General features: G+C 40.1%; 3 protein-coding genes and 2 long non-coding RNA genes across 9 annotated transcripts; 4 read left to right on the top strand and 1 right to left on the bottom strand.

Moving 5' to 3' along the window:
* The first annotated feature begins 12,191 nt into the window (after window positions 1-12,191).
* Window positions 12,192-21,826, top strand: LOC105057269 (uncharacterized). Of its 2 annotated transcripts, XM_010939829.4 has the most exons (4): window positions 12,192-12,348; window positions 14,075-14,630; window positions 20,356-20,396; window positions 20,517-21,826. In XM_010939829.4, exons 2-4 carry the CDS (start codon window positions 14,324-14,326, stop codon window positions 21,516-21,518), a joined length of 1,350 nt encoding a protein of 449 aa, XP_010938131.1. In that variant the 5' UTR covers window positions 12,192-12,348; window positions 14,075-14,323; the 3' UTR covers window positions 21,519-21,826. The 2 variants fall into 2 exon arrangements, with proteins under 2 accessions (XP_010938131.1, XP_073104966.1); XM_073248865.1 differs by lacking the exons at window positions 12,192-12,348; window positions 14,075-14,630 and adding an exon at window positions 17,565-17,585.
* On the top strand, window positions 14,866-16,494 carry LOC140853826 (uncharacterized). Its single transcript, XR_012136955.1, has 3 exons — window positions 14,866-15,114; window positions 15,659-16,425; window positions 16,481-16,494. It is a non-coding gene; the product is annotated as an uncharacterized lncRNA (long non-coding RNA).
* A 142-nt stretch (window positions 21,827-21,968) lies between the features above and the next one.
* On the top strand, window positions 21,969-23,139 carry LOC109506626 (uncharacterized). Its single transcript, XM_019854892.3, has one exon. The coding sequence runs from the start codon at window positions 22,105-22,107 to the stop codon at window positions 22,942-22,944; it is 840 nt and encodes a 279-aa protein (XP_019710451.1). The 5' UTR covers window positions 21,969-22,104; the 3' UTR covers window positions 22,945-23,139.
* Window positions 23,140-26,546: 3,407 nt separating this feature from the next.
* Window positions 26,547-28,073, top strand: LOC140853847 (uncharacterized). Its single transcript, XR_012136993.1, has 2 exons — window positions 26,547-27,271; window positions 27,617-28,073. It is a non-coding gene; the product is annotated as an uncharacterized lncRNA (long non-coding RNA).
* A 15,972-nt stretch (window positions 28,074-44,045) lies between these two features.
* Window positions 44,046-46,673, bottom strand: LOC105057270 (transcription factor MYB56). 4 transcript variants are annotated; one of them, XM_010939834.4, is made up of 4 exons: window positions 46,530-46,673; window positions 45,695-46,068; window positions 45,089-45,406; window positions 44,046-44,581 (listed from the first exon to the last, which is right to left on the bottom strand). In XM_010939834.4, the coding sequence occupies exons 1-4, from the start codon at window positions 46,574-46,576 to the stop codon at window positions 44,328-44,330; spliced, it is 993 nt and encodes a 330-aa protein (XP_010938136.1). In that variant the 5' UTR covers window positions 46,577-46,673; the 3' UTR covers window positions 44,046-44,327. The 4 variants fall into 4 exon arrangements, with proteins under 4 accessions (XP_010938136.1, XP_010938132.1, XP_010938133.1 ...); XM_010939830.4 differs by having other exon boundaries at window positions 44,942-45,406; window positions 46,530-46,671; XM_010939831.4 differs by lacking the exon at window positions 46,530-46,673 and adding an exon at window positions 46,169-46,511 and having other exon boundaries at window positions 44,942-45,406.
* Window positions 46,674-62,995: the final 16,322 nt, after the last annotated feature.

The raw sequence follows: 62,995 nt of genomic DNA, 5'->3' as shown, positions 1-62,995 counted from the left end.
AGGCCTATTGCTGCAAGGCTCAAAATCTAAGACGGAAACAGATCAGATGAAGCTGAGCTAGAAGTTGGTAGCAGTCTGATTTGAAACACCTTCAAAAAATCTTGCAAAACAAGTCAAGAACCGATGGGGATCCTCCGATTCTTGACCCTCCAATGTTTAAGTCAGTCTTGAGTCCGAGAACAGATGGTGGAAAAGAGTAGCAGAGCAAAAAGATTTGTATGGAACTAGAGAAGTTAGACTTTGTAGGAATTAGAGTCTTTATTTAAGAACTGGCAAAGTTTCTATAGACAGAATCTCACTCTAGTTTGAGCTTAGAACTTATCATTGGAGGATTCCTGGCTCTTTATTTATAGAGGGGCTAAAGAGATTGTTACAGAGTTTGTTAGGTTTTAGAGGAGTTTGTTAGATGGTTAAAGCCAGCTGTAAGTAAGCTATGATATAGCTATACGTATTAGCTGGAAAGATCATACTTAGCTGTATCCGCCAGCTATGTATGAGATCGTGGCCAGCTGCCAACAAGGCGAATAAGTTAGAATACAATTGAAAGACAATTAAGGCTGAGCTGGATAACAGTTATCAGATAACAATCCGTACTTCTGATGGCACGTCGGTAATAGATTGATGTATAATGACCGATATTAATAAATATCTAAACTGGACGCCATGCCTTTGGTGTCAATAATCAGATCGATTGATAATTGAAGTAAGATGAAGGAGATCAGAAGCAAGCCGAGGTGAGAGTTCTGCTTACTAGCAATTCTGAATCAAGTCGATTAATGGATAATACAGGAGAGGCAGGTCAGTAATAGGCCAATGTAACGTCGGTATTTTTGTCAATTTGAGAACTCCTGAGTATGAGTCCTGAGGATATCAACTGAGATGGTGTGACCCCTACAATACTTGCCCCCTACTTCTAAATCCAAAGAAGTTATTTCGAACAAAAGAAGTAGCCCATGAAAAAAGTTTCTAGCTTGTCTGAGGTGACGAACCCATGCCGTTGGTTCAAGTGAACCACTGCATTCTTCAATTTGAGCTCGAAGTGGACAGATCGGATCTCCTATATATCTGATAGAATTTCAATATTTGGTGCTTCATTTTCTTTCATTTCAAGGATTTAAGCTGAAACTTACCAAGTTGATATTTTGTGACATTCAACATTATTTTTGATGAGATCTAATCTGGAGATCGGATATTTCATTTTTGACCTTGGTTCTATCAGGACTTTGGTCCAATCGGAACTTCAAATTTTTGTGAGGTCCAATCCGAAGATCGGATATCTCATTTTTTATCTTGATTCTTCAAAATTTAATCTTGATTTTGAGATTGGCTTTTCTTATTAGCCCTTCAGGGTTTAAGCTCGATCTAGAGATCGATTTTTTATCTTTTTGATCTTTCGAGACTTAAGCTCGATCTGGAGATTAATTTTTCTTTCTGACCCTTTCAGAACTTCAGCTCAGTTAGGAGATCGATATTTTATCTTCTTGACCCTTCGGGGCTTAAGCTCGATCTAGAGATTGGTTTTTTATCTTTTTGATCCTTCGAGACTTAAGCTCGATCCCAAGATCGACTTTTCTTTTTGATCTTTTCGAAACTTAGGTATGATCCGAAGATCGACTTTTCTTCTTTGCTCTTCGAGGCTTAAACTCGATCTGGAGATCGACTTTTCATCCTCTTGGCCCTTTGGGGCTTAAGCTCGATTTAGAGATCGATTTTTCTTTCTGACCCTTTCGGGGCTTAAGATCGATCTGAAAATCAGCTTTTCTTCTTGACCCTTCAGGGTTTAAGCTCGATCCAGAGATCAATTTTTTATTTTTTTGGCCCTTTGGGGCTTAAGCTCGATCTGGAGATAGATTTTTTTTCTTGACCCTTTGGGGCTTAAACTTTATTCAAAGATCAACTTTTTATTTTCTTGATCCTTCGGGGCTTAAGCTTGATATGAAGATAGGCTTTTTATCTTTTTAACCCTTTTGGCCCTTCGGGGCTTAAGCTTGAGCCAGAGATCGATTTTTCTTCCTGATCCTTTCGGAGCTTAAACTCGACCTGGAGTTCGACTTTTTTTCTTGACCCTTCGGGGCTTAAACTCGATTCACAGATCGACTTTTTGTTTTCTTGATCCTTTGGGACTTAAGCTCGATTCAGATATCGACTTTTTATCTTCTTGATCCTTTGGGGCTTAAACTCGATCTAGCGATCGACTTTTCTTCTTGATCCTTTCAGATTTAAGCTCAATCTGGAGATTGACTTTTCTTCTTGATCCTTCAGAGCTTAAGCTCGATCCGGAGATTGGCTTTTTATCTTCTTGATCCCTTGGGTTTAAGCTCGATCTGGAGATCGATTTTTCTTTCTGACCCTTTCGGGACTTAAGCTAGATTCAAAGATCGACTTTTCTTCTTGGCTCTTCGATGTTTAAGTCCGATCTGGATATCGACTTTTTATCTTCTTAACTCTTCAGGGCTTAAGCTCATCTAGAGATTGACTTTTCTTCTTGACTCTTTGGAGCTTAAGCTTGATTCGGAGATCGACTTTTTATCTTCTTGACCCTTCGAGGCTTAAGCTCGATCCGAAGATCGATTTTTCTTTTTAACCCTTTGGGGCTTAAGCTCGATCCGATCGGATCGGCTTTTTATCTTCTTGGCCCTTAAGGGCTTAAGCTCAATTCGGAGATCAGCTTTTCTTCCTGATTCTTTCAAGACTTAAGTTCGATCTAGAGATCGACTTTTCTTCTTGGCTCTTCGGGGCTTAAGCTTGATCCAGAGATCAGCTTTTTATCTTCTTGGCCCTTCAAGGCTTAAGCTCGATCTGGAGATTGACTTTTCTTCTTGACCCTTCGGGACTTTAGTTCAATCTAAAGATTGACTTTTCTTCTTGATCCTTCGGAGCTTAAGCTAGATCTGAAGATCGACTTTTTATCTTCTTGATCCTTCGGGGCTTAAGCTCGATCTCGAGATCAGTTTTTTTTCTTTTTGACCCTTTGGGGCTTAAGCTCGATCTGTAGATTGACTTTTCTTCTCGATCCTTCGAGGCTTAAGCTCGATCCGAAGATTGATATTTTATCTTCTTGGCCATTTAGGACTTCAGCTCGATTTGAAAATCGACTTTTCTTCTTGATCCTTTTGGAGCTTAAGCTTGATCTGAAGATCGACTTTTCTTCTTGACCCTTTGGGACTTAAGCTCGATTTGGAGATCAACTTTTTATCTTCTTGGCTCTTCAGAGCTTAAGCTTGATTCAAAAATTAATTTTTTATCTTCTTGATCTTTCGGGGCTTAAGCTCGATCCGGAGATCGACTTTTCTTCCTGACCCTTTCAGGACTTAAGCTCTTCGACTTTTCTTCTTAGCCTTTTAGGGCTTCAACTCGATCTGAAAATCAACTTTTTATCTTTTTGATCCTTCGAAACTTAAGCTCGATCTGAAGATTAATTTTTCTTATTCTCACATAATACATGATGCATAAAAATGAGCCCCATGGAGCATTTTCATTGATAGTATTTTTTGAGATTATCAAAATTTCAAGTTCGGAGAACAGTAGACTCATCTAATTTTTTAATTCTATAGACTTCTAGATGAATAACATCAGTGATTCGATAAGATCCTTTCTAATTTGGAGCAAGTTTATCTTGTTCAGTTAGCTTAGAAACTTCTTCTTGTCTCAAGATGAGATCACCTTTTTGGAACAACTTTGGTTTTATTCAAGCATTATAATACTTATCAACTTTTTGCTGGTGGAGTTCTCATAGGATCAAGCTTTTAAAAATATCTTTCTTCTTCAATTTTTATAAGAATCTATGCTCGGGGGGTGGACAGAGGAGTGTGGGAATCAAAACACCGAGGTGGGCTTCTTAACCTCAGATTTTTTTGAGGTTGATCAGAGCCATTATTTCATTGAGCTCCATTATCCTCTCTCGACTGTTTCTTCCCATTTTTATCCTTCTTAACCTGTTTAATAATGACTTCTTCTTCCTTAGCTTGGGCATACTTTCGAACATGGTCAAATATTTCATCATAAGTGTTCAAAAAAATTTTATTTAAAGAAAACACTAAGCGATTGCTTCAGAGCCCTCGCTTTAAGGCAGACATGGAACAGCCTCGTTGAAATTCTTTACTTCAAGGGTGGCTGCATTAAAATGAGCCACATACTTTTGGAGTTCTTCTTCCTTCTATTGCATGATAGAGAACAGACTGTCCGTATGCCTCAAATGAGGTCGATTGTTATCAAAGTAGATAATGAACAGTCTCTCAAGTTGCTTAAAAGAAAAAATGGATCCCATGAAAGTTTAGAAAATCATACCCTTGCTGTCTTTTTGAGGATGGCAGGAAAGACGATACATAATAGGGCATCAGAAGCCCCTTGCAATGCCATGAGAGCTCTGTAGCCCTTAATATAATTTATTGGATCAGTGGAGTTATTGAACAATTCAATGATAGGCATCTTGAATCGACTTGAGACTAGCTCACTCAAGATTTTTTGAGAGAAAGGAGATCGAAAATTAAAGCTATCTTTGTTTTGAGATCGATCTCCTATCTGAACCTCTATTAAGCACTTCTCAAGATCTTGAATCTTGTGCTCCAGATCATCTCCTTTCTAAACTTTTGTATTGTTTGGAGCAGATTCACCCTCAGTCTTATCATCATGTGGTGTTCATTTTGATAGACTGGTTGATGGCCATGTTGAGAAACAACTTTCAGAGAGGTAATATTTTTTTATTGTCGCTTCTCATTCTTTTGAAGCTGTTGAACAGCTGCTGTCATGGCTTGAACCTGCTGAATAAGCGATTGAATTGTTGAGGATCAATAGTAATTGGTTGTTGCTGGGAAGCTTCTAACGGAATGTCCGAAAAGGATAGAGATGCTAAAGAATTATTTGGTACTTGTGCTCTAACAATCTTTTCTACAAGAAAAATTAGTCAGTCCTTTCTCTAATGCTAATCTGTTGCTGCGAGGCTCAAAATCTGAGACTGGAGTAGATCGAATGAAGCTGAGCTGGAGGTTGGTAGCAGTCCGATTTGGAACACCTTCAAAAAATTCTGCAAAATAATTCAAAAATCAGTGGGGATCCTTGGGTTCTTGATGCTCTAATGCTTAAGTCAGTCTTGAGCTCAAAAATAGGTGGTAAAAAAGAATGGTAGAGCAAGAGGATTTATGTGGAGCTAGAGAGATTAGACTTTGTAGGAACTAGAATCTTTATTCAAGAACTTGCAAAGTTTCTACTGGCAGAGTCTCACTCTAGTTTGAGCTTAAAACTTATCATTAGAGGATTTCTGATCCTCTATTTATAGAGGAGTTGAAGAGACCGTTATAGAGTTTGTTAGACCACTAGAGGAGTTTGTTAGGCAGTTAAAGTCAGCTGTAAATGAGTTATGGTATAGCTGTACGTATTAGCTGGAAGTGAGATCATACTTAGCTGTATCCGCCAGCTATGTATGAGATCATGGTCAGCTGTTCACGTGGCGAATGAGCTGAAATACAACTAAAAGACAGTTACGATTGAGCTGGATGACAGCTATCAGATAACAATCTATACTTCTGATGGTACATCAGTAATAGACCGATGTGGAATGACTAATATCAATAAGTATCTGAACTGGACGTCATGCCTTTGGTATCAATAATCAGATTGACCGACCACCAAAATAAGATGAAGAAGATCGGAAACAAGTCGAGCTAAGAGTTTCGCTTACTAGCAGTTCTGAATCAAGCCGATTAGCAGATAATACAGAAGAGACAGGTCGGTAATAGGCCGACGTAACATTGATATTTTTGTCAATCTGAGAACTTCTGAGTATAAATCTCAAGAACATCAACTGAGGTGGTGTGATCCCTACAACAAAGCCCATGGCTCATATGCGACGAGGAAATGCCATGGTACAAAATCTTTTGGAATTGACTATAGGTTGATTGTAGTGCTTGCAATTAGATTTCATTGGATTTAAATCATTAGCCTGACAGGAACGTTAGAGTTTAAATGGAGAGAGAATATGATGATTCATGTAAGTATATATTTGGTATGATATAAATTATTGAAAGATCTTGGGTATTTATAAAGAGTCGAAGAATCTAAATTACACTTCCCTGATGAGCCTTTCTCCTTGACACCATGGATCATTATAATAGATCTTGAGATCTAAAACTAATGGATGAGTAATTTGCCCTTTCTAGATAACCTATTGAATTTAGATTAACAGTGGTAATGCGAAACCGTCCGGTGGTATTGCAATGCAAATATTGCAGCTTTGCGGCATCCTTCCTAGACCACCAAAGGCCAGCATCGAAGAATGGCAAACAATTAAAATAGAAGATTAACACCTTCAAGGAGGGGAGAGAGGAATTCACCTTGGTAGAAATGAGATTACTAGTGGGTATAAAAAATATAGGGAAGAGAGAGGGTCTGGGCAATCAGCATTGGTTCCTCGTCTCGATACATCGAATGCTTGTTTGATTCCTTTTTCTTTCATCAGAGTGGAACTGTTCATGCCTCTTGGTCTGCCAAAACAATATAATTAGAGACAGAAGCCCTTCTATGGTCACAGGTGTCATTTTCTTGCCAATATCACACACCTTGTATCCTACCACCGATGGCCATAGAAGTCACAACTTCCCTCAATTCCTGCTTTTGAGTCCAATACCATACAGTTCATAGCTAGCTTGGACGCATCATTTGATTCCTTTTTCTTTCATCAGAGTGGAACTGTTCATGCCTCTTGGTCTGCCAAAACAATATAAGAGATAGAAGCCCTTCTATGGTTAGAGGTGTCATTTTCTTGCCAATATCACACACATTGAATCCTACCACCGATGGCCATAGAAGTCACAACTTCCCTCAATTCCTGCTTTTGAGTCCAATACCATACAGTTCATAGCTAGCTTGGACGCATCATCTGCACCTTATCCTTAAGTGGGGCCTCACAAGGACGAAGGGCTCGTGATTGGAATAGAACCAGATGCCCATGAAGGCAATCTCTTCTATGGATTTGGTACCGAGGAAAGAGTGGAAAGGGAGGTGAATGTGGAGAGGGGAATAGGAAAGGACAGTGCAAGTAGATGTACAAGAGACAATGGGATAGAGGTGGGTTGGTACGATCTCACATAGTGGAGAGGGCCATGCATATTTTAGACCAAACAAAAGCCCTTGAACTCTTGGCTAGCATGAATAGTAAGTAGCAGTGAAAAACGTATGTTTCTCAGAAAAAATAATAATAATAATAATAATAATAATTTAGAAACAGATAAAAAGAAACGTAGGTACCGGTATATACATGAATTATATCCTAGATGCTGTCTCTTGGGTTTCACCCCAGAAGTTTTTATTCCTCCTATTCCTCTCATGCAAGGGAGCAAGTGGGAGGTTTTCTTGCTTCTTTTGGATATTCCTAAAAAAATATGGTAAGAATAATTATGAGATGGAGATGAACACATCCCTAGGAATTCTCAAAATGCGTGCATGGTAAAGGAGATTATGTGCTATTTTCATCGAGAAATGGTCGGAGGTCTTTTCTCAAAAAAAAAAAAAAGAAAAGAAAAATGGTCGGAGGCCTACGAGATCTTGTATGGTAGAAAATAGAATATTTTATCAAAATTAGTAATTTCCTGGAAAAAAGAAATAAAGGGGGACAGATATATATATTTTATAAGATTAAAACCCGGAGTGTCTTTTTGGCCCACCAGGGACATCTCCTGTAACTCTCGATTTGAGCAAAGGAATGTGCTATTGTTGCACGCGTGCGCGTGTGTGCGTGTGAGAGAGAATGTGGGGGCGCGCGGTGAGGTGGGGACGGAGAGGAATAATGGTGCTCAGGTGAGTTGACGGAATAACCATGGAAAACGTCATGGGAGATGCCAAAAATGCATATCGGGCTTGGATTGTATCTTTGGCACGAAAGAATGGTTGATTTTTTTTTTTTTAAAAAAAATTTATGGTATCAACCGTTGGATCTAACTCTGCATAGCTCCCGAAGCATTTTAGATTTTTAATTTATTTATTTATATAAATCTCACAATAATTATTGTATGATCTAATGACGGAAAAAATGAATTCTTTTTTTTGTGCTAAAGATCCGGTTTATATCCAAATGCATCGAGGCATCTCAAGCAACATTGGAATTTGAGCTAATGATAATATTTTTTAAAATTTTTATTTTTTTTTTAAAAGAAGATATAATTTTTTTTTATTTTTTTTAGATAAGATGGAGTGTTCATACAACTTTAGTAAAAATAGAGTCAAAAAAATCAAAAAAAAAGATTTTCTGAAAAGTCAGAGGGATATCCTCCATATTAGTCCATATAATTGTTCCATATGCTCTGCCACATAAGAGGCCATCCAGTTAGCAGGTTTATTGGTCTCGCAGTACACATGATGAATGTCGATGGAGTGGCAGCTCTTCATCACACACTAAATATCATAAAAAAGAGGATGTAGCATCGCCTCCAACGGTTGCTCTCATAACTTGGTAATCACAATGGCCAAGTCCTCCTCGATCGCCAACATCTCTACCCTAAGTCTTAATACGCAAAGGTGATACCTGCCCAAGCCACCTGCAACTATGCCACCGAAGCTGTGCTATTAAGAGGTGACACCCATGAACAACCATAACCTGGAGTCGGATTCACGAATCACAAATCCCGTGCCCCCTCTGCTGCCGCTCATGCGACCATCGAAGTTGATCTTAAGATATTCGAAGGGTGGGGCTCCTAAGTGATAAACACTAATTGAGCCATAGCCGGAGAAACCCAAATGTCCCGAGTAGTTAAGACAGTGCATGACCTCCATGGCTTGAACCGTCACCCTCTCCAGGGTGAGACTTGCCAACTGCTACATCGTCTAAAAAATTCTAATGCTCCTAGCTAATTAGATATGATAAGCGATATAAGTGGCATGAATCCTTAGGACTCTAGATGAGTCGGACTTCACACTCCTCTGAAGTGCCTCCAAGAAAAGCTGGGCGGACTCCATGGGGGCCGCGGTCCAGCCATTCTCCACACTTGCCGAGCTTTAGGATAAGTGAAGAGGACATGGTCCACAATCTCCTCTTTCATACTGTAGCTGGAGCAAGTTGCTAGGAGATCCATGCCTCTGACTTGCAAGACAACCCTAATCGGAGGTGGCACCAAGTCACCTTCCACAGAAATAAGCTGATCCTTAGGTGGATCTGCAACCTCCAAAACCATGCTCTATCTAGTCTCCTGGTCAAAAAATCTCTGTACACCTTATACACATCCCTAATCACTATACAAGCCGACCCCCATGTTCTAACATCTGGACAGCATATATGGGCACCATAATAGATAGACTCTCTCTCTTAGATCATTGCTAAAGAGGTGAAACACTAAATCAGCATTCCATCCTCTACCCTTGGCTGAAATAGGTCATTGACGTGCATCGACTCCAGAATCTCTATGTTTACAAAGGTGAGCCATCTACTCAATAGAAGCTCAGTAATCCATGGGTCTTAAAAGAGATCAATCGACTGTCTATTATTCACTAGTCATCTGACTCAGCCCAAAAGTATATGAGCACATGAGCACAAGAGCAAATCTCCTTCCATAAAAAAAGAGCTCCATCAAGCGGACTAAATCTCGATGCCAATAGTCCATGAATCATGCCTGGCCCTCACCATCACACTCCAGAGGCAATCCAATTATAGCAGGAAACTGGCTATGTGTTATATATTAGAGATATACTCACCATATAGGCATCTAGAAACTATCATTTTAAGATAGAAAAGATGTCTTCCATCTAGATTGGCTACACCTTGTGTTTCTCTCTAGATAATTTATTTAATTGTTTCAAAGAGAAATAGCTGCACCACTGAAGAAGGGTGTATCTATTGATTTTCATGTGAAAGACGTCATGATCATTTTTAGAACTGATTAGAGTCTAGCTAATTTGCCTTGTTATGGCAGAAGCAGGTCCTCTACAACTATATGCAACAAACATAGGCAAATAGCTTTTTTGTATGACATATATATGTTGAATGTTAAAATTTCCTACAACTAACATTGTATAGGATGCTCCATACCTCAAACATAGGCAAATAGCCTTTTTTTTTTCACTTCCACATTGTATTTTAGTATTCTGTATTCCTTGTGAGTGGATTTGTTTGAATTTGTTTTAGTTGGTGATAAGTATTCCATTTTAAATGATTACCAAGATGACTACAACAAACAGCTGATAACTATTGATAGCAACGGCCAACAGGATTCCAATGTGGGGTGGAAAAGAAATAGATATTTATGTTTCAGATAAAAGAAGAAACATTTGGGCAGAAGCCACTTCCAAACAATGTAAGTAGAGATGCACCTTCATCCCTGTAGAAGACAATATGCAGGGTAACAAAGAAATCAGGATATTTGCCATTTCAAAGGACACTTGCCAGATAGCTGGAGTTGATTGGGAACACACGGGTGGCAAGTATAAGATTAGGCGTGCTGCTAATGAATCAAGGACCTAAAAGTAGTAACAACATACATGTACCAGCATGTCACCTGGCAATTAAGCTACCTAGAGTAGAGTAGGGGAAGGTAGTGCATGTCTGCAACTCCACATGTTAATACCTGTTAGGGGCTAATTGTTTGGCTCTCAACCAACAATGTAATGTCCCATTTTGCCATCTAAAAGGTAGCACAACAAAGGTGATCATGAAACCAGCAATTTGTCTACTTTACTTGCAAGGGCCTATTTGGGTAATTAGTAGGATTTGGCTGAATTTCTTACTGAATCCATAGACTACACCATCCATTTTAACATGGCTCTATCAACCAAATAGTAATACCTCGCGGCCCAAATCCCATGGGAAGATGTGAGCTAGATGGGCCAACATGTCAAATTCCTACATACTTTGCAGTCCAATCACATAGAAATATCCAAACAAACCTTTAGTTAGCTTAGAGACTCCAATATTAGCCATCTAAATTATGTGGGAATTCAAATCTCATCCATAGCCACAAAAATATAAGGCAAGTGATGAGATTTCAGACCTCTCAAGCATCTTCCTATGGTTTTCCCCCTTATTTCTCAACTGCTTGCACTTATAAAATAACCTACCATTCAATGACATTTTAAAGAGCTAAAAGACTCAAATGGCCATATATCCATGTACTTGGAAAGCTACCATTCAGAAGGGTATCCTAACAATGCCGTGGGGTCGCAATTGATATCTCTAGACTCCAACCAAAGAGAGTTCCCTTCTAGAACGGGAATCAAATGATTTACCAGAACCATCCAAACCGAACAGGCCATGGTGTACAACTAGTGGGCCTCAAAAGGCACCATTAATTTCTTTGGTTTGGGAAGTGCTCTGGTTGTAATACCCCTTGATTTGTCTCAAAACCGGCATCAGAGCTATCCCACATGGGTCCACTTAAGCTGGTTTTCAGGGTCTCATTTGTGAATGTCTCACCTAATGCTCTATATCTGTACTTAAAAAGAATATAGCTTTCAACCATGGTCTTTTTCCCAACAAAAACCATTTGTTGGAATAGTGACATCACTTGATCAGAAAAAGGAAAAAAGAGAAATTCATGACAATAGAAGGCATCCATGACATTGGAGCAATAATGCCATTGTTCTATTATTATGTTAGCGAAACATAGTTATCTATTATCATATTAAATATAATAGTGATGGTTACTCTTTAGGAATAGATTTAAAACATTTTATTTGACATTTTGGAACAAAAATACCTGTCATCATATTGGCCATTACCAAATTTACAAGGAAAATGGCGGACAATGTCACGCATGATTTTGGACAATATTACAATGATAAAAAAAAAAAAAAAAAAACTACTACTACTACTACTATTATATTAATCTTTTTTTTAACCGTTAAAAGGTTTGAGAATTGTTGTGATAAAATATTATGTATCATTGGGACAACTATTCGCATCCGAATCATTGTTGTAAAATCTAAGTTGTTAAATGATCCATGGTGGATGGGTAGGTCTTAAAATCCTAATTTGTGGTTGCCCACTTTCTATTCACTAATTTTTTAAGAAAATAATTGGCCCTCCTAGATCAAGATACAGGATTATTAAATCATTAGGGCAGTGTCCAAGACTTGACTCGAACCAAGAACCTGGGTCATGTCCAATATCATATTCTACATTCCCATAGAATTACAAATTCACAACCCCACATTTGTCACGATCTATGCACGTGCTCTCATCCGTTGTCGGCTTCTCGCCAGGTTCCGGTATGCCTTATGAGAGAGAGAGCGCCCTTTCGTCACCCTCGCCTTCTATTATTTCCCCATTTTTCTCTTCCTCCGAGGCTCTCTTATTGAAAGCTTGGGCCTTTCCGCTCTCCTTCCGCCCCTTTTCCGATTGACACTCCCAAGCCCTAAAAATTTCGCCAGGTATTAGTCTCTCCATCCATTTCATCATATCCTGCTTCTTCGGCGATTTTTGCTGATGTTTTATGCACTTTTTCCATGCGAAACATGTGATTTCGTCTCCGCTAATCTGGTTTCCTATGTCGTTGGCCCCAAGATTCGATTTTTATCTTGCAGGTCGGGATTAGTTTGTGAGTTATGGTTTCCTAGTTCCTGTTATGCGTTCTTTATAGTATATATCGACATCTGTTAGTTTGAAGAACATCAAGATTACTTTTTGGATTGATTTATGTCATATGGTGTTTCTTATTTGATTTTTCCTCCCCGTTTGGGATTCTCCTTTCTTTCCTTAAGATATATATTATGCATCAGTTGGTTTTATAGGGTTTGGGAGTTATGGAAGATGGAACCCTGGAAGGCTGGAACCTTTTGTAATCATGTGCCAAGTTAAAGAATGAAGAAAAAACTATATAGATGGCTGAAGTGTTGTGTGTTAGCTATTTTTTATTGGAACACATATTTATGGTGCGGGCGGAACTTATAGATTTCATTTTGCTGAACAATGAAATTAATGAATTGGTCTCGTAATCGTTGATTTCTGTTTGGAAAATTTTCATGAATCAATATTATAATTTTAAGTTAATGAGCAAACTTTAGATGCTTCAGGATTGTGAACCGAGCATGCTATCAACTTTACCTCTCCTGTCCTACCAGATAATTTGTCATTTTCTTTAGTTGAAGGAAATGCTTAGTGTGGCATTTTATCTAGTTGATGCATTGGAAGCATATGTTTGGCTTGATGGATGGATCATGTTCTGTACGGTTCATCTAGCAAGTTGATTGCTTATTCTGTAAGGTACCCTTAGTGCCAGTGTTTTGGTGCAAAGTGGGCATGATTTCATTTTATTTTCCTGTCCTCACTCGAGGGAGGATTTTCCTGTTGAAATTTTATCCTGTGACAGAACATTTAATCTTGCAATAGAACAGTGAAAAATCTCTTGCTGAGTAGAATGCCAGCATTCAGCACCCAACCGGTAAGTTGCCCCCCTTCTATAGGCTAAAAAGCTATAAATGGTCCAGCTAACTTTTTTTTTTTTTTCTTCGGCCTTCCTTTATGCAGAGTTTAGTATATTTCACCATGGTCCATCCAGATAAATGTGATGCTTTTCTGGGAAAAAGTAGATACGTTACATGTTTAAACTTTTAATTAAACTCTTTTAATTATAAATGCTGGGATTTTAGTGTAGTTGATGATTGTTTTAGGTATTTAATGAGACATGTTAATGATTTATCTCTAACCTATTATTAGAAGGTTCATATGCCTATGTACTTCTATGTTTATTATGCTTGTAATGTTTATTATATCCAGAAGAATATGCCTCAGAAATTTTAAGGAGATTGTCATCTATGTGCCTCAGAAATTTTCATGTTGCTTGAGTGGTAATTTGTCCCTGCAAGGGGGTTGATAGGTTGCTGGAGTGCACTAGCTGTTCATGGAGATGAAAGTTTGTGATTGAATGTATATAGTGGATGTAATTGGTAAACCTTACCGATACAAACCCTTTTGTTCTTTTTGTTTTCTCATTTGCAGATGAACAATATTACATTCTAAAATCAGGGCAATGCTTTATTGAAAAGTTTGAAGATCTGATTGAGACAGTACATTATAATAGACACTTTTTGACTCTAATTTAATTGAAATATTTTTTGCAAGCCTATTATAACTCTGGAACTTCAATTATTGCTACAGGTACTCTTATCAACATGTCCCATCGTTAATGCTGATTAAGTGTTTGATGCATGATGTCTCACCATTCATTTTGGTGTGAAGATCATAAATGATTCCCATTGGAAGGGATCTGCAAGTGTTTGATTAAGCATAATTGCTTCCATTGCATCTCCACGCCATTACATAAAAATAGCTAAGACGGGTGCTCTATGTTGTGTGGCCGCTGGGCCACATGGATCAAAATCCAAGACAGCCAGTAGAGACTGTTCAATGGATCCCAGTGAACCGCATTGGCTAATGAATTCAAGCTTCTCCCCTCCTTTGTCCAGGAGATGGGACCATAGGTTACAATCAGATGGATTATCTCATAGGGTTCATGAAGCTCCCATATATGGGTCGTCGTTATCATCACATAGTAAGGGAAGTGGTTTCAGCAGTGACCGGTACCCAAATCATTACCATTCAGTGTTTGATGGGGCACTTTCTTATTTAGGGAGCCCAGCTGATAATGTCCAGGCACCTCGATGGACACCACCTGTTCAAAGATATGATCTTGGCGAATTTACACCTGTGGGAGGTAATTCATGCTGTTTAATTTCCTGATGGTTAACTTATGACAATAAAGAAAGAACTGCTTCAGTTTTGTTTTTAAGCTTAATATGATCATTAGTTCTGTTTCTCATTCATTTTTGTTGAGGCTGGTGGCTACAAAAATTATTTCTGTCTACTCCTTCTGAAGGCTGCAACTTTGGAGGTTGGGTGGCTGACCTTTACAGGAGAAGAGAGAAAAATCAAGATAGATAGGGTAAAAATAATTTTTACATTGAGATAATATAACTGAATATTGTTCCGTTTCTATATTTTGGATGGGAAGGACTTTAGACTGAACTGAATATGATCATGAAGGTTGATGTAAAGGTGTATGGTCTTAAAGGCTTGCTGACAATTGACTCTTTGGAAAAGGCTCAGCATCGTGATGTTAGAGGGAAAGAGGTGTAAGAGGCAATAGATGGACATGTGAAGAAGCAAAAGAGCAAACTTTCTTTTCATCTTTCTGACATGTAATTTTCAATCATCATTGTGCTGCAAGTATATTTTGGTCTGGATTTTGTTTCGCTAGACTGCTGGTCAAAGAACATATTTTCGCACCCCTTTGACTTAGGTGGTAACCTTGTATAAGAGTGCTGGTTTTCTAGATCATAACAATGGCCAAAGAATTTGTAGGAATTTTTGGCCACTTTATTGTGCACCATGCCTAAAATCTCGATCCCCTTTGATAGTGGAAGGAAGAAAACAGATGTCATCTTGCATGTGCAAGTTAATAAGCATAACTTTTGTTACATGGTATGGTGCTAAGGCTCATGCTCGGGCTGGTTTTCTACCTGTCTGTTTGATTTCTACCTATTTAGGATTGTTCTTTTGCAAATTATTGGTCATTTTCATGAAAATGATATTCATCATGCCATTTTTTATCCATTTTATGCATTGATTTTGACTACTTAGTATATTTATGATGTGAAAAAAATTATTAGTAACTTCTTATGTTTTATAAAAGAAAAATTATAATGTTTTTACATAGGTTGTGAATGATAGTTGTTGACGCAGATTTCGTCTCGAGATCGGATCAGCTGGAGTTGAGCGGTGACGGCAAATTGACGACAGTCGGACGGCGGCGGTAGGACCTGCAAGAAAAGTTCTTAACCGGAGGTGGCTCCGGTGGGGACCCTCCGACACTCAAGTCAGAAATTCGGCAACAGAAGGAAAGGAGTGAGCGTGTTGAGAGAGAAGAGATTTCATATCTTGGGGAGTCCTCTGTAGGCTCTTTTTGTAAGTTAGCATCGTGAAACTGTTGTGAGAAATCATGCGACCAATTCAGGCGCGACGTGGCGACTCTCGGTCGAGATTGATGGAATGGTTATTGCATCTATTTTTTCTGTTTCGGAGCCAACTGGATGTCGTGGGTGCTTTTGAATGAGGTGCAGGATTTAAAAATCTGAGAAGGTCAATTCTTCCTTTGTATACTCCACAGGAGTAGGGAGAGATCGTTAAAGATTTTTTTGCCTTCGTTGAATATTCTCGAAGATCATGCCTGACCTTCTGACCTTCTTAAGTTGGATGAGTAATGTCATCTCACGGTATGTGGGGGCCGCACTCATTAATGGCATGGTTTGACAACCAGAAGTTTGAGAATGGATGGTCCTTATTTTATTCCTGGTTATTTCTATATTTTAAAAAGATGATGTGATAGAACTTAAGATACCTTCATGTGCTTTGTTAGGTCGGTTGCCAAGTGCAAATCAGATTTTGGAGAGGAGATCGGCGATCGAGCTCGTATCAGATCTCAAGCAGAGCTTGAGATACCTTTGTTCACGGTAAAAAAGGCTCCCTGACCTTTATCAATTATTTAATTTATTTTTCTTCTGGTAGATCCAGCACCTAAGGTCGAATTTAACTTTGTTCATGGTAAAAAAAGGCTCCCTGACCTCCATCAATTATTTTATTTATTTTTCTTCTTGCAGATCCAGCACCTAAGCCTTTTTTACCATTAACCAAAGGACAAAGATATCTCAAGCTCGGCTTGAGATTTGGTACGAGCTCGATCGTCGACCTCCTCTCCAAAATCTGATCTACGCTCGACTATCGACTTAACAAGGCATATGAAGGTATCTTAGATTCCGTCACATCGTTCTATTAAAATATAGGAATAGTCAGGAGTAAAAGAAGGACCATCCATTTTCAAACCTCTGGTTGTCAACCCATGTCATTAATGGATGCGGCCCCCATGTATCATAAGATGATATTACTCACCCAATTTAAGAAGGTCAGAAGGTTAGACATGATCTTCGAGGATATTCAATAAAGGCAAAAAGATCTTTGACGATCTTTCCCTACTCCTATGGAGTATACAAAAGAAGAATTGATTTTTTCAAATTTTCAAATCCTGTGCTTTATTCAAAAGTACCCACAACATCCAGTTGGCTCTGGAACAGAAAAGATAGGTGCAATAACTATCCCATCAATCTCGATCAGGAGTTTCGTCACGTCGCGTCGGAATTGGTCCTATGATTTCTCACGACGGTTTCACGATGCTAGCCTACAAAAAAAACTTACAAAGGATTCCCCAAAGTATGAAATCTTCTTTCTCCCAACACGCTCACTCCTGCCCTTCTGTTGTCGGATTTCTGACTTAAGTGTCGCAGAGTTTCCGTCGGAGCCACCTCTGGTTAGAGACTTTTCTTGCAAGTTCTGCCATCGCCGATCTGCCATTGCCGTCCAACTCCAACTGATCCGACCTCAAGACGAAAATCTGCATCGACAGTAGTAATGACAAAAAACATGCAGTTGATTAAGAGGAGAATGAACTGACTTGTCATAGGTTTATAAGGATAAAAAGAACAGAGAAAGGCATGCTTGTGTCTGTGTGCATGTATGCATGGATCTTTGGGTTTGTGCTGTTTGTGAATGTACGAGCGGATCCATCTCTCTCTTTTCTTGGCTAGATGTTGAAGCAGCGGCTATGGGGATTTTGGGGGTTGTATTATTGATGACCTTTTGGATAGGCCTTAATTTACAGATATGCTTCAAGCTTGGCATCAAAGTTATGAATGTGTGTGTATGCACTTATGCACATTTTTGCATGTGCCCTTTCATGCTAGCATGCTTGCGTGTGTTTATGTTTTCTGCTTAGGGTAAGCATGAGAAAAATAACACATGCAGGAATTGGTGAAGCTGGGTTTCCTGTTTGCCACCTAGTGGTTCAAGAGATATATTCTGATCTACAAATTTTTGATTGCTTCAGAATGACATCATAATGCAAAAAGCTATGGTCCATACGAACATTATTAAAGATATATAGTGGCACAATCTACTTTCTGCCATTGATAAGCTTGATCTCATTATTGTGATACTTTGTTTAAGAAATATTTGGCGAGTTATGGTTTTATGTGTACCCTCCAAGGAAAACTTAACTTGAGGGAACTAGTTGTGTTATTAATTTTTCTTGATCGCTCTCTAAGGCACCTTTTTTGGATTTTACCAGGATGCATGACTTACAAGTTAGACATAGTATACTATTGCTCGATATAATAGTTTTATACAATTATACATATAGGTTCTAGCCATTTTTCAGTAGAAAAATTTGCATGTGAATGTACCATAAGGTTTTAAGCTTTTGGGTGTCTTTGAATGATAAGCTAAGGAAGTTAGTGAAGAGAACTGATTGATGAATATGGAAGAAAAATGTTGATGAAAGACTTCCTAATGTGCAGGAGGAATGGATAAGTAGATGTATTGGAGGAAAATCTCCGGACTGTTAAATCTTTGTGAGAAATGCAAGGCAATCAAATGTATGAAGAAGGCAAGCTATGTTAAATGTTGAGAAGCCTATGTGTGGAGAGCAATTGGATTATGAGGGAGGACATTGATTTTTATGTAAAAGGAAGAGGTGATGCAACCTCTAGTTGAAGGTAGTGTATATCGTTACCGAATTTAGGTTGTCAAGGAAATGTTGTAAAAAGAGACAGTTGTGAGTGTTGTGAAGAGAATGTAGTTTGTAAATCACACGGTGATAGTTCTTCAAGATACACAACTTTAACTTTGTTCAAGAATTTTCTGGATCTCGTTCATGATGGTAAGGAGGCATTTTATGAGTTCTTCCTTGGGGTTGTACTGTTGGTTGAGTCAAACCTTTACCCATTATGCCACTAAGATGGGAAGGACAAAAGAGGAGAGGGATTTTAGACTGAATGGGTTAGTATGCTATTTCAGACCTTTGTAATGCATGTAACTCATCCTTTCTCCTCCTTCATTCTTTCATGTCTTCCATGTTCCTTCTTTATCTTCCTCTTATCCTTGGTTTTCTTCCCATATGCCTACCCGTTACATCTTGCCTATAACATTCATATTAATGTTCCCATGTAACTTTCTTGGCCTTGTATATTGGTACTGACATCTATACAAGTACCAATGGTCGGCGCCAATTTTTGGTTCCAAATGTTGAAAGTTACATTAAGAATCTGGAATTGGAGGAATTTCCTTCAACCAAGTGTTAGATCAAGACCACTGGGACTTCAGGATTTTAGGCCATTCTACAGCTTCCTGATTTGTATATGATTAAATTTGGGTGCTTAAAAATGATCTGGATCATCCTTTAGCTAATTGTCTTGGCAGAATTCCTTGTAATATTATATGTTATGTGATGAAAACGCTGCTACCTACATGCTCATGTGGTGAATCTTGATTATCTGGGTTTAGGGAGGATTGGGAAGTGTTTTTTGTATAAAACAAGCATTTTCATGTTGTGGTAGTGTGGACCGGCTTGAGCATGGGAAGGAAGGTTAGGTTGTTTTTCTAGCTATGTGGAGTTTGATTTGGAAGTGAAGATAAAGTGCAAAACTTTGACAAAAGAACATATAAGAGGTCAGAAATTAGTTGGTTGGGCATGTGTAGATAGGATTTCAGTCAGGAATGTCTTGTATGGCACCTTAGTAGTAGTTGATCACTTGATACCATTTGTTCGTACGTTCTGTTTGTGCTGTATTTTTTTTTAAAAAAAATAAAATTCCCATGCAATGTTTGAAAAATAGCTAGAAATGTTTCACCAGTTTTCCTGCTAGCAATGTTTGAAAATAGCTTGAAATGTTCTATTTGCTCATGTTTGAAGGTAGCCTGATCTTGTAATGGTGTATGGTTAATGGTGCAATGCTGTTTAATACGGTCTGATTCATTTAAGTTGACTGTGGGCTGTGGTTTCTTTCGTGTGCTTACGTTGATATATGGAACTGAACTGACAACTTCATCAAACTTATTAATCTTGGTGGGTGACAAAATGTTATGCTGATGCTGGATTATGCTATCAAAGGGATTGATTTAAGATAATTGACTTTGAGTGACTGGTGGAATTACGTAAGCAGACCTGCAGATGGCAACTGGAGGCAAAATTAATTCTGATAGCTCTCTCTCTCTCTTGCGTGCGTGCCCGCGCGTACACACACACACACTCACAACATTTGAAACATAATCCTAATAAGTTGCACGTGCAAATTCCATTAACCTCATTTCATACGAATAATGTACTGAAATGTTTTATTTGGTGTTTGATTGAAGATCTTGTGATTCTTTTAATCTGACTTAAACTTGCAAAATATTTAACAAACTTTTTTGAAGTGTGTTCTGTTCCTTTAACTTGTAGATCTTGTTTGTGCAACAAGAAAAAAAAAATACTTGTAGGTGGTAGTGCTAACTGGTCATTTCAAGTTATTCCTCATCATTCGACTCATCTTAAATTTCTTCTACATGTTCAGGAACAAGGCCTGAGACTTCCGTACGTTCTCAGTGTGATGGGGTACACTTTTGAACTCCCATTTTACCTAATTTTGACTGTCCAAAGAATTTTTTTTCTTCAAAATTTAAGTGGTGGCCTCCTACAATACCTTGCATCATTTTTTCGCATTCCTGGTTGCAGAGGTGTTATACTGCTGGAAACAATCATGGCTCTGCATCCTCACTTTCGGACTCTAGTCGATGGGCATCCACCAGCAAGCAGCCAAACTTCTTCCCACCTTGCAATTTTTCTGGGAGACGCTCATTTATCTCAAAACCTGTTTATCCGCTGGTGTTCCGGAATCCTTTTTCAGATGCTGAAGCCTTTGGGATGGCTCAAACCAGTAGTGGTGGCAGGATGACCCCTGGAGATGATGTCAGGACTGACCCTATGTGGCCAGAGAACATTTTGAGCCCAGACCTCAAGTTTCAAAAAACCCTAACTGAACTCCAAAAGATGGAGGGTTCTCCAGATCCCAACATAAGCTCGAGGAGGGAGGGATACAGATGGAGTAACGCTAGCAGTTATGATTTTGGATATGATGGAGATGTGGTCGACATCACAGACCATATCAGCTTAGAGAACCAAAGGTGTCTTCATAATTCAGCAAGATATCAGAAATGTGGGTTATGCGAGAGGTGGTTGTGGCAGAAGTCTCCATGGAGCTCTAACCGGATTGTCAGAAGCAGTGATATGCCAATTGTTGGGGTACTCCCATGCCGCCATGTTTTTCATGCAGATTGCTTGGAAGAGACCACTCCGAAGAGCCAAATCCATGAGCCTCCATGCCCTTTATGTCTGAAAACTTTCGGCGATGAAGGATCTACATCATTTTCAGAACCCCTGCAGGTGGCTCTAAGATCCGTTCGCAGAAACCAGGGACCGAACATTTCTTCCAACGGTGCAGGGAACTCATCTCAGAATGAAGCTGATTTGAGGCACGATCAGTCTTTCCCGATGTCTCGACACGGAGGTTCATTAACTAAGAGTCATTTCAAGAAGCGATTTTCCTTCAAGAGAAGGATGGGGAAGGATCTCTTTGGGACAAGATTATTTAGGAGGACCGGATCATCCTCGTCTTCGTTACTGAATGATAACCTGAACCAAGCTGGGCGCATGAAGCCTTACCAATCCTCGAGGTAGATGGGATTGTGTAGACATGATCATATATCCTGTTGCAGGTCAGTCTTGTCTTTGAATTTTGTCAGTAAGTGATAGAGGGCCCATGTACAGTCTCTACTCTAGAATTTGAAATTTTTAGGTTATAAATCTTACATAGACATAGTAGACCAGTGCATTTCTTTCATTGGTGGCACTGCTAGCTGCTGAGATTTTGGTACTTCCACCAGAGGTATCAATGCATTTTATCTCTGTTTGGTCTTGTATGGGTCCTTCATGACATCTTGGTATTTCAGAAATCACATGAAAAGTTTCAGGGAGTCTCTCATCTATTAATGTTTTCAGAGTAACCCAAGGCGGTGCATTTTTTGGTTGAGAGTTATTGCTTTGCCAGTTGTTTGGATTGCGCCATGGTGTTGGTTAAAACGCCACGGGATTGATATGGAAACTCAGTGAAGGAACTTGTGAAGCCTCTCTTTTCTCATGTGATTGTTGTAATAACCATTACGAGTCCACCTCACTGGCCACTTGGTTCACGCTCAAAGTTAGGTTGCTACTTTTAACTGCCCCCAGCCTCCCATCTCTTATCACCCTCTTCCTGCCTTCACCCATGAAGGACCTCTCCCTCTTCCTTCTCAAGAACTCCGTAGCATCCAAGATGAAAAGAGGCATCAGAAGTTTCTGCAATGGCGTCGGCTCCACGTCAACTTTAAATCAGACGAAAGCCGATTGTGATGTGTCGTGCATTGCTGCTCCATCTATCGTCAGCTCCTGCATGGAGGAGAGCAACGAAATGAGAAGCTCGCTGACTCTGGAGGAGATGATCTTGCAGCTGGAGCTGGAGGAAGAGGCGGCGAGGAGGGCCAAGCTTGATGAGTATGGCGAGCTGCTCCACCGGAGGATGTCTTGTGTAAACAACTCCGATATCCTGAGGTCGGCGAGGAGTGCACTGAATCAGTACCCCCGGTTCTCTCTCGACGGGAGGGATGCCATGTACCAGTCATCCTTCCGCAACTTTGGTGCAATGACCAGTGGATTTGAAGGTCGTCGGAAATCTGTTTGTTGTTCCAGTGCATGCAGGGGGTTACCTTCGAATGGTTATGAGGTGGACCTGGAGAGAAGTCTTAGGTTGCCTCCAACTCTGGCAGGAGAGAGTGTAGTCTGGTGCAAGCCGAGTGTTGTGGCCAAGCTGATGGGCCTGGATGCAGTGCCGGTGCCGGTGAGCGGCAGGCATGGAAAGAAGGGATTGAATCCTTTGTTCAGTAGGAAGCAGAGCCTGAGGAGGATGGCAAAGCATGAACTAGAGAAAGAGAGGCTTTTTATGGGCACGAATGGTTGGAAGGGGAGGACGAGGAGGAAGCCAATTGGCTCGTGTTCGGCTACGGTGAACCCGATCTCCGTTGAGCCAGCGAGCGGCCGGGAGGATTGGCGATTCATGCGAGCACGTTAGCCGGCTAGCATTTTGTTATGATTATATGGATGCATGAAGATCCTTGTTTCTTGATTTCTCTTTTCTTTTTGAGCCTATGAAACTCCAAGGAGGTTGACTGTAGCTACTTAAGTGACTGTGTGATCATAAATTTATAAGCGCAGATGATTTTTATGGTTAATGCGAGGAATAAAGAGTTTATATAATTAGGTCTTATTGCCCGAGTTTTAGTTCTATCTGTGAATAAATTTACAAATGAACAGAAGAAATAGACTGTACACATTCTAAAATATGCAATTACGTCCGAAATATGGCTTGTGGGTTATTAATATTATAATAATGCATGGTCTTATAAGTTTTCTTGTACGGACCATTTGTTTAACTCAAGTTAGAAATAATCATGGTTGAGATGCAGCATCAAATCCAAACCCGGAAAGGCGGCTTTGCAGGACTCGATCAGATCCAACCATTTCCAACAGGACTTGGAATCTGCACCCGATCATCCCAAAGTACCCTCTTCGTACATGACCCACAGTCACCCAATCAATAGGGTCAACTGGAATCTTATTAACTAATTCCGATCGCCCGATCTTGAGCGAACAAAGGGAAGCAGAAATTTATGAAAGCATGGTGTTTATTTTTTTTATTTTTTTTTATTTTTATACAAACAGATGTTTACACTAGTCTAATACGAGCACAGTCTAAAAAATCAGAAAATAAAGTATCCCTCAGAGTCTGAAGGCAAGCGTCACCATAGCGCCATATTCAGTTGTTAGAATGCTGAGCAACAAAAGAAGTCATCCAATCCACTGCATTGTTGGCCTCTCTGAATGCATGGTGACTAGAGACTAGGGATGGAATCGGACTGGCTGGATCGAGCCACACCCCTACTCGAGTCCGACCCAAATTTTTTTGTCGAGCTTCAGACCGGGCTTAGGCCCGAATTTTTTTAAAAATATATGGCCCGAACCCGATTGGGCCGACCCACATCCAAGCTCGAATCAGGCCCGACCTACGTCCAGACGCGAATAAACCCATTGTTCAAGCCCGAATCAGGCCCGCTTTCAAGCCCGATTATCTGGCCTGTTTAAATGGCAACAAAAGTCTTCGCCAAATCAAAACAGAGGATAGAGATCTAACCTTGGCTCCGGCAAAGTGTTGAATCCCAGGTTCCCAGTTGTCCAGCACGATGATGGCGGTCGCCGGTCAATGGACGGAACTGAGAAAGTCAGGAGACAGAAGAGTGAAGAGAAGAGGAAGAGCCGAAGAGGATGGGTTTAAGGGTTTAATGAGATTAAAAAGATGGAGGTCTCACCTTGGGCGATGGCAGCACGACGACGGCAGCACGGTGTTGAAGCAGCACGACGACGGCGATGGTAGCATGGCAATAAACTTTAACACCCTAAATTCGGAGGATCCTTACCCAAAATTTGGATGATCTGTCGATGATGATGGCGGTCGGTGGACAAAACACGGACCAGGGATGGAGGATCCTTATCCTAAATTCGATGGAAGATGACTTCGATCGACGACAGCGACACCGACGAATGACTTCGATAGGGAAGAACTAAGGATGGAGAACTAGAGAAGAGAAGAGGAAGAGGGCAACGGGAACTGTCGACACCATCGAGGTGATGGGCTCAGCCGACAGCCGCTCAGGGCTCTGCCGACAGCTGCTCAAGGTTCCGATCCGATTTTGCGAAGGAATGGTCGAATGGAGAGAAGGGGGAGGGCTGCTGAGGCTTGAGGGTTTTTCATCTTCCTAGTTCCTGGGCCTCTAATTGGGCTCTAATTGGGCTCAATTTCGGGCCCGAGCTCAGGCTAGACCAAAGGTCCACCTGAGCCTAGCCCGAAATTAAAATGGGTCCTGTTTTATTAGCCTGAGCCTAGTCTGGATGGTTTCAAGCCAAGCCCAAAGTCAGATCCGAAGCCGGCCCGACCCGATGGGCCTCGGATTGGCTCGAGCCCACTTCCAGCCCTACTAGAGACCTCAATGGAGTGACTAAGGACTCTCCAAATGTCGCCCAAGAGCAGGTGGGCATCGTGGTGCCTGGCCCTCTCACGAATCTAGCCGACGACGGTCGCTAAATCATCCTTAATGATGACTCTCTATGCCCACAGCTCCTGGATCGCACAAATAACTCCAACCCATGCAGCCTGGAGCTCAGCACCGGAGACAAACGGCTCAAAAAATAGTGAACCCCCCGTAGCAAGCATCCTCGAATCAGGACCCCGAATGATGTAATCCGAACCATTGTGACCATCTCTGATACTGCCATTGAAGTTGATCTTGATAAATCTGGAAGATGAGAGCTTCCAAGAAATGAAAAGGATCCTTCGAGACACTGCAAGCGCAGCCAGAAAGCTCCAGAAATTCAGATAGGCCAAGATCAGACTAGTAGAGTCGAAATAACTGTAATCCATAGCTAAGCAGCAAGCTCTCTCCAGAACATGCCTGGTAAGCATGTGACCACGATCCGATACGGGCACGATTGCATTTTTATTGAAAAAAATATAATAATAATTTCTTATAATGCTCACGTGTGGACCACGTGCAAAAAATTCTCGTGTACCTATACAAAGTTCTCAAAAAAAAAAAAAAATAATAATAATACAGGTACACGCCGCTGAGATCCGTTTTAGGAGACATCTATACAAAATTTAGTAGGATAATACAAAAAAAATAAATATTTTGTATAGATGTATGTATAAAATTTTTATGCAAAAATAAAATCATACGATAAATATCCAGAATTGCCACTCCAGCAAGATAGCATAGGAATATATGCGGTTGTACGCACAAATTTGTCATACAGAAGGAAAAATATCAGCATATAAAGATATATATGTCGATGAGTTCTTATGGTAAATTGGCTGTCGTTGTGAATATACGAGTATCTGCATAATTTTTTTATATTAAAAAATATTATATACAAAATATATGCTGACATCCCTGCGATGGTCATATGCTAAACTATCTTTCAAAATAAATACGCAAATATATGTATAATTATTCTCTATGCATGTGAGTCCACATAGAGATATATATGGATATTCTCGTATAGCCATATACAAAATCATCTCTCCTATTGAATATGCGGAGCTGTGCATGATTTTTTGTGGAATTAAATTTGTACATAAACATCTATATGGACAACCACACAAAATATATATAACTTTTATGGATAAGCAAATTCGTAAATAAAATATATGCGTACATTCCGTGTGGGTTCATATGAAGAGCTGTCTCTCAAAAATAAAAAATAAAAAATAATATATATATATATATATATATATATATATGATTGTATATATAATTATTATATACGGAATATAATCTCACATCGGGATATATGTGGAGATACATGTGGACGTCGTCTATACCTCCTCAAATAATTGAGATATGGATCTGTGAATATTTTTTTTACGCGGATGGTTTCCGTATATAAATTTTTATGCAGACATCTATGGATCTGAATCTGCATATAGAAAAATATGCGGACATCCCTACATCATTCTTCCTGCCAAGATAAAATAGCTAAGAATTATGCAACGTTCCGCATAAACTTTTTATGCCGGAGCAAATCCGCATAAGAAGATGAATGAGGACATGTGTACTTAGGTCCAGGCTGAGAGACGCTGGCTGAGGTCATGAGGAGGTAATGGTTGATGATGTGATCTACGTCCATGCGTACGGCCAGCTGTACAGACGTGCACGGCCTCTCCGCTTCCAATCTAGTCTCCGGCGGCCGCCGGATCTCGGGTGAACCCTTCTGTCCTCGCCGCTTTCCCTCGAGTGAGGAAGACGATGGATTGGGGTGGTGTTTAATGAGCACGATTACGGAGCTGCGGGCACAAGTGGCAGTGCTTGTGAAGTGCGTAGCGACTGTTCGCTGAAATGCTCGAAAGAAACACAACTTCTTGAAGATGATGTCGATGGGTCTCGGGCTGAATGCCACAACACACACGCTATCGAGTCAATCGCGGTGCTGCCATTACATACCCAACGGATGACAGACGGTGCTCTAATGCTGTTCATGCTGTATTTTGGTAACCGTGTTCATGTGACTGGTTATCGTGCGATGGATGCGATATCCGTCGAACCGGCGAGGGTCAGGCAAGATTAATGATTCACACGGGCATGTTAGCTGGATAGCATTGGTCTTGCCTCCTGTTCGTCATCCCTACTAACAAACCTTCATGGCCAACTTTAACCAAACCCAAACATCAGCTAAGGGCCCGAATGCAGATCTTAGCAGTGCATATCATATTGGGGTTTCTGATGAAGTCTAATGAACATTGCATCCTTATGTCAACTTGTTATCTGAACCCCACGGCTTACCACGTGGTAAGCACCCACTTAACTACTTCTAATATCAAATTAAATGCATTTGATGCTTTTGTATAGCTTGTGTAAACTAAATATTCCTTAAAAATTTACTATGTTTTCCTGCTTCTGCGACAGCTTGTATTACTCTGCCATTATTTGATTGTTCAGTGAATTGTATGGTTTTGCAGTTTGGTATTTTGACCATTCATTTCTTATAGTTGACAATGTCTGCATGCTTTCATTTCATCTGCCTTCAAATTTAATTAGTTTTGCTTTTGTTTATGACAACTTGAAATGGTATACTTGCTAGACTCCGGTAAGAGCATCTTACTTGCTAGAATCTAACAGAGTGCTATGCATTAGTTTCAGGACATAATTACTGGTTGCAATTGTTTCCCACTCAGGCTTCACCCTTGCAATTGTTTCCCCTCAGGCTTCACCCAGTGCGAGGAATTTAGGAACCTCAATACTTTGAACACAAATTGGTGAGTACTTCTATGCACATGCGATGCGTGCAAGTTTGCATACGAGATTATCGGTTACTGGGTTGTTGAGGTTGTGGATCTGCATTGCATCCATCTGGGGTGCAGTTAAAGAGGAAAGTTGAGGTAGAGTCTCATGCCCTCTCTTCTTTGGAAAAAGAGGGAAGAGGTTTGAGGGAGAAAGTTACAGTGAAGTTGAAGTGGCTCTGGACCCCATGGCGGAGTGTAGCAGGGGGTGGTCACACCTTCTAGAGTTACAATTGTATAGTCATATTGATGTCATTTTAATTTATCACTAACCTGTCATGTTACAATTGAAAAAAGGGTTAATTCATCCACTGTGGTTTGTGATACCTTTCTTCAATTTTTTCTCTCTTCTCTCTCTCGACTATCTTTTTTGTGAAAGACATCTAAAGTTTTCATTGTTGGATGGATTTTCTTCTTATTTCCTATCTGTGTTAAACACTTGCTAAAGCATCCAATAATTCAGCTGGCTGGCTTACTATGTTGTTGGATAAACCCACACATACAGTGGACTCACCTTGAGCTCATTAGCTTAATAACAGGCCTATGTGTAAATGGGTTTACAGGAATCCATTGATTATCCTACAATTTTGATCAAATGATGGACCATGATGCTATGCGTCCCAATAAAATAATTTTGATTTCTTAGCCTAGATACCTCTTGAAATACAATTCTGGATCCAAAGATAGCTGAAGTAACCGGCACTAACCTCCTAGTTTTATTGATTGTATTTTGTGGCTTATGTTGTAACGGTATCGGGCACATTAGATACACCTATTATTTGTTCTTTAAGGTACCTTCAATTTTTTTTTTTTTTTTGCTCTATTCTGGTTGGGTAGTGTCTGCACATCTTATGCTTATGTGATTATTTTCTTTGCTCTAATCCCTTCTCAGATAGCTTATGTAGTATGTCTCAGCCAACTGAATATGACGAAGCATTTTAGATATTCTACTTCTTTTATGGAAAACAGTGGTTTGAGCATCATCAATCATTTCGAAAAAAATGATGCAAGAATGCCTCCTGTCAAACACTTGAGGAAACACCTCCATAGGTTTGAACATGAAATCTCTTTGATTTGAAGGATGGATGTGACTGTTGGGCTCAAAACTGAGTTTGCTACTGACTTTCTAGATGATAATAACTAATATCTGAAGGACTTTCTATATCTTGTTTATGGGGTTCTTGTAACACAGTGTAGTCCAACTGGTATGCTTGTCTCTTTAGTTATGATTGATTTTAAAATGAGAGTTGGATTCATTTCTGAAACCCTCGTTAGTTCCTATTCCCCAAATTTTAGCATAAGGTATAATGATCAGGCAGTTTCATGACTCTAGATTTATTCTATAAACATTTGGCCCATTTTGAACAAATTGCCTCGAAGAGTTTTTGTAAGCAAGTACCTAGGAAGATATGTGGGCTAATACTAGAAAGAAAACCTTCCATGACTATTAGTGAGTTGGTGCTATATTGCCCATTTCAAACAAATTTTTGGAATTCACCACCTTCTTGTATTATTTGGTCATTCCAAAGTGTAAACTAAATTGTGTTGAAGAATCTTCATTCACTGGCTTACAGAAATTAATGGTATAGATATAATTTATGACTACAGTGTAGTAAAAGTTCTACTAAAGCTTGATGGGTACAATCAGGTGAATCATGATTACATTTTCACCGAGGAGAAGTATTTGCATTTGTAGAATACCAAATTTCAAACTCTGACAGAAGCTACAATGTCCAGGTGCTATTTCCATGGTAATAGTTGGAGATTTCTTCTGTGGAAGATTTAAAGTGCATCTTCTTGAGCTACATTTCTTAGCTGAGATAAGTGCATTTGAAGCTTTCACTGACAGTAGTCTAAAATTCATCTACAGTTATCAAATTAGAACTGGTTGACTGTAACTACTATTGTAAGTGTCATTTTTGATGGTTGAAATTGTGGTTAGTTGCTGTATGTATCATCCTTCGATGGTGAACAGATGATCGAGGAAACATTGTATGGTGATTTAGCAAGATGTGGTTCTGTAACATATGCCCCTTCTGCTTTAAATGGGTTTATTTTCCAAAGATTTACAAATTGATAGCGGAGTTCTTTTGGATAATGCAGAGTTGTTCTCCTTTTATTTTTTCCTTAATTTTACAGATCCCGGTGCCTTTGTGCATGGGTGATAATTTGTTTCAAGGATACCCTAAATTCAGTTCATTTGCTGATGGCACCCGCTTGTGTTTTAATGAGGTCTTCATTTTTCCATCAAACAATTTTTTAAGTAATGTTTTTGATGCACGACCCCAACCTTCATCATTGTCATCAAAAGAATTCTTTTCAAACTACTTTGTTCATATCTACATGGTTAAATTGGCTTGTCTTGAATGCTACCTTACCAAGCAAGGGTCCTCCAAGCACATTCCACAACTTTAAAATGCATGACCCTTCATGTAATAGAAGTAACATCGCCAGTTTGGAGAGAAGGTCAGCCCTGGTATTTTTCAACTTTGGAATCTGTCTAATGTTGAAGCTGCTAAAGGCGGGGGTGAGCTCCTCTACCTTCTCAAGGTATTTGGCCATACTGTCCTCCCGCGCTTCGTAACTCCCGCTGACTTGTCCCACCACTAGTTGAGAGTCACTGTGCACCCGGAGCTGACCTATTCCCAGCTCTTTGGCGATCCTTAGTCCTGCGATCAGAGCTTCGTATTCCGCTCCATTGTTTGTTGCGGGAAACTCGAAATGCAGAGCATATTCCGCGATGACTCCCTCCGGACTGACCAAGATCAGGCCTGCACCTGCGCCCGACATGTTGGAAGATCCGTCCACATAGAGGGCCCAAAAGCGATCAGAGGGATCGGCCTCTTCTTCGGGGGAGTTCGGTTGGGACTTCAAGTTGTCAACTTTGCTTTGTTCAGGTTCAGCCTCCTCTGGGATGGTATACTCTACTATGAAATCTGCCAGTATTTGGGCATTCACTACTGGCCTGAGTCGATAGTTGATGTCGAATTTCGTGAGCTCGATCGCCCATTTTGCCACCCTCCCGGAGGTGTCCGTCCGGTGCAAAACCGCCTTGATCGGTTGATTGGTGAGTAGCGTCACGGTGTGCCCTTGAAAGTAGGGTCGGAGCCTCCGGGCTGCAATCAACAAGGCGCAAGTCAATTTTTCTAATTTGGTGTACCTGGTCTCGACGTCCCTCAACGCGCGGCTAACGTAGTAGATTGGCCGCTGGACTTTCGCTTCTTCTTTGACAAGGACGGCCGCGAGGGCCATGGGAGAGACCGTCAGGTATAAAAATAGCTCCTCCCCAGGCTCAAGCTTTGCTAACAGCGGGGGTGAGCCAAGGTAGCTCCTTAATTCTTCGAACGCCTGTTGGCACTCAGAGGTCCAACAGAAGTTCTTCGGCTGCTTGAGGGTTTGAAAGAAGGGCAAGCACCGTTCGGCCGATCTTGCGACGAAGCGATTAAGGGCCGCCATCCTCCCCGTGAGGCGCTGAATCTCTTTTATCGACTTTGGGACGGCCATCTCCTGGATGGCGCGAATTTTCTCTGGATTGGCCTCGATCCCGCACCCCGATACCATGAAGCCCAGAAACTTTCCTGAGGTTACTCCGAAAGTGCATTTAGTTGGGTTCAGCTTCATTCTATATTTTCGGAGAGCATCGAAGGTCTCCTCGAGGTCGGCGACATGATCTCTGGAAGATTTGCTTTTTACGAGCATATCGTCCACGTAGACCTCCATGTTACGGCCGATCTACTCCTTGAAGATTTTATTCACCAACCGTTGGTAGGTTGCGTCCGCATTCTTGAGGCCGAAAGGCATGACCCTGTAACAGTAAAGGCCACGATTAGTGATGAAAGCTATCTTTTCTTCGTCTTCCGGCGCCATTCTAATTTGATTATAGCCGGAAAATGCGTCCATGAAGGTGAGGAGCTCATGGCCCGAGGTCGCATCCACCAGTTGATCGATTCTGGGAAGGGGGTAGCTGTCCTTCGGACAGGCCTTATTCAGTTTTTTGAAGTCTATGCACATCCTCCACTTGCCGTTTGCTTTTTTAACCAGGACAATGTTGGAAATCCAATCAGGATAATTGACTTCCTTAATGAATCCGGCCTTGAGGAGCTTATCCACTCCCTCGGCTATCGCCTTCTGCCTCTCCGGAGCATGACTTCGGATTTTTTCTTTCGTCGGTCGATGCTTTGGATCGACGGTCAGATGATGCTCCATGACTTTCGTGTCAATCTCTGGCATGTCTGCTGGAACCCAAGCGAAAACGTCCGCATTCCTTCGTAGAAAATCAATGAGACGCGTCCGCACCTCCTCCCCTAGGTTGGAGCCGATCATCGCTACATGCTCCGCGTTCCCGTCATTCAAAGGGATTGGTACCAGATCTTCGATTGGGGTGCCCCTCTCTTCGGTGAGGTCATCGCGAGCATCCAGTCCATCGACGGGACAGAGGTCAGATTGATCGCTTCTTTGCAAGGCTATATTGTAGCAGTGTCTGGCCAGGGCTTGGTCTCCCCGGATCTCTCCGATCCCCTGGTCGGTGGGAAACTTCAACTTCAAATGGTAGGTCGATACGACGGCTCGGAGAGCATTGAGGCTAGGTCGGCCGAGGATTGCATTGTAGGCTGATGGCGCCTTTACCACCAAGAAATTCACCAGGGCCCTGGATTGCTTTGGATATTGACCTGCGGTCACAATCAAAGTTATTATTCCTTCCGTCGGAATGGCGTCGTCGGTAAACCCTACCAAAGGGGAGCTAATCGGTCTCAGATGGCTGTCAAGGATGGACATTCTTGAAAAGGCGTCGTAGAACAAGATGTCGGCCGAACTTTCATTGTCGACAAGAATGCGACGGACGTCGTAATTTGCTATATTCAAGGAAACTACGACCGCGTCGTTATGAGGGAATTGGACTCCCTGAGTGTCTTCTTCGGTAAAGGTTATGGGCTCTTCAGTCTTTTGCCGCTTGGGGGATACAGCCGGTAAGTTGGTTGTTTCCTGTTGGGATCCCCCCGAGACGGTGTTGGCGGAATCCGTCGAAGGCCGATCACCCGGCCACTCCATGCCGGCGACCATAACCGGAGGATGCGGGGCCTGGGAAACCAGAGGCGAGACCGGGGTCCGAGATATGGCTGCGGAGGCCGTGGGTAGCTGTGCGGATGCTTCGCGAGAAGGCATCAGGCGAGGATCCAGTGGGGGAAGGGAGGAGTGGGTGCCGGAGAAGATGACCGGAGGCGGTCCCGTTGAGCGCTCCTTTAAGAACAAGGATGCTGCAAAGGTTCAGCGCCCTTTCTCTAGCGCCAATCCTGTTGGTGCAAAAATCTGCTTGCGTCGGAGAAGCTGGAATCGAGGGAGTCGCGGTCGCCGCCGGGACCTGCAAAAGAAGTCTAAACCGGAGGTGGGGTTGCTCCGGCAAGACCCTCTGACGCTCAAGTCAGTTCTCTGCCTCAACAAGAATGGAGTGCTCGAACGAAAATTTTAGCAGAGTTTCTAGGTAAAACGAGAGCTTATGGAATAACGTATCTGGGGTTCCCCTTTTATAGACGGAGGGGGCAACAAATTGATGGCGACGTCTGAAACCGTCTGGTCGTGGGCCGCCCAGAGTCAGGAGAAATTTATTGCGGAGGGTGGAGGAGCGGGATCGTGGCTATCGCCGTAGCTCGCCACGTGGAATCAGTTACGGGGAGTGGAGCGGCATTCGCTGTCGTGACTTGTCAGGGAGTGGTGGACTCGCACAGAATCCGCCGCAGGGAGTGGAGTAGAGTCGTGGCCGTTAATACGGCCTGTCAGGGAATAATGGAGCTACGCAGGGTCCATCGCAGGGAGTGGAGCAGAGTCGTAGCCGTTAATACGGTCTGTCAGGGAGTAATGGAGCTACGCAGGGTCTGCCGCAGGGAGTGGAGCAGAGTCGTGGCTGTTAATGTGGCTTGTCAGGGGATCCAGACTTGTTGGCCGAAGTTCGGTTGGAGTCGGTAGCGAGGTCTGGTACCCGTAGAAGTTTGGACGAGGTCTTCCCGCAGTCGGAATAGAAGACGGAGTCTGACTCTCGTAGAAGTCCGGACGCAGTCTACTTGCAGTTGGGGGTCGTAGGCGGAGTTCGGCTCCCGTAGGAGTCCGGGCGGAGTCTTCCTGCAATTGAAATCAAAAGCGAAGCCCGGCTCCCGTAGGAGTCTGGTCAAGGCTTACCCGCGGCAGAAGTTGTGGACGGAGCCCGGCTCTCATAGGAGTCCAGGCGAAGTCTTCCTTGCCACAGAAGTTGTGGACGGAGCCCGGCTCCCGTAGGAGTTCGGGCGGAGTCTTCCTTGCAGCAAAAATTGTGGACGGAGTCCGGCTCCCGTAGGAGCCCGGACGGAGTCTTCCTTGCTGCAAAAATTATGGACGGAGCCCGGGCGGAGTCCTCCTTGCAGCAGAAGTTGTGGACGGAGTCCGGCTCCCGTAGGAGCCCGGGCGGAGTCTTCCTTGCTGCAGAAATTGTGGACGGAGTCCGGCTCCCGTAGGAGTCCGGGAGGAGTCTTCCTTGCCGCAGAAATTGTGGACGGAGCCCGGCCCCCGTAGGAGTCCGGATGGAGTCTTCCTTGCAGCAGAAATTGTGGACGGAGCCCGGCTCCCGTAGGAGTCCGGGCGGAGTCTTTCTTGCCGCAGAAATTGTGGACGGAGTCCGGCTCCCGTAGGAGTCCGGGCGGAGTCTTCCTTGCAGCAGAAGTTGTGGACCGAGTCCGGCTCCCGTAGGAGCCCGGGCGGAGTCTTCCTTGCTGCAGAAATTGTGGACGGAGCCCGGCCCCCGTAGGAGTCCGAACGGAGTCTTCCTTGCAGCAGAAATTATGGACAGAGCTCGGCCCCCGTAGGAGTCCGGACGGAGTCTTCTTTGCAGCAGAAATTGTGGACGGAGCCCGGCTCCCGTAGGAGTCCGGGCGGAGTCTTCCTTGCAGCAGAAATTGTGGACGGAGCCCGGCTCCCGTAGGAGTCCGGGCGGAGTCTTACTTGCCGCAGAAATTATGGACGGAGTCCGGCCCCCGTAGGAGTCCAGGCGGAGTCTTCTTTGCAGCAGAAATTGTGGACGGAGCCCGACTCCCGTAGGAGTCCGGGCGGAGTCTTCCTTGCCGTAGAAATTGTGGACGGAGTCCGGCTCCCGTAGGAGTCCGGGCGGAGTCTTCCTTGCCGCTGAAATTGTGGACGGAGTCCGGCTCCCGTAGGAGTCCGGACGGAGTCTTCCTTGCAGCAGAAGTTGTGGACGGAGCCCGGCTCCCGTAGGAGTCCGGGCGGAGTCTTCCTTGCCGCAGAACTTGTGAACGGAGTCCGGCTCCCGTAGGAGTCCGGGCGGAGTCTTCCTTGTCGCAGAAATTGTGGACGGAGTCCGGCTCCCGTAGGAGTCCGGGCGGAGTCTTCCTTGCAGCAGAAGTTGTGAACGGAGCCCGGCTCCCGTAGGAGTCCGGGCGAAGTCTTCCTTGCCACAAAAGTTGTGGACGGAGCCCGGCTTCTGTAGGAGTCCGGGCGGAGTCTTCCTTGCCGCAGAAATTGTGGACGGAGTCCGGGCGGAGTCTTCCTTGCAGCAGAAATTATGGACGGAGCCCGGCTCCCGTAGGAGTCCGAGCGGAGTCTTCCTTGCCGCAGAAATTATGGACGGAGTCCGGCTCCCGTAGGAGTTCGGGCGGAGTCTTCCTTGCCGCAGAAATTATGGACGGAGTCTGGCTCCCGTAGGAGTCCGGACGGAGTCTTCCTTGCAGCAGAAGTTGTGGACGGAGCCCGGCCCCTGTAGGAGTCCGGGCGGAGTCTTCCTTGCCGCAGAACTTGTGAACGGAGTCCGGCTCCCGTAGGAGTCCGGGCGGAGTCTTCCTTGCCGCAGAAATTGTGGACAGAGTCCGGCTCCCGTAGGAGTCCTGGCGGAGTCTTCCTTGCAGCAGAAGTTGTGGACGGAGCTCGGCTCCCGTAGGAGTCTGGGCGAAGTCTTCCTTGCCACAGAAGTTGTGGACGGAGCCCGGCTCCCGTAGGAGTCCGGGCGGAGTCTTCCTTGCAGCAGAAATTGTGGACGGAGTCCGGCTCCCGTAGGAGCCCGGACGGAGTCTTTCTTGCTGCAGAAATTGTGGACGGAGCCCGGCTCCCGTAGGAGTCCGGGCGGAGTCTTCCTTGCAGCAGAAGTTGTGGACGGAGCCCGGCTCCCGTAGGAGCCCGGACGGAGTCTTCCTTGCTGCAGAAATTGTGGACGGAGCCCGGCCCCCGTAGGAGTTCGGACGGAGTCTTCCTTGCAGCAGAAGTTGTGGACGGAGTCCGGCTCCCGTAGGAGCCCGGGCGGAGTCTTCCTTGCTGCAGAAATTGTGGACGGAGCCCGGCTCCCGTAGGAGTCCGGGCGGAGTCTTCCTTGCCGCAGAACTTGTGGACGGAGCCCGGCTCCCGTAGGAGGCCGGGCGGAGTCTTCCTTGTCGCAGAACTTGTGGACGGAGTCGGGCTCCCGTAGGAGTCCGGGCGGAGTCTTCCTTGCCGCAGAACTTGTGGACGGAGCTCGGCTCCCGTAGGAGTCCGGGCGGAGTCTTTCTTGTCGCAGAACTTGTGGACGGAGTCCGAGCGGAGTTCACCAACAGTTGTCGAAAGTCGGAAGAGACTCGCGAGGGTCGATCCTGCCAAGAACTTTGGTCGAGGATATTTTATGCCCAACACTACCTTACCAAGCAAGGGTCCTCCAAGCACATTCCACAACTTTAAAATGCATGACCCTTCGTGTAATAGAAGTAACATTTCTAGAATATCCCTTTCAGAAGTGGGGGGAACAAGATTTGCATTTGTGCCTCCTCATCCTTGTATTATTTTTTGACCTCATCCTTGCATATTAGGTACACTATGCCATCACCATCTTCCATCATTATCATCATCGTTATCATAGTCATCATCTCTATTATTATTCTAAAACTCAATTTCAACTTTTAGTTTGCTACGTTTCAGTGGAACATGAAAGGTACGCTACGCCGATGGCGAATGATCCTAGCTTTGATTATCTGCATCAGATGCATATGTCCTCAGCTCTACATGACAATTGTGGAGTAAAATATAACAATGCTCAAACTCATGTCTGATAGAATACAACTCTTAATTCTTTTGTATGATTTATGTTAAACAATTGTCATTGTCCTCATCATCATGTTCATTGTAGCTTGAACTATAATACTCCTCACCCATATAGGCGCCGCATTTATACTTCAAATTACATAGCAATTGTGGTAGGGACTTCTGTAACACAATAACTGGCCCCAGGACTACCCTCTAGGATTGTTAGCTCTTGTCATGCATGAACAACATTGATAAGGGTGACTGATTTTTTTTTTTTCCTTTTGCTTTTTGTCTGATGAGATGAGGTTCCAACAACTGAAAAAGAACTTTAAGGCAGTTCCTTCCAACAACTGAGAGAAAAAAAAATAAAAAAAAAAACTTTGCGAAAGAGCTTCAAACAGATCCACTTGTGTGATTTAACTCCAAGGCTCTTTGTTTATAGTAATTAGGAGACAGTTGTGAACCACATTATCATGATTCCACATTAAATTAATATCACAGGAGACTTTTTAACCAACACTGTCCTTTGAGGACCCAATGTACCATGAAAGCGTGCATAACGTGATATAACGGACCATAATTAGCCATGTCATTCTAAAAGAACAATGGTGGTGTCGTCATTGTATTTTTTTTTTATTATTTATTATTTGGTTTTGTACATAAGTCGTCGATGTCTTCTAGGCTACTCTTAGGTGCTGGAAAGGGGACCAAACATTTAAAACTGGAGACATGCCAAACTCTCCTTTGACACTTGGACGGACAGAGTTCAAAGTAACGACATAACTGGCAATTTTAATGCTTCCCTAGGTGTGGTTGCTCTCATATTTATATAAGATTTTCGCCCAAAACAAGGAATTATTTAAACGTGGTAGCCTTTTGAAGTCAAGAATTGCTGCGCACTTAACTTGATTGGTGACTTGTGGCGAATAGATGAAGGATAGATTGCTTGTTTTAACTTATAGATTTGGGTGGTTGATGACATCTAAACACATGGCTTGCATGGATCTTTAACCTTTTTCTTTTGGCCGGAAGGACGGCGTTATCTTTTAAAGAGCGGCTAGGATTGTTTATTATTGTGCATGGGAGTATAACTAATCCAATTAAAGATGATAAGTGAACAAAAAAAGCAGTTCACATGGGAAATTTTGGATCCAACGTAACTTGGTCATCTTTCGGTGGGCTATGGCTGAGCTAACAAGAATAAATGCGGAGGCTAGTGGTTCAGTGAGTGTTTGTAAAGATTGTCGTGAATCTGAAGTATTGGAGGGATGTGGACTACTGCTTTTTCTTTGTCCGGGATGAACATTTATAATCATAATAAAAATATCATGCAGGGTTAGCTATATGGATCGAATTTATGGCTTGAAAACATTCTTCGAAAAAATGTTGCAAACTAATCCCATAAAAAAAAAAAAATACTACAGCAGCAACTGCAACCATCTCAATATATCTATTTAGAGCGTAGATTTTCTATGATACCCGTGATACATCATACAGTATAGTGCATCGCACTCACTGTCCATCAGATAATCGACAGCTACATGTGACTGCACATGGTGTGCATCGCATAGCTTGCACCCATTCGTGACCGTCTATTATGCGATGAACAGTATGTGTAGTGCATCGCACTCTGTGGTACACAATAGAAAATCTGTGCTCATCTATTTAATCATCTCAAAATATGATTATGATATTTTTTTTAAAAAAAATTAATGAAAAATATCTAATTGAGTTTAAACTTAAAAGTAGCTATCTATTTAAGTTTTAAGTAAAAAATCATCCTCATTTGAAACATAATTTAAAAGCAACCGCTCAAAATGGGGTAAATGATCCAATTGCCTTTATAATTATAAAATAATATTGCACTATTATAAAGTAATATTATATTATTATAAAATAATACTATACTATAATAAAAATAACACTATTCTATTATAAAATTATACTACACTATTATAAAGCAATATTGCATTATTGTAAAGTAATACTATAATAAAAAAAATTACTATAATAATATAATATTATCTTATTATAAAGAAATACTATACTAATATGATACAATAAAGTAATATTGTATTATTATAAAAGAATACTACTCTAATGTAATATAATACTACCTTATTATAAAGAAATACTATATTAATATAATACAATAAAACAATACTACATTATTATAAAGGAATATTGCACTAATATAATATAATACTACTTTATTGTAAAGGAATACTACATTATGATAATGTAATATTATAGTATTTTAATAAATATAAGGATAATTTCAACCAAAATGAATAGTTGCTTTTAACTTATGTTTGGAATGGATAGGTACTTTTACATAAAACTCATTTGAGGAACTACTTTTGAATTGAAAGTAAAGCTAGAAATTTATCTCTGATTCTCTATATTTTTTTTATTGACTTAGTCTATACTATTTATTAAAAATTAAGTTTATGTGTGATGCACAACATAGAATTCGTGCTCATCTATTTAATCATCTCAACATATGGTTATGATATTTTTTTTTAATTAATTTAACCTATAATATTCATTGAAGGTTAAATCTATCTAATAATTTCTCCGCTTGTCAGGACGTTCACCACGCAAAGAGAGAGAGAGAGAGAGAGTTGCTGGCAGAACTCTGGGCAAGAGATATTGCCCGAACTCAAGCTTGCAAGTTGGGTCATGCCGAACTTAGTAGCGACATTCACAGCTTTTTCAAAAGTCAGGAACAAACGACGAGGGTAAAAAGAAAACTATAGAGTTTAATATAAGAAATAAAGTCCTTTATTTTATAAATGAAATTACTGGATTGTATGATAACAAAGTAAATTGTTTAATTCTCTTTTTGATTGAATCATAAAATTAGTCTTCAAAAATTATACGTTCTTATCTTGGATGTTCCAAGGAAAGATGTGGATATATCCTTTGAAAAAGTTTGAATCTTTTATTGTTAGACGGGACATTAGCCAAAACTTAAGACACACCATGCCCTTGCCCAAAAAAAAAAAAAAGCAGAAAAAGAAAAGAAAGGAAGAGTCCCATTTTAACTAGATCGAATATAAACTTGAATATAGATTTGTTCATGTTTTGAAGTTTGAAGAGCTTGTTTGACAAATTTAGTCCAAACTAGAAGACTCTCCACCATAATGATTCCATCTTTATTTTTGGCATGTTAGTATATGTGTGTGTATGTATGTGTGTGTGTATGTATATATATATATATATATATATATATATATATATATATATATATATATATATATATATATATATATAGTGTTCATGCAAATGAAATCGTAATAAGTTACCTTCCCAATGGTATGACATAAATATGCTGGACCCATTGATCCATTTTGGTTGAAATGATGAGTTTTAAATGAGAGTGCCCCTTTCTCTTCTTTTCCGAAGACATAAAGCTAACATTTATATATTGGTAGATCGGACGTAGTAAAAACCTTTATGAATTGTAACACCCTCTATTTAAACTAAAGTCCTATGCTGCCGTGCAATCCATTCAATTTTCCTTTTCTTTCCTTGGGGGAGGCAAGTGTGGCTCAGCCATGACTGAAGATGGTACAAGTTGGATCAGACCTGTCACCTGCCACAATAAAAAAAATATATATTATAAGCAGCCAAAGAACGCACATGTGAAATTTTAAGTAGTGTTATGCGAAAAAAAAAAAGTTCAACGCACGCACCAATTCAGTATCAGTTAAGTAGGAACAAGCTGGCTTTAACTTTGATAGATATGATGATGTGCGCCTTCTAAGATTTATCAACTTAATGGGGTTCATCCGATCAATCTAAAATGGTATTCTACTTGCCCAGTCAAGTCTATGTGTGTCGGAAAATTCAACTGATCCACTTACAAGTCACGCATGGAAGTGGAATCGCCATCCATGGATAAGCACAATGCAGCTCTGAGTCGATAATATATGATCACAAAAGTTTTATACTGTGTGAGTGGCACAGTATAGTATTATGAATCTTTAGATAGTCGTCAAGAGATGGATGACCATCAAACAAAACTATCTTAGAGAAGAATAATTGTTCATTTTCTGATGGCAGCTATTCAGATATGTATAATACTTTGCAATGCGGTCTACATAACGTAGAGGCGTAGTTGATAATATATTAGACCCTTCATTATCCTGCACATTGTCTACCATTTTATATGATTGTTTGCAACGCCTTGAATACCTCGAATCATGCTGCAAGATAGGATTTGAATACAAAATTCTCTAATACAACCATCAAGATACTTTCTTAGCTTGATAAGATAACAACTTTCTTGTACATTATTTTGCCATGTGGTCCATCCATGCATATAAGGCCAACCCAAAGCTCAAAGAGGGCACACCAACCGTTACGGCATTTGCTTTCACTTTTCTTAGACCGGTCAAGGTTGCAAGCTTTTAATTTGTCTTGTGAGGGCGTGGGAAGGGTGGCCGTAACCGATGGAACTTGGAAGGCTCCGTGTGGACCGCGTCCTCCCCCACGCCAACACCCACGCAAGCAAACGAAACCGTCACCAGAAAGGATACTTAGCTGCTTCCCAAAACCGCTTCCCTTATCCCTCCAAAGCAAATGTCGCTCACCGCCCACGTGAACCCCACAAGCCGTTTCCAACTACCCTTGAAACAAGGAAAAAAGTTGCCGCGTTCTTCAGTATTTCTCCGTAGGGAAGGGCTTCTCCCAAACCCAAACAAACGTTACTCTTGCCCTCCCAACGGCTTGCAGCCTCTCACCTCACTTGTCAGTAGTTGGTAGGAGCATCCCTTGCAAGTTCTGGCTGGATCCATAATGCCATAAAGCCATCCATGGAATTCTCTTATAATAATAAAGAAACCAACCCCATGGTCATGGTTTCCTTGTCTTTTCTGCCACCTTGCTAACACCTTCAAGCATAATGGATGGAGTCAAACAAGTAACCATTATGGCCATTGATGCAAGGTAGAGAAAATATATAACTGCATCAATAAAAACTTAAAATTTTCTTCTCTTTTTCATGTCCTTGTTCTTTTATGGGGATGGAGTTTGGACAGAGACATCTTTTCACCAATCTGTCAACAGTCTTTTCACTGCATCTCTTTTTCCTAAATCCTTCAAATCTTAAGCTCTAAAAAAGCGTTCAGCACCATGATTGTGGTGTGGTGAGCCAGTTTTCAGTACCTCAGAGCAGCAATGGCTCTCAGAACATGAGAACAAACAAAATAGGAGCCCTCCCCTTGCCAACCCCTCCTTTTTCTCTTCCCAAATACGGGCAGGAGAATAAGTGTTCCCACATAGGATTTTGTGCCCAATCGGCTCCAAAAACCCTACCAAGGCGGCCATTACCACAAGATAGGGAAACCCTGTGGTCAAGTGACATGATGTTAAATTATGTGCAAAGGGAGTCTACTGTTGGCTGCCTGGTTGTCTACCTCTCACTGAGGCACTCAGGAGGGCTCAGACCCTCATTGGGAATACTTTGGCTCTCCTTTTGCCCTTCAGAAATTACTGCATCCCTTCTAGGGGAAGGGTGGAACTGTCATTTCGGAAGCACTTGGGTTCAAGCCAAGTTCAAATTTAGCAAGGCATCAAAAAAAGATAAGTGAAGAATTAATTTTAATAAAAAAAAATTACAAGATACATTTTATAAGTATCATAAATCGAAGAAGACGATGCACAATGGCTTTAAATAATGGAATTTAACCATTATAATATGAAGAACCTAACAACCATTACCTTCATTATTTCCTGCTATAACAAACAGTTATGACATGAGTAACGGCCTTTTATTTACTTATACCTTTATAAATGGAATATTTTCCTAAATTTCAATTTTTTCTTTCAAAATTTCATCAAAAACTACACGTTGCAATCAAGAAAATATATTCTTTTATTCATAAAAAAATGTATATGTTGTAATACCATGATAACATCTATTATTTCAGTGATTATTTTACTGTTAAAAATTTGAAAAGTTAATTTTTTTAGATAAATAGTGACCGTTATAGCCATTGAAATGGTTAATAATGATTATGACGGGAGGCCGTTGCAAGGATACATTTCGTTATTTAAAACCTTGGCGTGCATCGTATGGGCTACAATCTTGTTGGAAATATTCTCAACCACCGCTGGTCGAACGTACAATGGCTTTAATTAGAATGAGCTAAGCAAACATCATGACTTGGTGTGGCTCCCAGGGGACATGGATGCTACCCTTAGCAGTTTGACAAGGTGCGAAAATTGGGAAGCATGAGTTGTAACCATAATGACTGAAAAAATTATCAAGTTGTAACCCTGAAAATTAAATTTATCAGATGATTTGAATTGAAATCCATGATCAAACAGAACTTATTTGGGCTAATTGCACACGGATCAGCATCATTTTGTGGGATTCTAACCACATGGAAATTAGTTTATCTTTTCATTTTCACACTTGATAATGGAGCTAGATAGCTATTTGGGGACTAAAAATATCATATTTCCCTTCATTCTAGCCAGATGGAGCATTCTTATAAGCAGCAATCTCTGAGACTGGGAGCCTCATATGTTGGCTAGACTGTTGAGGATCTCCTAAAGTTCTCGCTACAAGTATGCATTCAGTGAATTAAGTTATAATTAAACATAGAATTTTCTTTATCAACAGCATAACCATTCTCTTTCGCAAAACGGTTTACTGCACGAAGTAGAAGTTGATTAAGTCCTGCATAATTAGCCATCCTATCATTAAGCGTCTAACGAACCTGATTTGGACTCTTAAATATAGAAGATTATCAAATTTGCAATCATTTAGATTTATCACAAACTACTGAGTCTTACAAGCATGTTACTCATTGCGGAGATAACTGTAGAAATAGACATGATGTGTTTGCAGCCACATCCAACCATAGGTGCTTGGCTGGAACTGCTAATTGGCAATTTGCACTAATCTCCAGGTGCATGGAATAACAAGACAGAACGGACCTCTCTAGACTGTAGATGCTGGAATTTCTGGTGAGAAACCTAGAGATTTCTATCCCTTCATTAGATATAAGCATGAACATTGAATTATTCCATCTGGAAATCAATGTCCATCATGCCTCAACAAGCAGGGACTAATCAGTAAACTGGTCATAAGATTATTCACTTGTTCAAACTCGGATGTAGATGATCTAATTTTAATATTAATTAGATAATTCCATCATCTATGTGACTAAAATATCTATATCAGAGTTCCCTGCGTTAGTTCAGGTCAATGGATTACAAATATAAGACGAGAGTATGACAAGGAATGCACCAGAAAACAGCATCATCTCATAAGTCTAGAAAATTGAAGCAGAGGTCACGGCATTAGTTTACTAACAACCTCATTGAGAATAGTTAACAAAGAGAGGATTAAAGGTTTTAACCAACAAAACTAAGGTGCTGCTTTTAATGAACAAAGAACTTCCCATAACTTCATCTCTGTTCTCCTTTTTAACCTCCCCTCCCCACCAACCCACCCCCTTCTTTTTCTCCTCTTTTCTTCTACCCCTTTATAGACTCCCTGTACATTAGGCTGCAAACCCCATTTTCTATGTTGCTCCTACACCGAGGAAATCAATGAAGGGCAGGCTAATCTTTTCCCTCTTATGATCTGTCTCACCATGCAGCCAAGCTCTGCTCCTGTGGTTGGCCACTGATTCAGTTGCCAAGGCCTTAGAGTTTGAATTAGAGAAACCAGACTGATCAGAACATGGAACCATCATCACATATGGGAAGCGACTTCCATGGTCACCAAATTTCTCATAGCATCCATTCCTCCCAGCCACCAGCTTTTCATCAGAACCTGCACAAAAAAGGCAAGCAACAAGGAAAAGAGGTCCATGAGGAAAACTCTGAAACATCCACCAGGAAACAGTAAAGACTGAAAGATTCATTCATCAAGACCAGATGATACAAAGAAAAGTGTTAAGCAGGCAGCTTTCAGGAGGGACCCATGAGAAAAAACACCACATAACTAGAATCTCAGCTATATTATTGAGACAATCATTCACCCAGCAGAATAAGTCACAAAAAAATAAAAAAGATAAAGAAAAATGAAAATTAGCTAGAAGCGCCATGATATTAAGAGAAGAGAAGCCATAGGAAACATAGAAAGAAATGAGAATTTTTTTTTTTTTTTTTTTAAAAAAGGGAGAGAACATACCCATGAGGAACTCAAAGGGCTGTGGCTTCTGGGGAGGGCTATATCTAGAGAAGAGGTTAGGAATGGTTCCACTGGTGAAGGAATTGAGGGAGAGATCTGTGCAAGTGGAGGCAGACTCATCTCTAGTGGAGGTGATGGTGGACTCACCACTGCATGCAATGTTGCTGGTGTTCACCTCCATCCTGTTGGGAAGGGCCTGAGAGGAGGGAGGATTTGGGGAGGAGGTGGAGGACTTCCTCCTCCTGTAGGAACTGGACTGCTCCCTGTGCTTCCTGGCCATGATCACATGCCAATGGTTCTTCACTGCATTGTCTGTCCTTCCAGGGAAAAGCCTGGCAATCAGTGCCCATTTGTTGCCATAGAGCCTGTGGGCAGCCAGAAGCCTCTCCTCTTCCTCCTCACTGAAGGCCCTCCTGTTGATCCTTGGGTCCAGCTGGTTGAACCACCTCAGCCTGCAGCTCTTCCCTGTCCAACACCAAATTGCAGAGAAAAACACAGAGCACAAATTAAGAAAAATAAATCATCAGAATACATCAAATTATTTCTATGAAGCAACATCAAAAAACGTTATCTCATTTATGTAATCCATGTATCAGTTCCAAAAAGAAGAAAAAACGCCTTCGAGGTTGTTCTTTCTTTTTAAGTTTACCTTTTCTAAAGCAAAAACAACAAGCAGAGAGCCACTGTTATGTTATTGAGAGAGAGAATAAATCTAGTCTCGTATCTTTTTTTGGTGTGGAGTTGGTTGGATACCTGATCTCCCTTCAAGCTTCTCAGCAATCAGATTCCAGTTTTGGGGTCCATATTGGGAGACAAGCTCCTTGAGCTTGGCATCCTCAGCTGGCCTCCAATGGCCCCTAGCACAGAGCTTGGTCTGGCCATTCTCATGGTTACCACCTTCTCCTTGCTCGCTCTGCTCCTTCTCATCCCCATGATACACTTGTCCCCCAATAAAGCCGCAGTCTTTGTTCTGTTCCTTCTCCATTGAGAAGCCCATCCCGCTACTCCTGCATTCCATCCCTCCAGATGGAGAGCCCAAACCCCCATGAAATGGAGGTGGTGGTGGTGGTGGAGGGTGAAAGAACCCCATCTCAGCCGTTGTTTTTAGATGTTGAGGAGCCATATCTCTTCAAAACCAAATGATTCGATGAGGACTCACAACTTCCTTAATGGAAAACAGAAGGAGAAAGAGGAATACAAAGATTAAGAGAAAAAAAAAAAACATACAAATGCAAGAAAGACCTATTAAGAGGGAAGAGGCTTCGGTCACGAAAAAAAGGGCTCTGGACCTTCTTCTTGGCCGGCCTCTTGTAAATCCCAATCCGAAAGCATTTAAAAGAGAAAGGAAGAATCTCTATCTGATGTTATTTTTAAAGGGAGGTTGAGGAAAACAGAGCTTTCAGAGCTTTCAGAGCAGGAAGAAGAGGATGATGGAGAATACAGAGAAAAACTCTTAGCGCTGAAAGAGCCCAAAACATTAAGAGAGAAACGGCCTCGGGTGGAAGAAAACCACACGGGTCTCCTTCTCTCTCTTTCTTCCTTCCTCTCTCTCTCTCTCTCTGTCTCTGTGCGTGTGTGTTTCCCTTACTTTGAGACTGATTGCTCCTCTGGGGGTGTGGGCATTGGGGGTCGCATGCACGAGTTCAAAAGGAAACCGCTCGTGTGGGTTGGGAGTCCTCCCCAGTCTTATATCAGAGCTGCCCCTGTCCCTCTCCGCCTTGACAAAATCACCAGACGTCTCTTGTCTCTTTGCACCCCACCCTCTTTGGCTTTTCAAAGCAAAGAAAAGATAACTACCAAAAAAAAGCAGCAGAGAAAAAGATAGCAGAAACAAAGGCAAAAGAATGGCAAGTATACTGGATACCCATACATACTGCTTTTATGATATTTCTCACTTGCTTTTGACATTTTATTTGCTCAATTTTAAGGAAGGTTCCTTCACCATGCTGCCATCTTTAGAAAGACAACAGAAAAAAAAAAAAAAAAAACTCTGATCTGCCCAGATGATTGGGCTAAAAATTTTATAATTCATAAGTTTGATCAGTATACCCAATAAAATTATAAGATTATGGGCTGAATTAAATCTCCATATTCATAAATATCAAAAAAATATCTTAAATTATAGAATCACATGCTGGATTAGATTTGTATTCCTAAATATTTAGAATAATGTTTGGAGTAGGTCGAGATCCTTTTTTTTTTTATCTTCCTATAGGATTCGTGCCAGATAACTCTAAAATATCTTGAATATTTATAAATATAAGTTTAGTCCACTCTCATTTTGTTGATTATATAAATTTTATAAAATTTTGTGTAAAATCATCCCAATAGATTTATATTTTTTCAATATTTTTGGAGTGAGAAAAAATTTATTTTGGAAGGACTTGAAAGTGGTTTGAGGATATGATGGCAGTTTGTATTCACCTACTAAATTTCTCATAAATGCCATAGACCTCATGAATGCTAATGCAAAATTTGCTGTACCATTCTACTGAACTTTTCCCCACCAGGTTTCAATTTTTTAACATCTTAGACTTGTATAGTTGTGTAGTTATCAAGGTTCACAAATTTACTATGGAGCAAAGTTTGTAAAGAGGACAATATTGATGCTGGTTTACAAACCGATGGGTTCTAGGATGGCAAGAAGGAATTGCCTTGGTTGCCAAACAAATATCATTTGGGGGTTTAAACTTTCAAGAAGGTATTATATATAGTGGATGTGGTAGCTGTTCAAGTCTGAAGAGCTAGGATACTAGCCTACTCATCTTGGACTGGGGGCGCTTTTTCTATTTATTTTTTTAATTTTGTTTTACAGATTAAAGTTAATTTTGGCAAGTTCGATGGCCATTGTAAATTTTTCTTCAGCAGAAACAACAAAAGACACAATTTGACACAGATGTCATGTTAAATTGCTATTACTCACAAGATTTTTAAAGAAAATACTGTCGTCTCAAGATTCACGAGAGATTCAAATGGTCTCTAAAATATGTAATGATGTTGGCTGACATAATAATGCTATTAACAGGTGGACATCAGGGCTCAATTGTCCAATAGTGTTTTTTTTTTTTTTTTTTAATCCCTAGCATCTTAATTTGCAAGTTATAAACTATTGCATGCAGTATTTGATGCATGATGACACAAGCACAACTAATATAAATTAAATTTTATGGACAAAAAAAAAAAAAAAAAGATTAGGTCAGTTGAATAAAGATCATAGAACTTCTAATTCACAAAAAGATATATTCTACATCATTTAACATACCATATGGAATATGGACCAGTTCATTATCTCTTTTATTTAAGAAGTTTGGAGAGGGGTTGCAATTAATCGACCTAAATTCAATTCGCATGACGAAGTTTATCATCTTTCCCATTCTTTTTGTCCTAAAATTTCATCTTTCAACATTTTTCTCAACTAATTAGTTAGGAGTAAAGTAGCAAGCTACTCGATCCATCTTATCATTTACTTTTTCTTATCTTGCGGCCGATCAATCTTATCATTTATCCTTTCTCAAGTCCCCCTTCCTTTTTATACACACTTCATGTAGTGGCCCACGTCAAGCTACTGTCGATTCCACACTTTTCTCCACCAGTTTTGTTTGTTAATTTAGCTTTGACAGCATCACCGAGTTAAATCTGATCAAACTTGACATGCAATTCTTTTTGTGAGTCAATATTGACTGCTAATGTATATCAGCTTGCCTTTTGACTCGATATTCTCTTATAGACTTCGACCAAGTTGGCCTCTCTGTCATCTTCCATTAAACTACATATTTTTTTTCCAAACAAACTGTCTCTGCTTTAGTCAATAAAATATATACAACAGTGCATGATTTTTTATTTTTTTAATCGACTGCAATTCCACCGACACAATACGAGCATAGTATATTTTTTGAATGAGCCACGTTGAGGCTAACAATATATTTTTTGAATGAGCCATGTTGAGACTAACATGTCGCATCCAACATTGTTATCTTGGAGAGATCCATCAGTGGAGTAGCAACTCACCCATGATTAATTTGAGGAATCCTAAGTTTAATCAACAATATAATCTAGAGATATTAGTTGCTTATTTGTGTGTGTGTGTGTGTGAGAGAGAGAGAGAGAGAGAGAGAGAGAGAGAGATTTGCATATAACTTTTTTTATAGATTAATTATATATAGAGAGTGCTCTCTATATTCATTTGTAAGTCAGGACATTTCTTGCCCTAGAAATTCTTTAGAAGGAATCCATGTTAACTGTTCATTAACTATAGTAAGCTTCTAACTTATTTGCTAATTATTCTTCTCAACATTGTTGCTTTCAAGTTTGAGATGGAACCAAGAATTTACTCTAGGTGTGGTAATGATGAGGATCTCAAATCTAGCAAAGTAGCATCAAAATACATGAATGGCACACTAGTTGGAAACTCTAAAGAGCTAGGTGAACGAAGGCTTAAAAAAGCCAACATATATTCTATTATGATTGAATGGAAGTGGACTATGGAACCTAGTGGCAAATTCATAGTATAAAGGAGTTCTTAGTCTATAAACATGTAAACGAGAAGTCTTTATATATAATAAATTTTATAAAGTGATGGCTAACATGCAAAGAAACCTAGAATGAATCTAGCTGGTAAATTGAATACTGGTCATGATATTTTTTTTTTTCGAAGAAAGAGAAAATATCTTTGGGATCCATATGGATATCAGACCAACTTTTCTATATAATATTTTCCAAGCAATTAGAAAAACAGCAAAAAAAATTAAAACAAGTAATTTGATGATTGAGGAAACTAAATATTTTGCAATTTCAAGGTACTTCTGGTACCACAAACATCTTTTTTTATATAGATCATGTCATCTTAAACAAATCAGAAATTGCTCCCTCTTAGAATGGACCTGTTGACTATGGAAGGTCATTGGATTTGAGATGCTAATAGTATCCTATGGCATCCATATTTCTCTCATATTTTTCTTTTTTTTTTTAACCTAGGAATCAAAGAAATAGAAAAATGTGGGCAACTTGATATCCAATCATCAAATACATTTTAAACACTCCTTATATGCATGGAAATGCCAAATTCTATTGTAGTAATTTAAAGAAGGAAAATGCTTTGTATATCCCCTAGCATATCCTAATCCTTCTTTTTCAAACCACTAAGGATGATATGGGTAATAAAGCCTTTCATGAGCCACATACCCTCTCTTAAATGATACTTTTTAAAGAAATGCTTTGTACCTTAATATAATGACTAGATTATTAACTACTAGGGTGAATGTGTAACAATCTTGATGTTTGACTTGATGGGACCAACCATGAAATATTTTCTAACTTGCATTTAAACTTAAAGTAGCAATCGTATCCGTTCTATTGATGCAAGCATAGGTAAACCATGCTAAAAGACATGTGATGCTTGCCGGCCCATGCGTGCTAAATGCTCGAGACATCAAATGGCTCAAGTAGCCACTCTTTTTGACCCAAAAAAACTCGATTGTTTTTTCATCCATCATGCTCATTGTTTTTTCTATTCCATACTCATACATCATTATATGGGCTCTTCTTTTTCAATTAAAAAAAAAAAAAACTTTTAGATTTCTTACCTCATGCATATATATTTATTTCTTAAACTTAAAAATTATGTTACAATCAATGATTTTTCTTTTCTTTTTATATATCATGAAGAAGAAAAGCTTCGCTACTGCACTACGAAAGTATTGTAGAAGTCCCAATAAACAATTTCTTACTTAACAATTAACAACTTTTGTATGATACCATGCATAACATTTTAATGCTCTATATTCCTCTCATGGCAACATTAACCCATTGCTCCAACCTTATCTATGAAAAATGTATTGCTGCTTTCTTAGCTTTTCAAACGAGACAAATTACTTTCCCATCATCGCGAAAATGTGCAGACCATAACAATGACATGCAACTAGATGTGCCATTATACATCCAACCTAAATTTGTACTAAAATTCTCGGTCAAAATACACATGACTAAGTGAAGCAACACGCCATTGCTACTTGAGTACTGCAGGACCGACCCCTACGCCATGTAATTTTAATGACAAACCGTCCATCCCCATCAAACTATTTCATCCATCATCCCTCTCAAATTGTAGCAGTTGCACGTCATTTTCTAGCTCTCATTATTCTCATTTAATTCATGCAAAACATTACTATGTTGCTTTAAACAAACAAGCATAGCTCTTGGGCCCCTCCTATTTAACTCCTCCCCCACGTAACTCATTGAACCACCTCTTTTATTCATCACATGCCCACCAAATATTTATTGCACCCTTTCTCTCCCTTCATCCAATAAATATAAGTATATAGAAATGACAAGAAGTGTAACGGTTCACCGTATACTTTTCCTAGTTTTCTTTTTCTTTTTAATTCCATAGATTGCTACATTCCTCACCAACGTGAATTAGTTTGGACCGCATTAATCTACCCTTCACCCTTATCTCCAAAAGAATAAGTAATTAAGTGTATGTCACATTCTTCACCGATCTATATAGGTAAAGTGTATGTCACCTTTACCTATTTTTCTTTTTTTAATTCCATAGATTGCTACATTCCTCACCACGTGAATTAGTTTGGACCGCATTGGTCTCCCCTTCACCCTTATCTCCAAAAGAATAAGTAATTAAGTGTACGTCACATTCTTTACCGGTCTATATATCCAACAAATATCCCATGAAAAGAGCTTTTAATGGACTATGATACATTCCACCAAAAAAAAAGGAGTAGACTTTTTACATAATCCTGCCACGCTTCTTTCTCCTTGGGTGGATGCTCGGGTTGCCCGTTTCCGTAGAATATATTGGTCGAGTCTAAACTGCCTCGCGGGATCCGTCTATAGTACCACCGCTTGACTCTGAAAAATCAAGACATGGGCATTCTGTAAGAACATAAGCATGTTGGAGTGGAGATGACACATACATGAAGGTACCGGATGTGCCCATGAACCTCCGCATCCTGTGTGGGTCAATACACCAAGGGGCCTGACTGATTAAGAGTTCAACCATTATATCGAACCGGCGTCACTCTCTGAGCAGCCAGTTAAGAAGAAAGAAGCGTGGGATGAATACCAAAGACCCCGTTTTGAGTTTTGGGGATGGATTCCTCCACCTCTCTTACCCTCGCTGCGAGAAAGAAGCCATTGCCCTATACATATCCATGTATATGAATACCGATTATAGATTACCACTTGATTTAAGGCCATTGAAGTATGACTTGTACTTTCTATTTTATTTTAGATAATTCATTAATATTATAAAAAATAATTAGTATTGTTGATGGGATGGTAAGTTACGTGACTAATCGTACGGACACTAGCTGCACTGTTTTATAGATTGTTGTGTCAGATTTATTTTTTATTTTTTAATTTATATGAATGTATTTTTATTTAATTAATTTAATAAATTTAATTTTATCAAAAAGAAAAAATTACCACTTCATTCCCCGGACCCGCAAAAATAAATTCAAGCGGGGGCAAGAGAAAAATTTAAGTGGTCAGGTGGGTCCTCATCGTGTTATGTGTCTACGTCCCGTGCGTCTTATTTAATCTAGCTTTGGGTTCGGTGGCCCTCTGACACAGTGTAAGTGTGACCGGGTTAAACCAAACCCGACTACCTTAGACCCAACCTATGAAGTGCGGAGAATCAAGATAGCGGGGATAAAAAAAAAAGACAAAAAAAAAAAAAAAAAGGGAGAATCTAATGCTTTGAGTGGCTTAAAGGATTCCAACCTATAAACTGGAGTTGCACCCAACTGGGTCAAGATTCCAATTCAAAGGATTTTTGGTTGTGTTTGGATAATAAATTATTCAATCAAAAAAGTTGGATGTTGAAGTATGCCCGTGAGGCCTTGGTTGGTTAGTTTATATTGATCCAAATTCCAACTAAATTTTTGTTGGGATCATTAGTCATATTTCAAAAAGTCTAGACCTGTCGAGAATTTGAATTTGTCCTAATTCAAACCTTCAAATCAAAAGGGAAAGTCTACTATCTTCAATTTGTAAATAAAGATGCATGGGTCATGTTGATTAAGAATAGATCTGGCTATATGCATAATCATAGCTCCTTTAACTACAAGATAAAGCTAGTATTGATAGATGTTTTTAAGAGCAAAAGATTTTTTAGATGGTATTTGGTAATCCAAATAGAATCACTGTGGTGATCTAAGATTACCGATGATGCAAGTCCTATGATAATTTGATCTTCTATAATCTAAAATTGTTATATTTAAAAAAAAATATGATTTGATGATTAAAGATCCACAAGCAACTTATTTAATATTCCATAGGCTATACTTGATATATTCCATAAAAATATATTTATTAATTATATAAATTATATTATAATATATATTAATTAATAATATACTCCACAAAAATATATTTATTTGTTCAATAAATCCTATGAAGTTATATTAGTTATTATTATAGATTTAATATTTTTTATTTATAATATATTAAAATATAATATATATCATAAATATAATGCATATAATATTAATATAATATTATATATAAAAAATAATATTGATATAATATATTAATAGTATATTGATATATCAATTTTTTTATTAGATTGAGAGATATTTTTATTCTTAAATTTAAACCTAAGATTAGTGTCTTGGGATGATTTTTGATTCTTGAAATCTAGGACGAGCACCTATCACTAAAGTTGGACAATAATTTGAGGAACATAAATGATTTGAGATCATTGATATATAAGAGCATCATAGTGTAATCGAACATAATGATTTCAATACTTCCATTTATATTACCCTTAATTTTAAGATAACCACCTCGTACCAAATGCTCTAGTGCCTACACAGTTATTGCAAGTAGAAAAAATAATAAGAACATGGAAGTTAATATTCTTATATGTATTGCTACTACATTGTTCATTTTAGTTTTAGTCTATGCTATTTTTTTCATTTATTATTTTTAAATATTTTTATTTATGATTTAATAATTTTTGAAGTTTTTTTCTGGGCGAATATATTCTTATAAAAAAAAGGGAACATTTTATATTAATACACCGTGATTATCTTTAGAAGACCCTATGGGTCCCAGTCATAAGAGTCTGCATTTATTTATGAAACAGCATGGCATGGTAGACCTATGATCAGATCATAAGAATGTCTTAAACTTGATTAAGTAAACAAACTCAAGACAGTTAATACTCATTAAATGTGATAAAGACAAAACTAACATGATAATCTACTATCTTTTCATTTCTAAAAATTTATATATTTTCACTTCTTCTTAATAAAAATCAATTATTTTTATAGTTGCATAATTTTACTTTGGGATACTACAGGGCAGACCCCTGCCCTTCTCCCAGTAGGGCCATCATGATGGCTGCTTGTTTTCTTCTGATCATTGTGCAGCTGGCAAGGAGACAGCAGCGCAAGCTGTCCCCCCTTTCCCCTCCAACCACTCCACCCCTCCCTTCTTTTAACCCCATCCTTTTTTTTTTCTTTTAATCCAATTTTAAGTTGGAAAAAAAAAGAAAAAAAAGTACAGATGGTGGAATGGGAAGAGTGAAAGGAAAGGAAAAAAATCTCGGTTGCAGAGGAAAGAGAGAGGGTGGATGGGGGCATTAAGGACGAGAGAAACGGTACAAAGGGACAGCTTTCACGGATGACACGTGCGGCCGCTGTCAGCTCTAACGGAACCGTTTGTTAACTTTCTTCCGTTTTTTTTTTTTCCCTTAAATTTCTAATTTTTTTTCCCCTATGAGCAAATTTGTATCAGCCGTACTCGGCCATGTGGGAATCGGACGCATCCGAAACAGGGTTCGCTTTCGGGGGTGGGCCCGCTGGAGTGTCAACTCGTGGATCGCCGTCGTTGGGGCACGATCGGACACGTGTACAGATGGCAGAAGGCTTGGGTGGGGGGATTGGTCGTGGGAAACCGTAACAGGTCGGGGAAAAAGTTGGGGTGGTGGGAGGAGGGCGAGGGCAGCGGGAGAATAATATCAGGCAAGGATACGCTGCCTGGACGGGCGCTGGGCGGTGGGTCCCACCGCTCTCTCACTCCCTTTGTCTCTCCCTATCCTTATTTAACTCCTTTTAATCAGATTTTTTTTTTTAATTCTATAAAATTTACCATCCTCCTTGCACTTTTGAATCCATTCTTGTATGAATAAAAAATTTTATCTAAAATTTTTTTATATAAAATATTTAGATAAAAAAATAATTTATTGATATCCTTTTATGTATGGAAAAGTAACTTTGAAATTTGTTACTAATATTTTTTATATTACTATTTTTTAAATAAATTGTTAAAATTTATTCATATTTTTTATAATATTTTTTAATTTTTTAGATTTTAAAAAATAGATAACTGAATTATTAAATATTAAATAATAGAGATATTGAAAATAAGAATAGAGTATTTTAGAAATAAAATTAAATACATACTTTACTAACTGATGAAAAATGATTTAGTCATTTTTTATGTGAGTAAGATTTTTTTTTTTATTTCATAGATAAATGCTATCCATAAATAATAACTTATTAATCTTAAAATGTATGAGAATATGATTAAGTTGATCAATAAGAAAGTTGATCAATTTTTTCATAATATTTACTTACAAAAAAAAGGTGCGCTTATGGTATAGTTGAAATTGGATTAGATTAGATACCAATATATCCATATCAATATTTATTTTATTTGATAAATATAAATATAGATATGAATATTACTTGAATATAAAAAATTATATTCATATTTATTTTAAATAAATATGGATACAAATCAAAAATATGGATATAAATCGGATAATTAAATTTTATGATCATAAAATCAAAGATATTATTAAATGAATGGTGAATCAAGTTAAGAACATGTTAATATATTTTCTTGTATATTTTTTTTTAAAATTAATGCTATATAAAATTAAGACTTAATTATATAAAAAATTTTAAAATTTTTGAAAATTTTTTATTTTATCCTGAACTTTTATTTAGTGCAATCAAATCATCCAACTTTAAAATCAGTTCAATTTAGATCCTAACTATTATTTTTGTTGGCTTGTCATGATAGAGTTGTCATATAATGAAGCTTCAAAATGTTAAAAAAATACATAAGTGAGTCATATAACATCACTTGACAACTTTATTACGTCAAGTCAATAAAAATTATAATTAAAATCCAAATTGAACCAATTAAATAGTTGAATCAACCAAATGCACGGGACAAAACATTAAGGATAAAATTAAAAATATAAAAAATTTAAGATTTTTTTACATAATTAAGTCTAAAATTAAATAAGATTACAAATAGAATCAAATATTCAGATGCAGATCAGATATTTATTTATTTATGTTCATATTTATTTTTTTGAGATATGGATATATTTATAAATATGAGTCGGATGCTCAAATTTTTATATATATTTGGATATTATTTAAATACAAAAATAGATCAGAACGGATATTATCTAATCTATTTTTATCTCTCCTTTGTAGGAAATATGTATGGAAAATTATTATGACTTAGGCCCATCTAGGTGGCACTACCTATAGGAATAAGTGATCCAATACAAGATAAATTTTTTTTTATAGAGATTGCATTTTCAACTACACATAAATTAGTTCCAAAAAACAAAATGTGCATATACCATTTTGTTAGTTTAATCAATAAAGGGGACAATAAAATTTGAATTTTGAAAGAGAAGCGTCAAAATAATTTGACATGATTTCATTTATTTCTTCATATTTTCTTCCTCAACAAAGCAAAAATTTATTATGGAGGTGTTGCCTATATGTTTATCGAAAATATATGAACACAGCTTGGATTTATGTAAAACATGTTTTGATGAGATCTATTTTCTTAAATCTACTTTTTAAATTCCATGACTTATTAGATTACCTAAAATAAAATTTATGGAAAACAATCAATGGAGCATACTGATAGAACTCATTTGTCTTGAGCTTTATTTGGAGTGGTTTTAATAGAGCATAATAACAAAGCCTTTAAGATGTGAGTCATGTGACCTAGGCTTTTTACACTATTTGGTATTGACTCCCAGGCTTAAGCTGGTTGGTATGTTGAGTTTGCTTCTTGGTACATTGAGCTGACCCAAGTGTCTATAAGTTATACCAAATTTTATTTTATAAAACATAATTTTATACAAATCATAGGAATATGTTTTCACAAATTTACCTTTTTCAGACATAGGATGTTTTGGCACGAATACTATGGAGAGAGACATACCGGAGGGGTATCCATGACAATCATATATATATATATATATATATCCTACCATATAAATATGCAATCACAAATATCATGGTTTATTTATGATCAATCTAAATAGATCTTTATTGTAATATATCTTAATCTATATATATCATAGATCAGATCTACTCTGATGTTATTTTTTATAATTTTTAAACTAATTTAAAATTTAATCTTAAAATATTTAAATTTTTTAATCATGTACAGGCATCTCAGCCAACAGCTGAATTTTATGATACTTTCGCATCTTCCGTATGAGAATTTGCTTCCTAGTACTTATTTTATCATTTACTTTTCATACACTACCAAAGCTAATAACTGAGAATAGCTTTTCAAGGCTGCATAACCCCCACCCTTTCACAAACCCCACTAAAAGAGTAATAAAATAAAATATTTTAAAAAATAATAAGAAAATTTCAAAGTCCATCCATAAGATTTGCCTTTTTTCCGATGGATACCATTTTTTGTTGTCCTAAATCCATCAACAACTAGTGCTCAATACTCACAACTCATTTTAAAAATGATTATTCTTGCTACCAATCCCCTCATCGTCTGTTCGTCAGAAATGAGCACCTGCAAAATGAAGTCCGCACTGATCGAAGTTGTCTCCGATAGAGACCCTTCGATGCTTAAGTTAGAAAGAAAGACCGGACAACACTAGTATATGAATAGAGATAGAACCCAGTATATAAAAATTGACTTACCCCTACTGCTGCTTTACCTCTCTTTTTATAAGAAAAAATGATTGTAACCGTCAGATATGGTCCCGTATTTAGTGGCGTAGAATCATTAGGCAGTAATCCCATTATGGGTTGTCAATCCCCGAGGATTACGTCGTGATATTTGTAGGATAACCGTCTGAGACGGTTATACTATACTTGAATAAGCCGACTGACTAAATGTCGGGGGTTGACTGTCGGTTAGCAGATTTGAGATACCGACGGTCATAATCCATTGTTTGTAGAGTCCGAACATCGACTGCTTACCGATACCAAGTTGATAAAGGGGGTTCGGTCGGTCGATTGAAAGCAGTGTCGGTCTGCTCAGTCGATATATAGTCGGTAATTGCTTCCAAGATTGTCTGTTCATTTGGTGGGTCAGAGTCGAGCATCGGTCAGTGTGTGTCGGAGATCAGTTGGTTTATGGGGGTTGGTCGGTTTATCCCAACAGTTGCCCCCTGTACTCTTGAGTCTAATGGTGAATCATCACGTGCATCATCACGTGATTAATTATCTTGGACAAAAGGAGTCGTTGTCTGTCATGTCGAATCTCGACTCTGACATCATTTTCATTGGAGTACGGTTGAACAGTCATTTTATCGCTTTCGAGCTATCGTATCGGCAGAAGGATCTGGTGTCAGGCATCGTATCGAGAATGTGAACTGGCGCCAGTCGTTATATTGGGAAGGCGAACCAGCATCATGCATTTTAATTTTGACTTATGGATTTCTGCCACGTGTCGGAGTGTCATTAAGTCGAAGTTGTTCACGCGGATAGAGGTGATGTAGTTTGATCTAATGCAGGTGCGTCGAACCATCGACCGGTGATAGGTCCAGATGCTACCATGTGTCGTCATCTGGCATGGTCTTGATCTGACCGTTTTCATCTGGGCCGTCGGGCATTCCTCTATATAAAGGGGCTCTGTCAGCCAGGTACTCATCGCTCATTTTATCTTTTCTAAAAAGAGGGCTCAGAGTAGCTTTTGAGCGAAAATTGCCCCTTGTCGCTTTTCTCAGTCCAAATTTTTTGAGTATTTTTGATGAGTGAGGTTGTCACAGAGGGTGGTCGGTCGGAGGTTCCGACCGACGACTCCCTGTCGGACTCGGAGGCTTTTTCATTGTGGGGTCCGATCGTTAGTCAGTTTTGGAAGTGGCATCGTGCTTCGGACCGATGTCAACTTTTTACTCCTGGTGTCGATGGTGGAGTCGACGATCTGTTTCTGTGTATCCCGCATTCCCGTCTCAGCTGCATGATCAGAGTCATTTTTATTGGTGGATGAAAATCTGAAGCCCGCCCCTAGCTCTTCTTCCGAGGAGGGTACGATCGCTACCCGAATTTTGTCAAGGATGGTTTGATCATCGATCGTACTCTGAAATCTTTTTCTAACTCCGGTTCTCAATCGGGCTCCAACCAGGAGGGTGCGGTCGTTAACCGCATTCTCCATGTAAAAGTAGATTAGGCTGCTGATGTGGTTGGCCAGGCTACATGATCAACCAATTATCTTCACTATCTGACCCGATATGTAGCTCCCAAGCTGGAAGGTAAAGTTTATGAGAGATGCTGATCTAAGATGGACCTGCCAGTTCTTCGATGGAATGAAGATTAGTCGGTGCTTTTGGTTTTTCTTTTTGTATGATCGGACTCCGATCCAATTTTATAACTCTTTTTTTTCAAAATGAAAGTTCTTTTCTGAAATACTTTCCTGTGTCGTCGAATTTATAGCATTTGCTTGTTGATCCGTCTCTGAAAGTAGATTGTAGATCTGACTATTTCGCAGACTTTAAAATCTGCTAGTCGTGTAATTCCTGACGTATTTAGCTAGAATAACGATGGCAAGTCGAATACACATGGCCCGGACCTTAGTCGGGCTTATACATCACATTGTATGTAGAATAATCTCTGGATGTAGGTCGTTGATCTGACTATTTCGCAGACTTTATGGAATCTGCTAGTCGAGCGGTGTCCGACGTATTTAGTTAGGATAATGATGGCAAGTCGAATATCCATCATCCGGATCTTGGTCAGGCTCATACGTCGCATTGTCTGATAAATGGTGGCAAGCCAAATATCCACCGACTGGTCTGGCCAAGTCGGTATAATTTCAATCCGACCTTGGTCGTCTTGGTATTTTGTTTTTCTTAGTTGATAATAAGTCAGTAAATTAGCTAGCTGCTTCAATGAAGAGCTGACTATTGAAGCAGCACGACTTTTGTAAAGAAGATCTGCGTTGCTGGAGCTGGCCTCTCGTTGAAGTCAATAATCCCTTGACCAGCTGTGGCCGTGTCGGTGTAGTCCCTATCCGACCTTGATTGTCTTGGCATTTTGTCTTTCTTAGTTGATACTAAGTCGGCAAATTAGCCAGCTATTTGGATTGTGAGCTGACTATGGGGGAGCGTAGCTTTTGCAGAGGAGATCTTTGTTGCCGGTGCTGGCCTCCCATTGATGTTGATAGATCGGTTCTTTGGGGGAACCGGTATGTCGTTGGTGTCGAGATCGTCGATCTTCTGGCTTTTACAATAAAAGTCGAAGTATATTTGATGTCGAGACTGTCGATCTTCTAGCTTTTACAGTGAAAGCCGAAGTATATTCAGTGTTGCTTTAAAATCGCAGTCAGGATGTCGGTTTTTGCAAGAAGATCAAAACATAGTTGACACCGAAGCAGTTGATTCTCCGAGTAGTTGCATTCGAAAGGAAGTCGAGAAGAATAAAACATCCGTCATGCTTTTATTAGCTAATTGTCGAAACAACAACAGTGTCATCGTGAGGAGTTTGAATTCTTCAAACATCATCTTCAAAAAGAGTTATTACATTGAGTTGTTGTCGTTTCGCCAACTCTTCTTTGAAAGTTGTTCTCTGGTTCGATCATCCGAAGATCATGTTGATCACTCCTGTAGTCGGCTGATTATTTATAGCTTCCTCAATTGGCTGAAGTCATCGATCGGTAGGAGGTTGAGTTAGCGGATCCCTTCGATATTTTTCGAGGTAGCCTCGTCGTATCAGGATCTCTATTTCATCCTTAGCTGGATACGTTGTTCGGTGTCGTGGCCGTGGTGACGGTGAAATCGGCAATACTTCCTTCGATCGTGATTCCTTATTTTCATCGGTGGAGGGTGCCGTAGATATTCTACTCCTTCGATTTCTATGAGGATTTGTGCACGAGAAGCAGAGAGAGAGGTATAGGAATCATACTTGTCGTAGTTCGGCCTTGGACTCCATCGTCGAGGTGAAGTTTGTTCATCGGTAGGTGGCCGACTTGATTTAGCCGGAGCTTCTTCTTTCTTCTGTTTCTTCTTCTTTTGACCCTTACCTTCTGTCTGACGTCGGTCAGAAGTTCCTTCATCCGTGCGTATGTATTTGTATGCGCACTCCAAGAATTCAGCATACATCTGAGGGAGGATCTTATCCAGTGAGTACGTAAATCGAAACCTCCTCAGACCTCTTTTCATGATCGATATGGCCATGTCTTCATTGAAGTCTCTGACCTCAAGTGTGGCCGCATTGAATCGGATCACGAAATCTCGGAGTATTTCGGTCTCTCCTCGTTTGATCGAAAAGAGATTATTCGAGGTTCGCAGCGATCTTCGGCTAGTGCTGAGGTGGACCACGAAAGAGTGCTCTAGCTGTCCGAAGGAATGAATACTTCCCGACCGAAGCCCGGAGTACCAGGTCCTGACAGCTTTCTGAAATGTTGCCAGGAAGTTAATGCAGAGGAGGGCATCGGTTGCCCCCTGAATCGTCATGAGAGCCTTGTAGCTTTCGAGATGGTCAACTGGATTGGGGGAGCCATCGTAGGGCTCCACGTGTGGCATCTTTAATTGACTCAGGATCAGTTCGTCTGAAATAAGTCGGGAGAGAGATTGGGCGGTATGGAAATCGAAGTCATTTGAAGATTTCTGACCGTCCGTCTGGAGCTGGACAAGTCGGCGATCGATTTCTTCGAACTTACGTTCGTGGTTCTCGAGCTGTTGGTGGTGGGAGACCCTGGAAGTTGATCCTCCCGATGAATTAGAGGGAGAGGCAGACGGTGCTCACAGTCACTTTCTTTTCCTTGCTTGATCCAACTAGGAAGGAGAAGGGCACCGTGAATCGCAGGTGGGGCATCGGGAACGTCGCAAATGTTGCGGCTCGTCCCAACGGGATAGTCGAGATGGCCGCTCTGGTGAAGGAGACGGAGATCACCGTGGATGACGGTGGCTGTGCCTGGAGGGCACCGTATGTGCCACCGGTTGTTCCACCGGCAGTTGTGGTGGCTGGGTCTGCTACTGCTAGAGGCTTTTGACTGTCTTCATGAGAACATTCATTTGTTGTACGATTGCAGCAATCTGCACGTCCTGGTGAGCATGGGGCTTGGAGAACTGGACTCTGCTACCGGAGGGTTGGAAAGAGTGTCTCATCGATCCGGTTGCTGTTGATCGTTGAGCTCTAAGTTTTGTCATTGTGAGTTATTTTCTCTCCTACTTGGCATGCCAATCTGTTGCTGTCAATTCCCTCGTCGCCTATTCGCTAGAAACGAGCATTTGCAAAATGAAGTCCGCACTGATCGGAGTTATCTTCAGTGGGGATCCTCCGATGCCTAAGTTAGAGGGGGAGACTAGGTAACAGTAGTATTTGAATGGAGATAGAGCCCAGCATATAAAAATTGGTTTATCCCTACTGTTGCTTTACCTCTTTTTTTATAAAGAAAAATGGTTGTAACCGTCAGATATGGTCCCACATTTAGTGGCGTAGAATCCTTAGGCTGTAATCCCATTATGGGTTGTCAATCCCCGAGGATTACGCCGTGATATTCGTAGGATAACCGTCTGAGACAGTTATATTATACTTGAATAAGCCGACTGACTAAATGTCGGGGGTTGACTGTCGGTTAGCAGATTTGAGATACCGACGGTCGTAATCCATTATCTGTAAAGTCCGAATATCGGCTGCTTATCGATACCAAGTCGGTAAAGAGGGTTCGATCGGTTGGTTGAAAGTAGTGTCGGCCTGCTCAGCCGACATATAGTCAGTAGTCACTTTCAGGATTGTCTGTTCATTTGATGGGTCAGAGTCGGGAGTCGGTCGGTTTATGGGAGTCGATCGATTTATCCCA

This window comes from Elaeis guineensis, chromosome 14 (genome assembly GCF_000442705.2).
Source record: "Elaeis guineensis isolate ETL-2024a chromosome 14, EG11, whole genome shotgun sequence".
NCBI lineage: Eukaryota > Viridiplantae > Streptophyta > Magnoliopsida > Arecales > Arecaceae > Elaeis > Elaeis guineensis.
Note: the sequence above shows the minus strand (reverse complement) of the source record. Positions and strands in the feature narration are given on the sequence as shown.

Bases quoted from the DNA above. Each gene is read 5' to 3' on its own strand.
- LOC105057269 (XM_010939829.4), top strand. From the start codon at position 14,324: ATGGATCCCAGTGAACCGCATTGGCTAATGAATTCAAGCTTCTCCCCT. The intron at 14,631-20,355 runs GTAATTCATGCT...CTACATGTTCAG, and splicing joins CGAATTTACACCTGTGGGAG to GAACAAGGCCTGAGACTTCC. The intron at 20,397-20,516 runs GTACACTTTTGA...TCCTGGTTGCAG, and splicing joins TACGTTCTCAGTGTGATGGG to AGGTGTTATACTGCTGGAAA.
- LOC109506626 (XM_019854892.3), top strand. From the start codon at position 22,105: ATGAAGGACCTCTCCCTCTTCCTTCTCAAGAACTCCGTAGCATCCAAG.
- LOC105057270 (XM_010939830.4), bottom strand. From the start codon at position 46,576: ATGCGACCCCCAATGCCCACACCCCCAGAGGAGCAATCAGTCTCAAA. The intron at 45,407-45,694 runs GTATCCAACCAA...GGTGTTGGACAG, and splicing joins GAAGCTTGAAGGGAGATCAG to GGAAGAGCTGCAGGCTGAGG. The intron at 44,582-44,941 runs GTATGTTCTCTC...TTTTTTGTGCAG, and splicing joins GCCCTTTGAGTTCCTCATGG to GTTCTGATGAAAAGCTGGTG.